Source organism: Apodemus sylvaticus, chromosome X (genome assembly GCF_947179515.1).
Source record: "Apodemus sylvaticus chromosome X, mApoSyl1.1, whole genome shotgun sequence".
NCBI lineage: Eukaryota > Metazoa > Chordata > Mammalia > Rodentia > Muridae > Apodemus > Apodemus sylvaticus.
The window spans coordinates 89,388,772-89,460,860 of NC_067495.1; the positions used below are offsets into that span (position 1 = coordinate 89,388,772).

The 72,089-nt window shown below is 36.5% G+C and overlaps 1 pseudogene; it reads right to left on the reverse strand.

Moving 5' to 3' along the window:
• Positions 1 to 20,213: 20,213 nt before the first annotated feature.
• Positions 20,214 to 49,814, reverse strand: LOC127674581 (fructose-bisphosphate aldolase A-like; annotated as a pseudogene).
• Positions 49,815 to 72,089: the final 22,275 nt, after the last annotated feature.

Below are 72,089 nucleotides of genomic sequence, written 5' to 3' on the forward strand. Positions count from 1 at the left end.
TCACCTATGTTTTGAAGTGTCTCTGCTTTCTCTGGTAGAACTTTAAAATTTTGGTTAAGTCTCCTATTTTTAAAATGTTTTTCTGCTTTCCTTTTTATTAGCTACTTTTTAATTGCTTGGAGAAAACATCATGATCAAGGCACCTTATAGCAGAGAGAGTTTCTTATGACTTGTGGTTTCATGATGGTGGAACAAAGACATAGACACAGGGTCAGCCATGGTGGCAGAATCTGGGAAGCTAAGGCGTCACATCTTGAATCATATGAACAAACCAGAGATAGCAAACTACAAATGCCATGGTTCTTTAAAATCTCAAATCTTGCCCCTGATGACAGACTTCCTCCACCAAGGCTACGCACCCTAAGCCTCCCCAAATAGCACCACTAAATGGGGACAAAGCACTCAAATGCCTGAAACTATCATGCATACCTCATTTAAGCCACTGCCTCTTTATACGATCTTTTTTCAAATTTAATGTTATAAAGATGTTCTACTATCTGCAACCAGGAGCTGTGGCTGTTCCACAACTCTCTTTGCATGGGTCCAGCCAGAAAATTGTTGGTCTCCCAGGAGTGCTCTCACTTCTGGGCTTGGAGTTGAGTTGTCTCCTGAGAGGCTCTGCCAGAACCCTACAAATACAGAGGCATATGCTCTCAGCCATCCATGGGAATGAGTGCAGGGACCCCAATGGAGGAGTTAGAAAAATGACTAAAGGAGCTGAAGGAGTTTACAACCTCATAGGAAGAACAACAATATCAACCAACTAGAACTCCAGAGCTCTTAGGAACTAAGTTATCAACCATGGAGTACACATGGCTCCAGCTGCATATGTAGTAGAGGATTGTCTTGTCTGGCATCAATGGAAGGAGAGGCCCTTGGTCCTATGAAGACTTAATAGATGTCCCAGAGTAGGGAAATTGAGGACAGGGATTTGGGAGGGCAGTAAGTGGAGGAATACCCTCATAGACACAGGGGAAGGGAGGATGTGATAGGGAGTTTCCAGGAGGGGTTGGAACAGGAGAGGGGATAACATTTGAAAAATAAATAAAGAAAATATCCAATAAAAAAAAACAAAAACTCAACTGATATCACATGCTGGCAAGGATGTGGCATGGGGAACACACTTCCATTGCTGGTCAAAGTACAAACTGGTACAAACAGTGTGGATATCAATTTGTCAGTTTCTCAGAAAACTTGGAATTGTTCTAGCTCAGAACCCAGCTATACAGCTCCTGAGCATATACCCAAAAGATACCCAGCCATTCCACAAAAACACTAGCTCAACTATGTTCATAGTGGCTTTATTCATAATAGCTAGGAACTGAAAACAACCTAGATGTCCCTCAACTGAAGAATGAATAAATAATATGTGGTGCATCTACACAATTGGATACCATTTAGCTACTAAAAGAAAGACAAAAAAAGAAAAAAGAAAAGGAAAATATCATCCTGAATGAGGAAACCCAATCACAAAAGAACACTCATGCTATTCACTCACTGCGAAGTGGATAGTAGCCCAGAAGCTAGGAATACCCAACATATAATTCACAGAGCACATGAAGCTCAAAAAGAAGGAAGACCAAATTGTGGCTACTTTGGTTCATCTTAGAAGGGGGAACAAAATACCCATGGAAGGAGATACAGAGACAAAGTGTGGAGCATAGACTTAAGGAAAGACCACACAGAGACTACCCCACATAGGGATACATTCCATATACTGTCACCAAACCAGACATTATTGTGGATGTCCACAAGTGCTTGCTGACAAGAGTCTGATACAGCTGTCTCCTGAGAGGCTCTGCCAGTGCCTGACAAATACAGAGGGAGATGTTCTTAGCCTACCATTGAACTGAGCACAGGGTCCCTAATGGAGGAACTAGAGGAAGTACCCAAGGAGGGGAAGGGGTTTGAAATCCCTTCTGGAAGAAACAACCAGTAACCCCAGAGCTTCTAGGGGCTAAACCACCAACCAAAGAGTACACATGGAGGGACCCACGGTTCCAGTTGCATATGTAGTAGAGGATGGTCTTGTTGGACTTCAATGAGAGGAGAGGCCCTTGGTTCTGTGTAAGCTCATTGCCCCAGGGTAGGGAAAAGCCAGGACAGGGAAACAGTAGTAGGTGGGTTGCTGAGCAGGGGTGGGGGGATTGGATAGGGAGGTTTTGGAGGGCAAACGAGGAAAAGGGATAACATTAGAAATGTAAATAAACAGTGTCCTTTGCCTTACAGAAACTTTGTAATTTTATGAGGTCCCATTTTTCAATTCTTGATCTTAAAGCATAAGATATTTGTGATCTGTTCAGGAACTGTTCCCCTGTGCCCATGTCCTCTAGGGTCCTCCCCAGTTTCTTTTCTATTAGTTTCAGTATGTCTGGTTTTACATGGAGGTCCTTGATCCACTTGGAGTGAAGTTTAGTACAAGGAGATAAGAATGGATCAATTCGTATTCTTCTGCATGCTGACCTCCAATTGAACCAGCACCATTTGTTGAAAAGGCTACCTTTTCTCCACTGGAAGTTTTTGGCTCCTTTGTCGAAGATCAAGTGACCATAGGTATGTGGGTTCATTTCTGGATCTTCAATTCTATTCCATTGTTCCACTTGTCTGTCACTGTGCCAATAATATGCAGTTTTTACTATTATTGCTCTGTAGTATTGCTTGAAGTCAGGGATACTGATTCCCCCAGAATTTCTTTTGTTGTTGAGAATAGTTTTAGCTTTCCTGGGTTTTTTTGTTATTCTAGATGAATTTGAGAACTGCTTTTTCTAACTCTGTGAAGAACTGAGTTGGGATTTTGATGGGGATTGCATTGAATCTGTAGATTGCTTTTGGCAAGATGAAGTTTCTGTAAGGCAAAGGACACTGTTTAAAGGACAAAACGACAACCATCAAATTGGGAAAGGATATTCACCAACCCTACATCTGATAGAGGGCTAATATCCAATATATACAAAGAACTCAAGAAGTTGGACCCCAGGGAAACAAATAACCCTATTACAAACTGGGGTACATATCTAAACAAAGAATTCTCACCTGAAGAAATTTGGATGGCCGAGAGGCACCTTAAGAAGTGCTCAACATCATTAGTCATTAGGGAAATGCAAATCAAAACAACCCTGAGATTTTACCTTACACCAGTCAGAATGGCTAAGGTCAAAAACTCAGGAGACAGCAGATGTTGGTGAGGATGTGGAGAAAGAGGAACACTCCTCCACTGCTGGTGGGGCTGTAAGATGGTACAACCACTTTGGAAATCAGTCTGGAGGTACCTCAGAAAACTGGACATGACACTTCCTGAGGACCCTGCTATACCTCTCCTGGGCATATACCCAAAGGATTCCCCGGCATGCAATAAAGACACATGCTCCATTATGTTCATAGCAGCCCTATGTATATTAGCCAGAAGCTGGAAAGAACCCAGATGCCCCTCAAAGCAGGAATGGATACAGAAAATGTGGTATATTTACACAATGGAATACTACTGAGCAATTAGAAACAAAAAAATTCACAAAATTTTTAGGCAAATGGTTTGATCTGGAAAATATCATCCTAAGTGAGGTAACCCAGTCACAAAAGAATACACATGGAATGCAATCTCTGATAAGTGGATATTAATTAGCCCAGAAGCCCTGAATATCCAAGGCACAAATCGCATAACAAATGACACCCATGAAGAAGTATGGAGAGGGTCCTGATCCTGGAAAGGATTGATCTAGCATTGGAGGGGAATATAAGAACAGAGAAGAAAGGGAGGGAGGTAATAAGAGAATGGATGGAGAGAAGAAGGTTTATGGCACATATGGGGAGGGAGGATCCGGGAAAGGGGAAATCATTTGGAATATAAACAAAGAATATAGAAAATAAAAATATTAATAGAAAAAGAAATTAAATAAGGAAAATATGTAATAAAACAAAAGGTGTTCTACTATTTTTTCCAGATATCGTACTAGCATTATGTTAGCTTATCTATCCATTCTGAGTTTATTTCTATATACAATATGAAATATTAAATGAAATGCTATAGATAATATGCATATAATTAAATGTGGATATATTCCAATAGAATGTTTGAACAATAAGCCTTGATAAATTTTCATGTGTCATAATCTTTATCTTTATTCAGAACTAAAGTGTAAATATAGAAAATATTTTTAAATCTTATAGGCTATTTTAAAGTGAATGAGCCAGTTAAGAATTCTGGTCCTTTTTTGTGACAAATTTGTGAAAAATAGTTATAAATGTCAATTATGTTTTCAAAATTTCGTTAAGGACTCATATATATATATATATATATATATATATATATATATATATATATATATATATATATATATTCTTTTTTTCTTCGATATATTTTTATTTACATTTCAAATGATTTCCCCTTTTCTGGTCCCCCACTACTTGAAATTCACATAAGCCCCCTTCCCTCCCCCTGTTCTCCCACCCAGCCCTTCCCACTTCCCTGTTCTGATTTTGCTCTATACTGCTACACTGAGTCTTTCTAGAACCAGGGGCCACTCTTCTGTTCTTCTTGTACCTCATTTGATGTGTGGATTAGGTTTTGGGTATTCCAGTTTTCCAGGCTAATATCTACTTATTAGCGAGTGCATACCATGATTGATCTTTTGAGAATGGGTTACCTCACTTAGTATGATGTTCTCCAACTCCATCCATTTGCCTAAGTATTTCATGAATTCATTGTTTCTAATGGCTGAATAGTACTCCATTGTGTAGATATACCACATTTTTTGCATCCATTCTTCTGTTGAGGGATACCTGGGTTCTTTCCAGTTTCTGGCTATTATAAATAGGGCTGCTATGAACATAGTGGAACATATATCCTTATTTCATGCTGGGGAATCCTCTGGGTATATGCCCAGGAGTGGTATAGCAGGATCTTTCAGAAGTGACTTGCCCAGTTTTCTGAGGAACAGCCAGACTGATTTCCAGAGTGGTTGTACCAATTCGCAACCCCACCCGCAGTGGAGGAGTGTTTCTCTTTCTCCACATCCTTGCCAACACCTGCTGTCTCCTGAGTTTTTAATCTTAGCCATTCTGACTGGTGTAAGGTGAAATCTCAGGGTTGTTTTGATTTGCATTTCCCTAATGACTAATGATGTTGAACAGTTCTTAAGGTGCCTCTCGGCCATCCGAATTTCTTCAGGTGAAAATTCTTTGTTTAACTCTGTACCCCATTTTTAAAAGGTTTATTTGGTTTTCTGGGGTCTAACTTCTTGAGTTCTTTGTATATATTGGATATTAGCCCTCTATCTGATGTAGGGTTGGTGAAGATCCTTTCCCAATTTGTTGGTTGCCGATTTGTCCTTTTGATGGTGTCCTTTTGGTTTTGGTGGTTTACATTCCTATCATTTTGATTTTCCAATAAGACTCCTCTTCATTAATCCAGAAAAAAGTTCCTTCAGTATATTTTATAGTGAAAGTGTATAAGAAATGTTACAAATTTTGTGTATATGAAAATAATCCTAGTTTGTCTTTATACCTCAGATTAATTTTCTTTTGTGTGGAACTCTGAGTGGAATTTGTATTTTTGGATTTTGTTTGGTTTGTGGTTTTCTTTAAATACTCCTTGAAAGACGTTATTTGAGATTTTTGGGGGGATTCCATTGTTTCCAATGACAATTTCAGCAAGTAGTTAAATAATTTTTGCTGAACATGTTAGATGTGAGATTTTATAAATTCAAGTTTTGTTCTTTATCTTTAATGTTTACCAATATGTCTATTATATATATATATATATATGTGTGTGTGTGTGTGTGTGTGTGTGTGTGTGTGTGTGTGTGTGTGTGTGTGTATGGATGGATAGATAGATAAATAGTATTATTCATTGATTTTTGTTGGAGTTTATTGAACCTTGTGAATCTAACTTTTTTCAAATGTAAAAATTTTGCATTTTCAAATACTGTTATTAAATTTCTTTCCTAATTTTATGTCTCAAATTGCATGCATGTTAAAGTACTTAATGGAACTTTATAATTTCTCAAATTTTTTCATGTTTTGATTTTCAACATTTTTTGTGCTCACTTTTTTTTTTTTTGGCTTTTTCAACTACTTTCCAATATTTTTTTCCTTTTTTGGCATTCTCTGCAACCTGATTCTGATTATACAACATACAAAATTCAAGGGATCAAATAACCAGCACTTTGCTTCCCCAAGTTGCATTCTTTTTAAATTTATTTTTTATTAGATATATTCTTTATTTACATTTCAAATGATTTCCCTTTTCCTGGTTCCCCTTCCCTGAAAGCCCCATAAGCCCTCTTCCCTCCCCCTGTTCCCCAATCAACCCTGCTTCCCTGTCCTGGTATTCCCCTACACTGCTGCACTGAAACTTTCCAGGACCAGGGGTCTCTCCTTCTTTCTTCTTGGGCATCATTTGATATGTGAATTTTTTCTTGGGTATTCCGAGCTTCTGGGTTAATATCTGCTTATCAGTGAATGTGTACCATATGTGTTCTTTTGTAATTGGGTTACCTCACTTAGGATGATATATTCCAGTTTCACCCATTTGCCTAATAATTTCATGAATTCATTATTTTTAATAGCTGTGTAGTATTCCATAGTGTAAATATACCACATTTTCTGTATCCATTCCTCCTTTGAGGGACATCTGGGTTCTTTCCAACCTCTGACTATTATAAATAGAGCTGCTATAAACACAGTAGAACATGTGTCCTTATTACATGCTGGGGAATCCTCTGGGTATATGCTTAGGTGTGGTCTAACAGGGTCATCAGGAAATATCATGCCCAGATTTCTGAGGAACCGCCAGACTGATTTCCAGAATGGTTGTACCAGCTTGCAATCCCACCAGCAGTGGAATCATGTTCCTCTTTTTCTACATCCTTGCTATCATCTGTTCTTGAGGATGTCAGTGAATTTGTACATTTAAGATACTGTATACTTAAGCTTAAACAATTCTATTTAGAGTTTTTCTGTTTTCATCTAATACATTTTAACTTACTATAGGCCTAGTTTATTTTGAAATGCAGAATGTATTTATAACAGCCAATTTTAAATTACTCCGTACATAATTGCAGTAACTTGACCATACATAATTTTTATGATTTTACCTTTTTAATTCTTTGATAATTTCATATAAGCATATATATGATCATATTCATTCCTCCTAACTCCTTCCTGATACAGTCCTATCTTTCCACATTCTTTCAAATTTGTATCATTTCTTTTAATAATAAGTCACTGAAACTAATTTGTTCTTCCTATAGAATCCTTTGTGGGATGTACCTCCACTGGAGCATGATTGATCTAACAGAGGTCATAGGCTTAGAAAAACACCCTTCTACATGTCCATGAAGCTCTTAACTATCCATAACTCCTCAGTATGGGGTATGGTCTCATGAATCCTTTCCCTACACCAATGCTAGAATATTGACTGGATCTTGTATAGGTCTATGAAGGCAACCAAGGCTGCTGTGAGTTCATGAGTACAGTGGTACTGTTATGCTCAGAAGATAGTTGTTACATACTGGCGCTACCCAACCCTTGGCTCTTACAATATTTCTGAAAATCTTCTGAGATAGTCTGTAAGCTTTAGTTGAATAGGTATGTTATGGATATACCATCTGTGACTGAGAACACAACAGGCATGAATTCACTCCATTTTGTCCAATAGTATCATTCTGTTAACTACAGCACAGAGACTTTTGTGACAGGATCTGAGAGCTACTCTATTTTATAAGTAGAGACATATAAGTTTAGTGGGCATTTTTATACTATATTGGTTTAACAAAATAATACTAATAGTTTCATCTCTGGGACCTATGAGCTCCCCAACCATTGGGTAGTGTCCAGATTTACAGTACCAGGTATGTATTTCCACCTCTGGAGTAGTCCTTAAATTGAATCAGAAAGCAGGTTTTTTAATCCCTTGACATTCCTGCCTCTATAGCACCCATTGGAATATTTTGTCATCTCTTCATTTTTTTGTAGCTCCCAGTGTCACAGTTGTGTAAGACTGTAAACAAATGTTATTCCAATCAGCCTACATATTACCTTACAGGGCTATGAAAGTTAGCAAGCAGGGATAGAGCTCAAGAGTAAGGACCAATTTGATTTTTCCATGTCATGTAACAAAGGTGTGTAGGGTCTTCAGCAACAGTTTTAACCAGCAAGTCATTATGGGCAAACAAGAACAATAACAATAGCCTGTGTTGATTTGGGATTTTTCTAGAACAGCTTCTAGTCAATTTTAAAATCTTCTTACACAGAGTTGTGGAATCTGTCTTCTGACTCGCCTCCTTTATGGATGCAAAAATTCATTTTCCATACTAACCTTTGTATTTTTATTTTGGAGAGCTGGTGAAACTGAAATTTCTATTTGAATTTTATCTATGCAACATAACACAGATTGGATACTGATTTTTATTCTTAGAGACATTAAAACCAAGTGCTTATCAGTATAGTATCATCTTCTGAATTTTAACTTTTATTTAAAAATCATTTAAGTATATGTGTTTTCAAAGCAATATCATTTCACTAGAAAGTAATACATCAACAAAAAATGTATTTCTGTTTTTTATAAATTAAACTTTGTTCTGTAACAGGATTATAGGAATGTTAGGTTATAAAAATGGTTTTTATTTTCCTATATTAAATATGAAGTATCTGTGGAAAGCCTGTTATATTCTTAAAAGAACAGTGACCTTTTGCTGCAAATATTCTCTAATCTACTAGGAATATGACCCAACTGGACTTCTCAAACTCCAAATCAATGAATGCCTTTAAAGAAATAACTGGATAGAAACTGAAATATGTTCTAAATTTGGTTGGCTTAGGTTATTAGTGAACAATTTGTTACTTTTTCTTGGTGGACATGTGGCAGTTAGCAAATTATTTCAAACTAATGCTACAAATTTTATTCTAGATCTATAGTAAAATTTTAAGGAAGATTGTAATACATCTAGAACAGTCACATGGAACATAATGATAATATTTAAATATAATCTCATTAGATTTTAATATGGATTAAGATAATAAAATGTATTATTGTGAAAACTTTCATAGTCAGTGAATTATCTCAGAATAGAACTCCTCAAAATTGTCCTATGATTTTCCCATATGCTATACCACATGTGCTTCTCTTTTCTTTCAATAAATGAATATTGTAAAGCTTCCTGTAATGAAAAGGCAAACTTTAGCCAGTCACTTGAGATTTAGAACTTATTTCAATAGATATGTAAACACATTTTCTTCAGAAATTTCTCAGCTTCCAGTAATTTCTTGTGGTTTTTCCTAATGAGTTTGTCTAGATCAGATTGACCTGTTACAATATTTGCAAGTAATGGAGATGATTGCTGATTCATATTGAAAGGTCCAGCCCATTATGGGTGGTGACATTAATCACTTGGCACATTGGTCTCTGCTAAATGGAAAAACTAGTCATGCCATCCTCAGAGCCATCAAGGAAGCAGCATTCCTACATGTTTTCTGCCTTGACTTCTCACTCTACTTTGCTCAGTGTTGTATTTCTACTTGAAAGTGTGAGCTGAAATGAAATTTCTCATTCCCTAGGCAATTTTTTTCATTGTAGTATTCATTGCAAGAACACAAGAGAAATCTGGGATGCTGTTTTATGATGTCACTAATTTTTTAGGCATCTTCAATCTTAGCCCAATCTTAGTAGTCTAGTTTTAGGTCAACTTGAAACAAACCAAAGTTATCTGAGAGGAAGAAGCCTTGATTGAGATAAGATCCCAGAGTAAAGAATTTTTAAAATTAGTAATCAATGAGGGAAGGTCCCAGCCCATTTTGGAGTGTTGCAATCCCTGGGGTTGTGGTCCTGGGTTGTATAATAAAGCAGTCTGAGAAATCCATGAGAAGTAAACCAATAAGCAGCACCCCACCACAGCCTCAGCATCCATCATCTCCTACCTTGGGGTTCCAGCCCTGTTTAAATTCTCCTGTCATCAGTCAATGATGGACAGTGATATATATATGTAATCCAAATAAACCACTTTTCTCCCCAACTTGCTTTTGGTCATGGTTTTTCATCATAGCAATACTGTCTCTAACTAGGGTAGCCTTCTCCTAGTTTGTTATAAAAATCTTTTCCTGGCTTTTCCTAATAAGAAATCCTCAGGGATAATCTTCATTTTTGAATTCCTTGATAAGGCTTGAGCAGTGGTAGAACTCTTCATTCACTGATTCTCCTATAAAAGTCTGAAGAGAATGTCTGCACAATGCAGTTAGTTATTTTGTAAAAAGAGTCAGAGTACAGTTGATAGATAAAGGATAATTCTGTCATTGATATGTCAAAATTATTTTCCAGAGGGCAATGTGCTTATGATTCTTGCATTATAAAGTATTAATATATCTGACCCCACAGCATTTAAATGTCAGTAGTAATCCCAGTGTTTATTGGAAAAAGCATATTCTCAAATATCTCTGCAGGTGAATAACTCCCTGGCGTATGAATCACTGGTAACCTTGTCGACAAACAATAATTCTGTCATTATTCTTTAAAATAAATCAAATTCAATTAATTCTTACTGCAAACCACATAATACTCATTACTCAATCTCTGTTGAAAAGTACATGTATACTTCTTAAATATGACCACTTATTATCTGTAGTACATAGGTATTCCACATATTATTTAATCAATGATCATTGCTATTGGATTGATAACATATGTGCCCTTTGGCTATAGCGAGTCAATTAAGAGGAAATTTTTGTGAAACTTATTCATCTCCCTCTATTACAGCTAAAATAAAAAAGTGAACAGAGAAACTTTAAATTCTTGCTTTCATTCTCCAGATGATCAGCATCATTAATGCAGTATATTTAGGCTACAGATTTGTTACTGGCCACATTTTCATTGTAATTTCTAGTACTTCAAGCAAAATTGGTTCTAAGGTTCTCTAGGATCCTTTTTCCTTTTCAATTTTTTCAATTGCTTTTCCAAATTCATAAGATATGAACTTTTAAATGGGTAATAATTTAAGTATGAGGTTGTTTGCCTCTTCAAGTGAAATTGTTACAACCTAATATGGAACCTCACAGGAAAACTTGTTCAACCATTTCTGTGTTGTATTGGGAAGAAATTTCTTTTATTTTTTCTTTATTTTTATTTTTTTTTATTCGATGTATTCTTTATTTAAATTTCAAATGATTCGCCCCTTTCTGGCTCCCCACTCCCCGAAAGTCTCATAAGCCCTCTTCCCTCCCCCTGTTCCTCCATTTACTCCTTCCCACTTCCTTGTTCTGGTATTCCCCTATATTGTTGCACTGAGTCTTTCCAGAACCAGGGCCACTCTTCCGTTCTTTTTGGACATCATTTAGTATGTGGGTTATTTCTTGAGTATTCCAAGTTTCTAGGTTAATATCCACTTATCAGTGAGTGCATACCATGATTGATCTTTTGAGACTGGGTTACCTCACTTAGTATGATGTTCTCCAGCTCCATCCATTTGTCTACGAATTTCATGAATTCATTGTTTCTAATGGCTGAATAGTACTCCATTGTGTAAATATACCACATATTTTTGTATCCATTCCTCTGTTGAGGGACACCTGGGTTCTTTCCAGCTTCTGGCTACTACAAATAGGGCTGCTATAAACATAGTGGAGCATGTGTCCTTATTAAATGCTGGGGAATCCTCTGGGTATATGCCCAGGAGTGGTATAGCAGGGTCCTCCGGAAGTGCCATGCCCAGTTTTCTGAGGAACCTCCAGACTGATTTCCAAAGTGGTTGCCCCATCTTACAATCCCACCAGCAGTGGAGGAGTGTTCCTCTTTCTCCACATCCTCGCCAGCACCTGCTGTCTCCTGAGTTTTTGACCTTAGGCATTCTGACTGGTGTAAGGTGAAATCTCAGGGTTGTTTTGATTTGCATTTCCTTAATGATTAATGATGTTGAACATTTATTAAGGTGTTTCTCAGCCCTCCAAAGTTCTTCATGTGAAAATTCTTTGTTTAGCTCCATACCCCACTTTTTAATGGGGTTATTTGGTTCTCTGGGTTCTACCTTCTTGAGTTCTTTGTATATATTAGATATTAGCGCTCTGTCAGATTTAGGGTTGGTGAAGATCCTTTCCCAATCTGTTGGTTGATTTTTTGTCCTTTTGACAGTGTCCTTTGCCTTGCAGAAACTTTGTAGTTTTATGAGGTCCCATTTGTCAATTCTTGATCTTAGAGCATAAGCTATTGGTGTTCTATTCAGGAAGTTTTCTGTGCCCATGTCCTCAAGGGTCTTCCCCAGTTTCTTTTCTATTAGCTTCAGTGTGTCAGGTTTTATTTTTTCAATGTTAAATACACAGCACAGATTCTCTATCTGTTTTGCCAGGAAAGTAGCTAATGAGGCATTTGTCCTTGGTTGGAAGATAAACATACCCGGCAGTCCTTTTTGAGCCATCATGCCATTGAAGCGACTGTTGCTGGTCAGGGCATATGTGTTTTACACTTGATATGATTTGTTGTTATTAAGCATTACATTATAAATTTCAATTCATTTCAAAACACGATTAAACAAATCTTCACAACTGTGAATGGTAAGTAAGAAGGTGAAGAATCAATGCCCATTTCCTAGCTTCTATTGGTATGTTCACAAACAAGAAAGATGGCATATTTAATAGTGAAAATTCAAGCAAATAAATATAGCATGGGACATTATTTTGAATAATTCCTTAGAATGATATAAGTATACATCATATAAAAAAATAAATTTGATATAATTCCTTAGATTTAGAGTAGAGATGGGTAGTACTTGTTCATGCATGCTTAAAAATGATTGATTATTGTATTCATTACTTAAATTTTATAGTTACAATATAAAAAGGAGGAACAAACCATCATATCACTACAATATCATAGAATGTATGCTCACTTATTATTGCTGAAACAAGTTACCAAGAACTTAGTGGCTCACAATAACACTGATTTTTATCACACAATCCTGTAGGTTGTCAAGCAATATGTCAGTACTCACTGAGCTGAAACCACCTGTTAGCTGTCTTTCTTTTCTGGATAATTCAGGGGAAAATTCATTTAGTAATTTATCTATTTCATCTTCTAGAAAGCACAATCCTTCCTTGACACCGTGTGTCTCCCTTAAGTGTCAAAGCCTGTAGTCATCATCATACCTCTATCTGACTCTGACTCCTATCTTCCTCTATCACTAAGAAAGATTGCATTCAAGTCCAACCAGGAAATCAAGGTTCACCATTTTATTTAACATTTCAAAATTAGTTGTATCTTCCAGATTGCCTTTACTATACAAGGGAGCATTTTTAACTGTTTGAAGGAATGACTATGAATATGTTTTCAGATGGAACATTATCCTACCTACTACAGAATAAACAAAAGAAGACTGTATGGAAATGCTTTTCTTGGGATGTGAGCAGACCCCTTTGGTAGATCACTTTCATAGTATGTGCAAATTATTTAGATCAATGTCAAGCACTGCAAAAGGAACAACATAATATAAAAAATAATTTCTATGGTTGAGCTGTAATTTTATTTTCAGAAGTTTGAGAGTAATACACTATTTCCCAGCTCAGGCTTATTATTTTGAGTTTTAATCTTTTAATTAACATCTACCAATCATACACGTGTATGGGCACAGTGTGATAGCTCAGCATATGTTTGTAATATGTACTAATCTAATCAGGGTAATTAGCATTTCTTTTTTCCTGACAATTCTTTGTGATAACGTTCTTATGGTTCCACAATTCTAGTTCTTCATAAAACATTGAAAAAGCTGTCATGAACTATAATCTCTCATAGTGTGCTATGGAAGACTGGAACTTATTTCTCCTGTCTAGTTTTAGTTTCTGTTTTTCTCACTCTGCAGCTTCCTTCCCACCATTTCAGCACCTAGTATTTCTGCATACAAATGGAAATTTTGAAGCTTCAATATATAATTCAAAACAAGCAATATTTGTTATGTATTTGGCTTATTTCCCTTAAAATTGTACTTTCTAGTCCAGCATATTTTGTTTAAGTCATAAGACACTTTGATTTTCATTGCAGAATAATATTCTGATATACACATACACATAGAGACAGACAGAGACAGAGAGACAGAGAGACAGAGAGAGAAACTGCTGTATGGCAACAATAAATGTGAGAGTGGAGATAGTTCTTTGAGATGTTGATTTCAGATATTTTATGTAGTAAATAATTACGTTGTTCTAACAAATCTGTGGTTGTAGGCTCCTTTCTAAAGTCCATCACTTCACTATTCACTAACTCCAGGAAGCTGTATACATTTCTAGTAACAAGCATGATTTCTCTCCTATTGAGGGGTTCTTTGGTCCTATTAAAGAGTTTTTGGTTGCCACTGACAAGTCCGTACATCGTTTCGAATCTTAATGCATATTTTGACATCCTAAAATTAATGTATTAATTAGGACTATTAGAATTAAAATTCCCTGTATATTAACCAACATTTATGCCATGTCTATGTTAAATATCGGTGCTTTCATGTCACTTGGCAGTATGTTTTGTTTCTGCAATCACAGTTTTGCAATTACTTGATTTTTTTTTTTTTTTGTAATTTTTCAAAAGCCAAATCTTTTGAGTAGGATAGTAGAAACTGAGATCAACGATTTTGGTGCCAGAAGACCTCATGGCTTTAGTGTCACTGCAGTTAATTTGGAGAATAAATTCTATCATTTGGCCATCATTTCTTCAGTTCTTTCCTGAGTTTCCTTCTGTCTCTGTTCTTTTATAGAACTAAGATACTAGTAGTTCATTGGTTCATGTTATTATAATTAGGAATTGCAATGGACTTGTTGCTATAGTAACTCTTTTGTAGGCTTTAGGCTCTATATTCGTTTAGTGATACCTTGTGTTTAGAGTGTGAACTGGATTTTAAGGATGATTTTATCAATACATGTTCCTCCCTCCGCCATTGCCTTTCCTTTATGTGACTTCTCTGTCTCACTTTTGCAGCTTTTTATAATGGAGGCTGCAAGACTTCTCTCTCCATTGTTCTGACTGAACCTCAGCTTTAGGCCAGTAGTGTTTCCCTAGATTCCAGGAGATGCTCCTTTCTCCATGTTCCCTGCTCCTAAGGCAGTGATTCTAAAACCTGCATATATTTTGCAGCTTACCCCAGAGGTAGCAGGTTGTTGTTTTTTCTCATTTCCTTTGTGATCCCCTAAGGACAATGGTGTTTGTTGGTCTTTTCTACCTCTACTGCATGCAGTAAAATCTTTTGCTCCCAGGGCTGATGAGAAGGAAAGTCCCCATGGAGTTTTGTACTGTTCTGTCAGTATCTGCTGTGCCTCATTCCCACTTCTATACTTCAAGTGAGACTTTCTTGGCACTTTAAAACTTTTTAGCAAATTTCTAGTTGACGAGTGAAACAAAACCCTGAAAGAGAGTAGATAATCCTCTGTTTGAAACCCCAGAGGCTTTTACATTGCAGGCTTCTGTTAATTCTAAATCAGGCATCCTAAGTGAACTCAGAGATTTTAGGGACTGCCTCCTTCCTTAGTCAGTCAGTGCCTTGTCAGTCTCTCCCTGCAGACATGTATGTTTCTTTTGACTGACTTTCAGTATGTTTTCAACTTTCCATGTTTATCACTCTGATGACTTTAAGGAAAGTTTTAAATTTGCTCTTTTTCGGCTTATATCTTTGTAAAGTTAGGAGTGTAGCTCTTTCTGGTAGTTTCCACACACACCTTCTTTAAACTTAGCAGAAATGTAACAGTTTGAAATTGCCACTTTGAAGCAAAAGAAATCTTTCTTTCCTTTTGCCAGGGTCAAAGTCATTTTATAAATCCAATAGACAACTCTATCAGAAATACTTACGTGCTTATGAAAAATAGAAATTATCAGTCCACTGTGAAATTAATAACTCAATAAAACTGAAAGAGAAGACCAAGAATATGTACTTCATTAAAAAGTCCCTCATGAATCCTATATACTCAGAAATGAGAGAAGCTTTGGTAAACAAATAGATATAAGAGGAATGTTTAAGCAGCTCCCTGTTGATTTTCCAAATCTCTATTTTTATGCTTTTCTAGGTTTCTTCTCAAAGTGGGCAGTACACATGGCATGAGTGTATCTCTTACCGCAGAATGACAGACAAACAGTAGATAATAGCAAGCCAATTTTAAAATAATACTATTTCATTGGTTGAAATATTAAATTTAAATAAGGTGAGGGCACATGATTTCTACAATAAACAAGAATTTTCTGACTTCTAAAATTAATTCTCTGAAAGAACTATATCACAAGAACGTTGTGGTCATATCAATACAAGTCAATTTTCAAATTATGCTTCATTAATTCATTCACAGAGAGAAATATTGTGAATGATGGAGGAAATGAGATTGTAGATTTAAAACTTAGATTTGAAGAGTAGCTCTAGTATTCCTGACAATTTCTAAAGCTGCATACCTCTATACAAATTTAACTTTTTATATACATACAGTCTCCATTTACAGATATAGCACATCTATATAATGACAGATTAAGAAACCCAAAGCATTTTTTATGAGTATTTTTATTACAGAGTGTCAGAGAGGCTTTTTACTTTACTCACAACTCATATGTTACTAATGATGCTCTTCAAATGGATTTGTATAAGAAAACCTCACCAAAAGGTTATCATTTGACAATTATAATATGTATATTTCCCTCCTATAATTAAAGCAAAAAATAATAAATAATATAGTTTTTTTTTTTTTACTTTTCTAGCAGATCTGTTCATTTAACATGAAGCATATCTTTATAAAATAAAAATTTTAACTTCTATCAGCCTGTACATCAATTGTACTTCTAAGAGTACAGGAAATGTGAAGGAAGAATGGCAGTACCTGTGTGTGTGCCAGTAGTCAATGCACAAAAATGTAGCAGGGCATGTTCATTGTGTTGGAGAGATGGGAAATGCCCTAATGTGAAGAGAACTAGTTTTTGTTTGAGGGACATTTTGGCTTAAATTTAACAAACATTTATTGAAATCTTATTATGAGCTAGACATGAACACCAATGTTTTTCTCATCTAATCTTGTTTAATCTCATTTGATCTTAGTAAATATATGAAGTAGGTAATATTTATTTTCATGATTAAAAGGGTGCAAATGGAACCTTAGAAAGTTGAGGTAACCTGAAAAATAGATGCTTGATTCTAGAACAATTTTTCTGTGATGATATGCTTCATCTTGGCAGATAGAATCAAATATTTGTTTTTATATTTCCCTTCATAAGCCATAGAAGATAATGCTAAGAGTGTATGGTGGTTTGAATATGCTAAGCATTATTAGAAGGTGTGGCCCTGTTGGAGTATGTGTCGCCTTCTTGGAGTAGGTGTGTCACTGTGGGTGTGGGCTTTAAGATCTTAATCCTAGCTGCCTGGAAGCAAATATTCTGTTAGCAGCCTTCAGATGAAGATGTAGATGTAGATCTCTCAGCTCCTCCTGTATAATGCCTGTATGAATTCTGCCATGTTCCTGCATTGACTGAATCTCTGGACTGAACCTCTGAGCCTGTAAGCCAGCCCCAATTAAATATTGTCCTTTATGAGAATTGCATTGGACATGGTCTCTGCTCACAGCAGTAAAACCCTAAGGACAGAGTGAAAAGCCAGTAGACTAAGTCCTTTCTTTTATTCCAGAGACTTTTGGATATGATATGTTCCATGTAATATAGCTTGGATAATGCTTATACTAAGAATAGAATTGTCAGAATATCATAGTCTCACTACCAAAGAGTGGTAAAGGTAGCTCCACCATCATCAAATTGGTGCTTTATATCCCTGGAAATTCAAGTTATAGCATCATGTCCACAATAACCATTTTAGTAGTCACTGAAAATGGCCAAACTGCCCAAACTACAAAGAACATAAATAAACCAGTCTGTTGAGTGGAGACAGAAGAATTTTTTTGTTAGGCAAATAAATTCTGTTAATTCAAAATCTAGGGAAAATAGTGAAAAATATAAATGGATTTTAATGGCATAGTAAATCCCTGCATTTAGAATTGTATTCTTGCTTAATTGATGTGCAACAGTACTGAACCTTGAATTATGATCTTTAAGCTTTGATGACATATGCCTTTCTGAAGAAGTCCACTACTCTTTCATAATAAATCATAATAAAATTAGTACAAAACAAAAATCTATAATGTGATATTAGTCCTCTAGTTCAACTTATCAATGATACAAAGTTGTTTATACTTACAGACATATATTTATACTTTTGTTCTGTTTTATTTTTTGCACTTGCTTGGATAATAGCTAAGTGTAAATGATTAAAACCTGTTACCTTTACTTGTCTTGTAGCAATTGCACAATTACAATTCAGCTTTTCCCACTTCAATCATATTTAATCTTTGAATGAGAATTCTTAAAAAAAAAATAAAGCGTCATGGCTATGTTCTAATTTTTATAGTTCCAAGATTTATGTTCATTTTTTCCAATCATCTGTAGATTCCAGTGGAATCTTAGACCCTCTTGTTAAAAAGTATAATTTGGCTCATGAAGCTTTGCTAATATTTGTGTTGGCACGACATTGAAAATGAGAGTATTCAGATTTCATAACATCCCATTTGTTCTTTTCTTGTGGGTTTGATAATATTGTAATATTTTATACAATAGTAAATGGAAATTAATATTCAAAATCATTCTCTGCTTTTGTCATATTTTTGGCTAGTATTTTAATCTATTTTTCATGCATGCAGAGTGTTGATTCATGGCAACCATTGAGAATTACCTGGGCTAGCAAACACATGACCCAAAGAAGAAAAATATCCCATGTAAATTTCTAATAAGAGTTTTCCTTACTGATTTCTTGTCTCTAACTACCCAATTAGCAATATCTGCTTCTGGTGTAAAGTGTTCATGCCCTCAAAGCTACCTTCATCATTTGATAATATTGTTTCCTTTGGCATTGACAGAAACAAAAACAGCTTTAAGGTATGATTTCAGCCTCTATCATTACTGCTAATTAGTTTTTTCCCCTTAGACTGGTATTACTTCTAGCACTTTCTGGTGATAAAAAAGAGCTTAGAAAATTCACTGCATAATAATACCAAATTTGAGGATGAAGCATATTTGGTTTACTCTGCTTAGATATTCTATAACTTTCATATATTAGTAACAGATTACAAAACAGGTATTTTGATTGTAAATGATAGAATGATTGTGGTGTAAGCAATACAACTGTGCTCTTAAAAATAATAATATGGTATATATTAGAATATCATTAATAATTAAAAGAATGGAAATAAGAGGCAAAACAAAAGCAGTGATTCTCTCTGCAAAGTACTCATTAGGCCCAGCCAAACTTTATTCATTTCTACTTATAGTATTCCACAGGAAATACACATAAAATAAACTTATCTATTTTCCCCTATTAGTACAAGAATGTATATCGTAAAAATAGCTTAAAGAAACTAAGGCTATTTTGGATTGAAAAGAATGATTTGCTGGTGACCCAATTACATCTTGCAAGATTATTAAAATATTTAAAAAATTTAAATAAAGGAAGAGTTGTTTGTTAAGTATTCAAAAATTAGCAATTAGTAAATTTATATCCACTTATATCCACTTGAACCACTGTAGACATGGGTAATCAAATCTGTAAGAATAAACCAAAACAACACAACACAATATAGCACAAAACAAAACAAAACAAAACAGCAAATTTACTCAAAGTGTCAAACATTAAACTAACTTGGGGATAATTAGGTCAAAAAGGTAACTTGTATTTCTCTGTATGTATCCTTAGCACATACAGTATCACACTGAATGTAGCTTACTGGCACTTATCACTAAAGTCATCAAAACTTACAACTCACAAGGCAGTCCACAGAAGTCATTGGTGTCTGTTAGGAAGTACTGCTCTATGATTGACAATGATAATTTAATTCCAGTTTAGGAAACACATGCAATGATATCAAACTCTATATTCCAGGTTTAATTGCAATAATTACAATGTGACTCTGGACAAACAGCTGTTGTGCTTTTGTAAATATGAGATTAGGTGTATATAATTACTTTTGTAACAAATATTATAACTCAAGAAAAAAAACTAATTTTTTTAAATACTAAGTTTCTTTTTTTAATTTTGGGGTATTTTTTCCACACTTAAATAGTTGTTTATTGGCAGGAGTTTGGAAGGGATATAAGAATTAGCATTAACAGACAGCACCACAAACCAGTCATCAGGGTAGCAAGAGTGATGGGAAGGAGCCTGAAGCTCCCTCTCCTCAGTAGCAAGTGATTAGTCAGAGGCCTGGAGTGTTGATGGGTTAACCTTAGACCACTTCAGTTCACTAGGCATGGCTAGAAATAGAGTTTCACTGGCTCTGGCTCCAGACTGAACTTTTGAGATGTACTTACCTTGACAAGCAAGGGTGCTTGCTGCCCAAGGGTTGCTTGATGTATTCCTCTTGGGAAGACTTTACTTTTTCCTTCTTCCCTCCTTAGGCCTCTAGAGCAGAGGCCTGCAGGGCTTGTGCCATAGGAGAAAGTTAAGGCCCATGGATTCAGTAGGGACCACTTACTAATAGCATTGAAGTTGATGGAAAACTTTTTCTCACTCTTTTCTGCAGACATGAAAATGATGCCAGGGTCAGGAGGGGGCATTGTGTGATGAAGTACTGTGACAGTAGCCATGGCAATTTTCTCATTAGAAAATTTCAGAGTGTAAGTATGGCCTGGGGCTCCCATGTTGAGTTTCAACAACATTCCTTCCAGATAGACATGGCAGTCATGTGTAGCCATGTAGTCAGCCAATAGCCTTTCAGTTGAATACTGGCAGCACTTAAAGCCATGGTCCCCAACACGAAGGATTTCAGGTGCCACTATGGGTACAATGCCTTTCTGGTAGCAAATCCTGGCATAATGAGTCAGAACATTCATATTTCCATTATGCCAAGAGCTGAGAGAGTGTGTTGCCCATTCTTAAACAAGCAAAGCCTCTTCACAAAGTCTGCTATGTCCTTGTATTGGGCACAGAGTTCAGACTACACAGCCAGCTTTGGATGGTGGTCTTAGCATTGATTCCTGCAAGGGGCACCATAGATTTATCTACTTTAATGTCCACAACACTGGCCTTGGACTTGAGAAACTGGAGAGAAGCCAAGTTCATCATCTATCTTCTGGTATACTGTTTGATGGAAGAGGATCACCCACACACACCTGAGACAGCACAAGAATTCACAAGGTCACCAGCAGTCAGCAGTAGCTGGAGATACAATCATTGTTTCCTTAAGCCAAAAGACTGCAGCCACTTGATAGTACCCCTGGTGAACTAATCTACATCCAGGATGGCCTTACCCAGAAAAAAATTTGACCCATTTTTAGTACTGTGTATGAGTAGGGCACAGACAGTACATTCCTAGCACAGGAGAGGGTGAATCTGCCTGGTATAATGGTGGGGAGATGAAAGGACTGAGGAGTGAACAAGGATTCGGTTGCAGGAACACTGTTCTGGGAGACGTTGCTTTGTTTATTATTAGAAGAAAATCAAAGATACAGGTAAGGATAAACTCTTTTACATTCCAAATGAGTTTAGATAAAGTCCTGTTTGAGAGAAGATAAATGATTACTAGAATTTTTTATTGCAGTATTTCGTTTGATATGTGCTACTTATGAATGAGAATATACTACTCACATGATTACAGTGAAGAAAATGCTAACAAGTAAAATTATTTGAATATGACCAAAGAATATTATGCGTACACAGCATGTATTTTATCCATGCAAAAACCTTAATATCTCATAGAAATAAGAATTATTGGTTTGAATATCAAGGATCATTGAAAAAATGATTATCAATAATTTTACCAAAGTTTTAGACTAGTGAAAAAATATATACTGAAATATCATCCTGAATACAATGAATGTGGGTATAACAGCGGTTTTTACAAGACAGCTAAAGAAAAAAAATGTCCATTGTGGATCTTTATTCAGGCAGAAAATGAAAAGTAGACAAGTTATTGAAAGAACTGATTATTAGTCCAAAAAGTGAAAATTGAAAAATATATAAAGCATATTCCTCTTGTAGCAATGAGAAAGAAAAATACCAGAAATCTCCTAGGATTTCTTTCTGCACAGTAATACAAAGAAGGAAAAAATAAAGAATGGTTGAGTCTTTACTGCATTAAATAAGAATATACTTGCGACTCTCTTTAAAAAAAAAAAAAGCGGCTGTGGCGGTCCCTATGGAATAGTATAATGTTCTGATTTTCCAAGTTATACTTGTAAAAAGGAAATACCTATCATTATAAAGAGAAGTACTAGAATAATGGTCATAAAATTAGAAATGCAAAAGCCCAATTGCTCTATACATCAATCCTCAAGAACCTGTGAATGATTGCCCACTCTGTGTATTCCCTAGTGCTTTGTCCAGGCCAACTTTAAATAGCTCTAGCAATAAATTTCTGCCATTTCTTCTGGGAAGCTATTCCACTACCTAATTAAATTTGTGGGTTGACAACTTTTCCTGACATTCAGACTAAATTTTCCCATGTTCAATTTCAACCTGCTATTCCCATTTCTGCAGTACATGCTTGTATCAGCCTATGTAATCCCCCTGCTTCCTCACTACCTACAACTCTCAATCCTGTCTCTAAATTTTAGTAGAGTGTTACAGTGAGTTTCCTTGAGAAAAATAATTACAAGATCAGTGAGTATACACAGCTTATTATAGACATGAAAGCCAGTTTGTTCTGAATGCAAAGAGATGAGTTAGTGAGATGAAAGGCAAGATATTAATAGAATCCCAAGCCATTAAAGAAATTGAAACTCAGGACAGAAACAAATGGTGGACATCCTTCTCTCCTTCGGGCCCAATAAAACACTACATGTTTTAAACGAGTCAGTCTTTCTTTTGCCTTTTCTGGGATTACTTGACATATGGAGTCATACTCCTTCCTAGCCACCCCAGCACCCATACAACTAATAGAAGCAGGGGAAAACATCCTAGCCCTAAAACCATGTTTATTTGTGAATGAGGTTGCTCAGATTCTCTATGTTCCTCCTATAGTAGCTTCTTTTTCTTGACACTATTGGACAGGGATCTAGGAAGTACAGTCTACAGTTTCTTTCAAACTTACAATCAATAATTACAGTTATTTTTTTAGGTAGGAACTCTGAATTTTAGTTGTCAGTGCTCAGATAGAGAAAATAGTGTTCAGTGTTTCAACATTGCTTATAAGTGTGTAAAGATATAATAATGTTATTTAGTTGTGATTTGTTATTTTCAAAGTAAACCAGTTGTGATATGATTCATCTACAAGTTACACCCTAGCAATGAGTCAGGGATTACAGAGTGGAATATTTTCGGTAATTTTTAAGTAAATGGGATAATTTCAGGGAAAATATATGCAAACTCCAGAATGTTTTGGCAGAATGTGGGCAGAGAGATTTCTTACCATTATAGGAAATTGCCTGGTAGGCAAGAATCATATTAAACTTAGAATGCATAAAAATTCTGCTTGAACATAGTTGTTGAATTCTTAAAATACAAGAGCAAAGGCAAGAAAGTATTTCTAAATAATAATATGGTCTTTTAAAAATCTACCACCTTTTGGCTGATTTTTCCAAGAATTGTCATTAGTTGTGCTAAACAGTATAAATCGTTGAAAGAAAAATACTGTAACATATTTTTGCTAACATTTCAGGAAATGCTCTATATCAAAAAAGATGTACCTCAGGCAATATCTATTTTTATTTTTATTTCATATATTGCAGAATTATGATTCATAAAAAGAGTTAATTTGTATATACTGCATAGAAAGCTCATAGTTTTAGCCCTCTTGCAGTTTTGATTGAGGACATATCAGAAATAGACATTAAAATGCTTAAGAAAAATTGTAATTGACCTTCTAAAGTCATGGCACCCTTAAGATTCCTAACTATACATCACATGATATATCACTAGTTATTTCATATATTTAAAATTAATACAAGGAATGATAAAACTCAGGAAAAATGCATAGGAGAAATGTTGGAAGAGTAAAGAGAGGAGCTGAAAATACTAATATTGAATATGCAAAAGTAGAAGTAACTCAGCATAGACTATAAGGGGAACCTTATTATTTGGATTATTAGAAAGTTATAAGTCAGCCAAAGAAATAAATCAGGAAGTATTTTTTTTAAATATTTTTATTTTCTATATTCTTTGTTTACATTCCAAATGATTTCCCCTTTCCCGGATCCCCCCTCCCCATATGTCCCATAAACCTTCTTTTCTCCATCCCTTCTCCAATCACCTCCCTCCTTTTTCTCTGTCCTTATATTCCCTTCCAATGCTAGATCAATCCTTTCCAGGATCAGGACCCTCTCCATACTTCTTCATGGGAGTCATTTGTTATGCAATTTGTGCCTTGGGTATTCAGGGCTTCTGGGCTAATTAATATCCACTTATCAGAGATTGCATTCCATGTGTATTCTTTTGTGATTGGGTTACCTCGCTTAGGATGATATTTTCCAGATCAAACCATTTGCCTAAAAATTTTGTGAATTCATTGTTTCTAATTGTTGAGTAGTATTCCATTGTATAAATATACCACATTTTCTGTATCCATTCCTCCTTTGAGGGGCATCTGGGTTCTTTCCAGCTTCTGGCTATTATAAATAAGGCTGCTATGAATATGAAGGAGCATGTGTCTTTACTGCATGCCAGGGAATCCTTTGGGTATATGCCTAGGAGAGGTATAGCAGGGTCCTCTGGAAGTCTCATGTCCAGTTTACTGAGGAACCTCCAGACTGATTTCCAAAGTGGTTGTACCATCTTGCAGCCCTACCAGCAGTGGAGGAGTGTTTCTCTTTCTCCACATCCTCGCCAACAACTGCTGTCTCCTGAGTTTTTGACCTTAGCCATTCTGACTGGTGTAAGGTGAAATCTCAGGGTTGTTTTGATCTGCATTTCCCTAATGACTAATGATGTTGAGCAATTCTTAAGGTGCCTCTCAGCCATCCGAGTTTCTTCAGGTGAAAATTCTTTGTTTAGATCTGTACCCCATTTTTAAATAGGCTTATTTGTTTCCCTGGGGTGTAACTTCTTGAGTTGTTTGTATATATTGGATATTAGCTCTCTATCAGATGCAGGGTTGGTGAATATCCTTTCCCAATTTGATGGTTGCTGTTTTGTCCTTTTAACAGTGTCCTTTGCCTTACAGACACTTTGTAATTTTATGAGGTCCCATTTGTCAATTCTTGATCTTAAAGCATAAGCTATTGGTGATCTGTACAGGAACTTTTCTCCTGTGCCCATGTCCTCAAGGGTCTTCCCCAGTTTCTTTTCTATTAGTTTCAGTGTGTCTAGTTTTACATGGAGGTCCTTGATCCACTTGGAGTGAAGTTTAGTACATGGAGATAAGAATGGATTAATTCGCATTCTTCTGCATGCTGACCTCCAATTGAACCAGCACCATTTGTTGAAAAGGATATCGTTTTTCCACTGGATGTTTTTGGCTCCTTTGTCGAAGATCAAGTGACCATAGGTGTGTGGATTCATTTCTGGATGTTCAATTCTATTCCATTGGTCCACTTATCTGTCACTGTGCCAATACCATGCAGTTTTTAACACTATTGCTCTATAGTATTGCTTGAAGTCAGGGATACTGATTCCCCCAGAATTTCTTTTGTTGTTGAGAATAGTTTTAGCTATCCTGGGTTTCTTGTTATTCAGGATGAATTTGAGAACTGCTTTTTCTAACTCTGTGAAGAACTGAGTTGGGATTTTGATGGGGATTGCATTGAATCTGTAGATCGCTTTTGGCATGAAGGACATTTTAACTATATTAATCCTTCCAATCCACGAGCATGGCAGATTTTTCCATTTTCTGAGATCTTCTTCGATTTCCTTCTTCAGAGACCTGAAGTTCTTGTCATATAGATCTTTCACTTGTTTGGTTAGAGTCACACCAAGATACTTTATATTGTTTGTGGCTATTGTGAAGGGTGTCATTTCCCTAACTTCTTTCTCAGACTGCTTATCCTTTGAGTATAGGAAGGCAACTGATTTGCTTGAGTTGATTTTATAACCAGCCACTCTGCTGAAGTTGTTTATCAGCTGTAGGAGTTCTCTGGTGGAGGTTTTCGGGTCACTTAAGTAGACTATAATGTCATCTGCAAATAGTGATAATTTGACTTCTTCCTTTCTGATTTGTATCCCCTTGACCTCCTTATGTTGTCTAATTGCTCTAGTTAGAACTTCAAATACTATATTGAAAAGATAAGGGGAGAAAGGACAGCCTTGTCTAGTCCCTGATTTTAGTGGGATTGCTTCAAGTTTCTCTCCATTTAGTTTGATGTTGGCTACGGGTTTGCTCTATATTGCTTTAACGATGTTTAGGTATGGGCCTTGAATTCCTGTTCTTTCCAATACTTTTAGCATGAAAGGATGCTGGAGTTTGTCAAATGCTTTTTCTGCATCTAATGAGATGATCATATGTTTTTTTTTTCCTTGAGTTTATTTATGTAGTGGATAGTATTGATGGATTTCCTTATATTGACCCATCCCTGCATCCCTGGGATGAAGCCTACTTGATCATGGTGGATGATCATTTTGAGGTGTTCTTAGATTCGGTTGGCAATAATTTTATTAAGTATTTTTGCATCAATATACGTAAGAGAAATTGGCCTGAAGTTCTCTTTCTTTGTTGGATCTTTGTGTGGTTTTGGTATCAGCGTAATTTTGCCTTCATAGAACGAATTGGGTAGTGTTCCTTCTGTTTCTATTTTGTGCAATAGTTTGAAGAGTATTGGTTTTAAGTCTTCTATGAAGGTCTGATAGAACTCTGCACTGAAGCCATCTGGTCCCGTGCTTTTATCGGTTGGGAGACTTTCTATGACCCTTTTTATTTCTTCAGGTGTTATGGGACTGTTCAGTTGATCTATTTGATCCTGATTTAGTTTTGGTGTCGTATATCTGTCTAGGAAACTGTCCATTTCCTCCAGATTCTCCAGTTGTGTTGGGTATAGGCTTTTGTAATAGGATCCAATGATTTTTTGAATTTCCTCAGTTTCTGTTGTTATATCTCCCTTTTCATTTCTAAGTTTGTTAATCTGGATACTGTCTCTGTGCCCTTTGGTTAGTCTGGCTAAGGGTTTATCTATCTTGTTGATTTTCTCAAAGAACCAGCTCCTGGTTTTGTTAATTCTTTGTATGGTTCTACTTGATTGATTTCGGCCCTGAGTTTGATGATTTCCTGCCTTCTACTCTTCCTGGGTGAAATAGCTTCTTTTTGTTCCAGGGCTTTCAGGTGTGTAATTAAGCTGTTAGTGTATGCTCTCTCCATTTTCTTTTGGGAGGCACTCAGGGCTATGAGTTTTCCTGTTAGCACTGCTTTCATGTGTCTCATAGATTTGGGTATGTTGTGTCTTCATTTTCATTAAGTTCTAAAAAATCTTTAATTCCTTTCTTTATTTCTTCCTTGACCAAGGTATCATTGAGTAGAATATTGTTCAGTTTCCACGGGTTTTCTGTTGTTTTTGTTGCTATTGAAGACCACTTTTACTCCATAGTGATCTGATAGGAGGCATGGGATTAGTTCGATCTTCTTCTTCTTCTTCTTTTTTTTTTTTTTTTTTTTTGGTATGGAATACAGTTTATTCAGGGTAGAGGATGGGAGTTAGAGATGGAGAGAGAGAGAGAGAGAGAGAGAGAGAGAGAGAGAGAGAGAGAGAGAGAGAGAGAGAGAGAGAGGAGAGAGGAGAGAGGAGAGAGGAGAGAGGAGAGAGGAGAAAGCAGATAAGTGGAGGCCAGCCATGACCACTTTGAGAGAGGGGGAAGGGGAAACCAAGGGACAGAGCGGTGGGAGTGGGATGAGAGAGAGGTAGTTCGATCTTCTTATATTTGTTGAGGTCTGTCTTGTGACCAATTATATGGTCGATTTTGGAGAAGGTACCATGAGGTGCTGAGAAAAAGGTATATTCTTTTGCTTTAGGATAGAATGTTCTATATATATCTGTTAAATCTAATTGGTCCAAAGCTTCAAGTAGTTTCATTGTGTCTCTGTTCAGTTTCTGTTTTCCTGATCGGTCCATTGAGGAAAGTGCAGTGTTGAAGTCACACACAATTATTGTGTTAGGTGCAATGTGTGCTTTGAGCTTTAATAAAGTTTCTTTTACAAAAGAGGGTGCCCTTGCATTTGGAGCATAGATGTTCAGGATTGAGAGTTCTTCTTGTTGTAGTTTTCCTTTGTCCAGCAAGAAGTGTCCCTCAGAGTCTCTTTTGATGACTTTGGGTTAAAAGTCAATTTTACCTGATATTAAAATGGCTACTCCAGCTTTCCTGAGACCATTTGCTTGTAAAATTGACTTCCAGCCTTTTATTCTAAGGTAGTGTTTGTCTTTGACCCTGAGGTGTGTTTCCTGTAAGCAGCAAAATATAGGGTCCTGTTTACGTATCCAGTCGGTTAGTCTATGTCTTTTAATTAGGCCATTGAGTCCATTGATGTTAAGAGATATTAAGGAATAGTGATTGTTACTTCCGGTCATTTTTGACGTTATTTTTTAAATTTGATTTGTTAACTTCTTTTGGGTTTGATGAAAGGTTACTATCTTGCTTTTTCCAGGGTGAAGTTTCCCTCCTTGTATTGCTGTTTTCCTCCTATTATCCTTTGTAGGGCTGGGTTTGTGGATAGATATTGGGTAAACTTGGTTTTGTCATGGAATATCTTAGTTTCTCCATCTATGGTGATTGAGAGTTCTGCTGGATATAGTAGTTTTGGTTGGCATTTGTGTTCTCTTAGAGTCTGCATGAGATCAGCCCAGGATCTTCTAGCCTTCATAGTCTCAGGTGAAAAGTCTGCTGTAATTCTGATATGTCTTCCTTTAATATGTTACTTGGCCTTTTTCTCTTACTGCCTTTAATATTCTTTCTTTGTTTAGTACATTTGGTGTTTTGATTATTATGTGATGTGAATTATTTCTGTTCTGGTCCAGTCTGTTTGGAGTTCTGTAGGCTTCTTGTATATTCATGGGCATCTCTCTCTTTAGGTTAGGGAAGTTTTCTTCCATAATTTTATTGAAGATATTTGCTGGCCCTTTAAGTTGTAAATCTTCACTCTCATCTATGCCTATAATCCTTAGGTTTGATCTTCTCATGGTGTCCTGGATTTCCTGGATATTTTGGGTTACAAGCTTTTTGCATTTTGCATTTTCTTTAACTGTTGTGTCCATGGTTTCTATGGTATCTTCAGCATCTGAGGTTCTTTCTTCTATCTCTTGTATTCTGTTGTTGATATTTGCATCTATGTCCCCTGATTTCTTCCCAAGGTTTTCTATCTCCAAAGTTGTCTCCCTTTGAGTTTTGTTAGTTGTTTCTACTTCTGATTTTAGATCCTGGATGGTTTTGCTTAGCTCTTTCACTTTCTTTTTTGTGCTTTCCTATAATTCTTGAAGAGATTTTTGTGTTTCCTCTTTCATGACCTCAGCCTGTTGACCAAAGTTCTCCTGTATTTCTTTAAGTGTTTTTTGTGTTTCCTCCTTATTGGCTTTTGTATTCTCCTGAATTTCTTTCAATGATTTGTGTGTTTCCCTTGCAAGGGCTTCTAACTTTTGATCCATTTTCTCTTGAATTTCTTTAAGGATGTCCTTCATGTGTTCCTGTACCAGCACCATGACCAGTGATTTTAAATCCAAGTCTTGTTTTACTGGTGTAATGGCGTATCCAGGACATGCTGGTAAAGGAGAATTGGGTTCAGATGTTGCCATATTGCCTTGATTTCTGTTAGTGACGTTCCTGCATTTGCCTTTTGCCATCTAGTTCTCACTGGTGTTAGTTGGTCTTGTCAATGCTGGACTCACCAGTGCAAGCTGCCTCTTCCCACGTGGCCTCTGGTGCACAGCTTACCTCCTGCACTGCCTGGAGACAGGGTGCTGTTGCCCAGGCTTTCAGATCCAGAAGCAGACACCTGAAGGCTACTGCCGTGGCCCTGCTGGATTCACTAGAGCACACTGACTTCTCTCAGCTGGCCTCCGGGAAGTCCCTCTTGCCTCTTGCAGGACCTGGACATGTGGAATTGTTGCCCAGGCTGATCTGGATCTGGAAGCAGAGAGATCTGAGGGCTCCTGCCAGAGGCCTCAAGACTGGAACCTAAGCTCAGTGCCACTGGAGCAAGCTGTGCGCTCCCAGACTGCCTCTGGGTACACACCAGGTCTCCAGCACTTCCTGTAGACTGAGTGCTCTGGCCTAGGCTGTTCAGATACTGAAGCAGACACTTGAAGGTTCCTGCTGGGGCCCGCTGGGTTCACCAGAGCACACTGACTTCTCCTAACCGGCCTACTGGAAGCCCTTCTTGCCTCTTGCAGGACTTGGAGATGTGGCATTGCTGCCCTGGCTGATCTGGATCCGGAAACAGAGAGATCTGAGGGCTCCTGCCAGAGGCCTCAGGACTGGAAACTAAGCTCTGTGCCACAGGAGCAAGCTGTGTGCTCCCAGACTGCCTCTGGATGCACATCCGGTCTCCTGCACTTCCTGGAGACCAAGCGCTGTGGCCCAGGCTGTTCAGATCCCGAAGCAGACACCTGAAGACTCCCACAGGGGGCCGCTGGATTCACCAGAGCACACTGACTTCTCAGGAAGTATTTTTATTAATAAAAGTAGCACAAAATAGGGTTAAAGCTTAAAGAGGAAAACCACTGAGATATTACAGATATCAGTGATACAAATATTCACTATACAAGTAGAGATGAGGGTAAGGCTTGAGTCTTTTGATCTAGGTCAGTGATTAATCGTATCTCTGGGGTAATCTGGATTTCTGATATGGTTCACTAGCTGGAGGCATGTTTCAGGGAGTTGGATTGCACGTATTCCACTCCCCAAGATGGGTGCTCTGCTGTAGGAAAGCACCAAGACAAGACACCATTGGGGGCAGGGTAAGAGAGGCTAGGACTGTGGGTTCTTTTGGACATCCAGGAGCCTCTGGAAATCACAGAGTAACATAGAACAGAGTTGGAGCTGTGGGCTAGGGACATCATCTAGTCTGGGGCCAGGCTTGGAGGGGTGGGGGTGGGAAGGTGAACTCAGGTTCATCTAAGCAGGAATAGTCCTTGTCTTGGAGGTAATAGACTAGGTGGCAGTTGTGGCTGGAAGCACAGAGAAGTCTTCTATGGGAGAATAGGCTACAGCTCTATAGGCAAAGGCCTTCTTGACACCCCACTGTGGGTCTTGATGAAAAAAGAAAGTCCATGGTTCTAAACAGTTTATTGTCACAGCAGAAAATGGATGTATAAAACTACATTTCATTTCTCAGGGTGTGTCTGAGATTAAGGACCTTTTACAAGGAGAAATGTTGGGAAGGGAAACTTATTGACTAAGCCTTCCAGGCCTCTAGATACCTCATTAGCATTGAGAATTCTGTTTTGGGTCATGCCTCTTATATGTGAGAAGCACGGAAAATGTTCTGAGCCAGTAGTCTGACAGGGAGCTGGGAGCCAACTAAGCCTCAGGTAACATTTTCTCCTAAGAGCAGGCAGACAAGATACGGTCACAGATGGGTCTGGAGTTTGGGAGAAACTAAGACAACTAGGGGGAGGAAAAATCATAATCATAACATATTTTGCATAAAAATCAATTTTCAGTTACAAAATAAAGCAAAGAAAAACAGAACAGAAAAGGAAAGCAAAAGAAAAGAAAAAAGATAGAGCCATGGGCATAATGCCTATTGGCCTCATCTCAGGAATCCTGTAGAGTTTATTCTACCTTCTAGGAAGATTAGAAGATTCTATAATCATTTCTACAAATATTTAGCATGTAGCAGAACATACTACTATTTACCAGCTAAGAAAGCCGCTACAATAGAGTAAGAAACAACAAGTGAGTCAAGGCATGTTTCCATTTTTAGTGGGAGTGTCTGTTAGGGAGTGACTCCACAGGATTTTTTTTTCCAAGCAAAGCACTCACCAGGGACACTCCATCTTTACACAAGTGTGGTTTCACCTAAAGGTTTCTATGATATTGGGGGGTGAGTATGCACATACCACAAACACACGGATATACACACATACACATACAAACACACAACACGATTGTACCAGTTTGCAATCCCACCAACAATGGAGGAGTGCTCTTCTTTTTCCACATCCTCTCCAACATGTGCTGTCAGCTGATGTTTTGATCTTAGCCATTCTGATTGGTTTAAAGTGGACTCTCAGGGTCCTTTTGATTTGCATTTCTCTGAACACTAAGGACTTTGAACATCATTTAGGTGCTTCTCAGCCATTTGAGATTCCTCAGTTGTTAAATATCAGTTTAGTTTGTATCCCATTTTTTGATTAGGTTGTTTGATTTTTGGTGATTAGCTTCTTGAGTTCTTTATAAATTTTGGATATTAGAACTCTATCTGATGTGGGTTAATGAAGATTTTTTTCCCCATTCTATAGCTTGCCAATTTGTCTTATTGACTATTTCTTTTGCCTTACAGAAGCTTTCCAGTTTCATGAGATCCCATTTATCAATTCTTGATTGTAGATAATGAGTCATAGGAGTCCTGTTTAGGAAGTCTCCCCCTGTGCCAATGAGTCCAAGGTTCTTCCCTAATTTCTCTTCCATTAGATTCAGTGTATCTGGTTTTATGTTGAGGTCCTTGATCCACTTGGACTTGAGCTTTGTGCAAGGTGACAAATATGGTACTATTGTCATTTTTCTACATACATACAACCAGTTAGACCAGAACCATTTATAGAAAATACTTTCTTTATTCAATTGTATATTTTTTTCATTCTTTGTCAAAGATCAATTGTCCACACGTATGTGGTTTAACTTCTGGGTCTTCAGTTAGCACATGGAACAGTCAGAGGGTGGACCAGGGCAAGGGATAAAATCTGGAGTGTAAAAATATAAAAAAGATATAATAAAAAATAAATAAATATTTTAAAAATAATAGTTTTTTCTTCCTATACAAATTAATCTCCTTATCCCTTTGTCATACTACTGTTTTCATCTTAAATATTGTATTTAAAGATTTCCCTCATAGTTTCCCATTTTGTTTCGAATACTGTATTTGAAATGACTATGTCTATAGCATTTTAATACATGCATCAATTAAATGCAGTGAATCATTCCAAATGTCTGTCAAATATACTATTTATCATTCTTGGGTGAAATCTTCCATAAGAGACAAGTTTCATGAGATATTTGAGTGTGTACATTTTGCTACCCTCCTGAGTCTTAGGAAGTCTCCATCTTCCCTCCAGAAAGGAAAAATTTAATTCTGAGGAAATTATACTAATCTTGCAGGATAAGTGATTTCCTAAGGCTCAATTTGTTTCCCTTCATATCTCAAAGACTACCCTTCAGTGGCAGAGATGGCACACTAGGCAAGAGCTACCCATTCCCACTTAGGATGGGTTTGTATTTGATTCTTTTAAAGTTCAGACTTTGCTGTTTTGTAATAAAAACACATTTTCCCACAGTTGTCAATATATTAATCTTCATTTTTATTTAAGAGTTAATTACCATTTATTTGCGACCATATTTGGACGAACACAGTGCTCAAGACTACTTTAATACTATCTTTTCATTTTCACTCCCTGATGGACCTGACAGGCAATACCAGGTACATAGAGATATCCCTAGTTCAACATCACTTTGGACACTCATCAGGCTTCTGCCTGTGCCAGCTCTGCAGGCAGTCTGCGTGCTAGCCCTGTCCAAAGCTGTTTGCCATGTGGAGTGATCTGCACTTGGAAAGGGTCACCGGAGCATCCAACATCTTCACTCCCTTCAAGTAAATCAGTAGCCTTCCTATACTCAAAGGATAAGCAGGCTGAGAAAGAAATTAGGGAAATGACACCGTTCACAATAGCCACAAACAATATAAAGAATCTTGGTGTGACTCTACCAAACAAGTGAAAGGTCTCAATGACAAGAACTTCTCTGAAGAAGGAAATCAAAGAAGACCTCAGAAATGGAAAAATCTTTCATGCTTGTGGATTGGCAGGATTAACATAGTAAAAATGGCCATCTTGCCAAAAGCGATATACAGATTCAATGCAATCCCCATCAAAATCCCAACTCAGTTCTTCATAGAGTTAGAAAGAGCAATTCTCAAATTCATCTGGAATAACAAAAAAGGCAGGATAGCTAAAACTATTCTCAACAATAAAAGAACTTCTGGAGGGAATCAGTATCACCGACCTCAAGCAGTATTACAAAGCAATAGTGTTAAAAACTGCATGGCATTGGTACAGTGACAGGCAGGTAGATCAATGGAATAGAACAGAAGACCCAGAAATGAACCCACACACCTATGGTCACTTAATCTTCAACAAAGGAGCTAAAACCATCCAATGGAAAAAAGATAGCCTTTTCAATAAATGGTGCTGTTTCAACTGGAGGTCAGCATTCAGAAGAATGCAAATCAATCCATTCTTATCTCCTTGTACTAAGCTCAAGTCCAAGGACCTCCACATAAAACCAGACACTGAAACTAATAGAAAAGAAACTGGGAAAGAGCATTGAGCACATGGGCACAGGGGAAACGTTCCTGAATAGAACACCAATAGCTTATGCTCTAAGATCAAGAATTGACAAATGGGACCTCATAAAATTACAAAGTTTCTATAAGGCAAAGGACACTGTCAAAAGGACAAAACAGTAACCAACAAATTGGGAAAAGATCTTTACCAACCCTATATCCGGCAGAGGGTTAATGCCCAATATATACAAAGAACTCAAGAAGCTAGACTCCCACGAGCCAAAATAACCCTATTAAAAATGGGGTACAGAGCTAAACAAAGAATTTTCACCTGAAGAACTTCGAATGGCTGAGAAGCACCTAAAAAAGGCTCAACATCATTAGTCATTAGGGAAATGCAAATCAAAACAACCCCAAGATTTCACCTCCCACCAATCAGAATAGCTAAGATTAAAAACTCAGGAGACAGCAGGTGTTGGCGAGGATGTGGAGAAAGAAGAATACTCATCCACTGCTGGTGGGATTACAAACTGGTACAACCACTCTGGAAATCAGTATGGCAGTTCCTCAGAAAATTGGGCATGACACCTCTGGAAGACCCTGCTATACCACTCCTGGACATATACCCAGAGTATTCCCCAGAAAGCAATAAGGACACATGCACCACTAAGTTCATCTCAGACTTATTTATAATAGCCAGAAGCTGGAAAGAACACAGATGTTCCTCAGTGGAGGAATGGATACAGAAAATGTGGTATATTTACACAATCCAGAAACTCTGAATACCCAAAACACTACTCACATATCAAATCATTCCCAAGAAAATGGAAGGAGAGGGTCCTGGTCCTGGAAAGTCTTGATGTAGCATTGCAGGGGATTACCAGGACAGAGAAGTGAGAAGGGGCTGATTGGGGGATGGGTAGAGGGAAGAGGTCTTATCGGACTTATGGGGAGGGGGGACCTGGGAAAGGAAAAATCATTTGGAATGGAAACAAAGAATATAGAAAAATACTATCTTTGAAAGTTCAAGTTTATGTCTGGAGTTTTTTCGTCTATGTCCTTGTTAGACTTGCACAAAGGATCCAGTTATGGTTTTAAGATTTGAGTTAAAAATGTCCCCCAAATTACCATGTGTAGTGAAGTTCAGAGGTTGGAATATTTAGAATTAAAGGCTCTCATTGACTATACTATTGTTTTAATAATTGATCTATTTTTAGTACAGTGAGTTACTGGTATATTATAATGTGTTAGGAGGTGGGATCGAGTTGAAGGAAGTAGGTTTTGGGGAACATGTTTTTAGGTATTATAGCATACCGCCAGACTTTCATTTTCTTGGCTGTAATGTGGCCAGGAATGCATGCTCTTCATTTTTGGATTCAGGAATCCATGATAATTACCTCGTTCAAGACAAGGAGGAGAATAGCAGAGGGAGAGACTCCCCACGGCCATATTTGCAGCCTGCTGGGGCAGAAAAGCATCACTAGCTACTGTATTATCCCGAGCTTAGGATCTCTGGGGGTGCAAACTGCCAAGGATCTGCCTGTGCCCAGGACCTGAGCACATAGGTGGTTCTTCAGCCAACTGGTTGGGCGTGGGGCCTGTGTCCTGCATGGAGGACAGTAGAGGGAGAGACTCCCCAAGGTCATCTTTGCAGCCTGCCAGGGCAGAAAAACATCACTAGGTACTGAATTATCCTGAGCTTAAGAACTCTGGGAGTGCAAACCGCCAGGAGTGTGCCTGAGCCCAGGACCTGAGAACATTGGCAGTACATCTGCCAGCTGGTAGGTCATAGGGCCTGTGTCCTACGTGAGAATAAACAGAGGGAATGACCCCCTCCGCCACCCCTTCACTCCATGACAGAACACCTGGTTCACAGTGACAAACCAAATATAATATTGCTTGAGGCAAGACTGAGCAGGGCTCAAAAGGCACAAAAGAGGAAGGTAGCATATCAGCAATCTGTGCCAGAGGAAACCCAGTGTCACTAAATAGCCTTAAAGTTCCAAAGTGGGTTGAAGTACCAACCTGTGACAATAAGACCATCTAACACCACTGAGAACTAGATGGCTAAACACAAAGGTAGGAACATTACTGACAGAAACCAAGGAATTATGGCAGCATCTGAACCCAACTCTCCAACAACAGCAAGTCCTGGATACCCCAACACGCCAGAAAAACAAGAGTTGGATTTAAAATCCCTGGTAGGGATGCTGTTAGAAGAACACATGAAGGACGTAAATAAGTCTCTTAAAGAAATTCAGGAGAAAAATGATCAAAAGCTAGAAGCCCTTACAAGGGAAACACAAAAATCACTTAAAGAAATTCAGGAGAATATGGGTCAGAAGTTAGTAGCCAATAAGGAGGAAATGCAAAAATCACTTAAAGAAATACAGGAGAACTTTGATCAACAGGCAGAAGTCATGAAAGAGGAAACACAAAAATCTCTCAAAGAATTACAATAAAACACAAACAAGCAAGTGAAGGAATGGAGCAAAAACTTCCAGGATCTAAAAGCAGAAGTAGAAACAACTAAGAAATCATAAAGGGAGACAACTTTGGAGATAGAAAACCTTGGGAAGAAATCAGGGGCCATAGATGCAAATATCAACAACACAATACAAGTGATAGAAGAAAGAATCTTTAGATGCCGAAGAGACATAGTAACCATGTACTCAACAGTCAAAGAAAATGCAAAATGCAAAATGCTTGTAACCCAGAACATCCAGGAAATCCAGGACACAATGAGAAAGCCAAACCTAAGGATTATAGGTATTGATGAGAGTGAAGATTTACAAATTAAAGGGCCAGCAAATATCTTCAACAAAATTATGAAACAAAACTTCCCTAACCTAAAGAGAGAGATGCCCATGAATATACAAGAATCCTACAGAACTCCAAACAGACTGGACCAGAACAGAAATACTTCCTCTCACATAATAATCAAAACCCCAAATGTATTAAACAAAGAAAGGATACTTAGGGCAGTAAGAGAAAAAGGGCAAGTAACATATAAAGGAAGACCTATCAGAATTACACCAGACTTCTCACCAGAGACCATGAAAGCTAGACGATCCTGGGCATATCTCATGTAGACTCTAAGAGAACACAAATGCCAGCCAAGACTACTATACCCAGCAAAACTCTCAATCAATATAGATGGAGAAACCAAGATATTCCATGACAAAACCAAATTTACACAATACATTTCCACAAACCCAGCCCTATAAAGGATAATAGGGGGAAAACAACATTATAACGAGGGAAACTATACCCTGGAAAAAGCAGGATATTAAACTTCTTTCATCAAACCCAAAAGAAGATAACCACACAAATATAAAATTAACATCAAAAACCACACAAATATAAAATTAACATCAAAAATGATAGGAAGCAATAACCACTACTCCTTAATATCTCTTAACATCAATGGACTCAATTCCTCAATAAAAAGACATAGACTAACAGACTGGTTACATAAACAGGACCCTACATTTTGCTTCACACAGGAAACACACCTCAGTGTCAAAGGCAAAACCTACCTTAGAGTAAAAGGCTGGAAGACAATGCTACAAGCAAATGGTCTCAGGAAACAAGCCGGAGTTGCCATTCTAATATCAGATAAAATTGACTTTCAACCTAATGTCATCAAAAGAGACATGGAAGATCAATTCTTGCTGGTCAAAGGAAAAATCCAACAAGAAGAACTCTCAATCCTGAACATCTATGCTCCAAATACAAGGGTGCGTTCATTCATAAAAGAAACTTTACTAAAGCTCAAATCACACATTGCACCTAACACAATAATTGTGGGTGACTTCAACACTCCACACGCATCAATGGACTGATCAGGAAAAGAGAAAGTAAACATGGAGACAGTGAAACTAATTGAAGCTTTGGACCAATTAGATTTAACATATCTATCTATCTATCTATCTATCTATCTATCTATCTATCTATCTATCTATATCTATATATATCTATATCTATATCTATATCTATATATATATATATATCTATATCTATATATATCTATATATATATATATATATATCTATATCTATATATATATATATAACTTTTCATCCCAAAGCAAAAGAATATACCTTTTTCTCAGCACCTCATGGTACCTTCTCCAAAATCAATCATATAGTTGGTCTCAAGACAGACCTCAACAAATATAAGAAGATCGAAATAATCCCATGCCTTCTCTCAGAGCACTATGGAGTGAAAGTGGTCCTTAATAATAAAAACAACAGAAAGTCCACATACACATGGAAACTGAACAATACTCTACTCAATAATACCTTGGTCAAGGAAGAAATAAAGAAAGAAATCAACGATTTTTTTTTAAAATTTAACAAAAATTAAGGCACAATATACTCAAATCTATGGGACACAATGAAAACAGTGCTAAGAGGAAAACTCATAGCTTTGAGTGCCTCAAAAAGAAATGGGAGAGAGCATACACTAGAAGATTAATGGAACAACTGAAAGCCCTGGAACAAAAAGAAGCTAATTCACCCAGGAGGAGGAGAAGATAGGAAATCATCAAACTCAGGGCTGAAATCAATCAAGTAGAAACTAAGAGAACCATACAAAGAATCAACAAAACCAGGAGCTTGTTCTTTGAAAAAATCAACAAGATAGATAAACCCTTAGCCAGACTAACGAAAGGGCACATAGACAGTATCCAAATTAACAAAATTAGAAAAGGAAAGGGAGCTATTACAACAGAAACTGAGGAAATTCAAAAAATCATCAGATCCTACTACAAAAGCCTGTACTCAACACAACTGGAGAATCTGGAGGAAATGGACAATTTCTTAGACAGATGCCAAATACCAAAATTAAACCAGGATCAAATAGATCATCTATACAGACCCATAACCCCTAAAGAAATAGAAGGGGTCATAGATAGTCTTCTGACCAAAAACAGCATAGGACCAGATGGTTTCAGTGCAGAATTCTATCAGACCTTCAAAGAAGAATTAACACCAATACTCTTCAATCTACTCTACCAAATAGAAACAGAAGGAACACTACTGAACTCCTTCTACAAAGCCACAATTATGCTGATACCAAAACCACACAAAGATGCAACTAAGAAAGAGAATTTCAGGCCAATTTCCCTTATGAATATCGATGCAAAAATGCTTAATGAAATTCTTGCCCACTGAACCCAAGAACACATCAAAACGATCATCCACCACGATCAAGTAGGCTTCATCCCAGGGATGCAGGGATGGTTCAATATACGGAAATCCATCACTGCTATCCAGTACATAAACAAACTCAAAGAAAAAAATCATATGATCATCTCATTAGATGCTGAAAAAGCATTTGACAAAATTCAGCATCCTTTCATGCTAAAAGTCTTGGAAAGGACAGGAATGCAAGGCCCATATCTAAACATAGTAAAAGCAATATACAGCAAACCGGTAGCCAACATCAAACTAAAAGGAGAGAAACTTGAAGCAATCCCACTAAAATCAGGGACTAGACAAGGCTGCCCCCTCTCTCCATATCTTTTCAATATAGTTCTTGAAGCTAGAGCAATTAGACAACATAAGCAGGTCAAAGGGATACAAATTTCGATGGAAGAAGTCAAACTATCACTATTTGCAGATGATATGATAGTATAATTAAGTGACCCAAAAAACTCTACCAGAGAGCTACTACAGCTGATAAACAACTTCAGCAAAGTGGCTGGCTACAAAATCATCTCAAGCAAATTAATAGCCTTTATATACTCAAAGGATAAGCAGACTGAGAAAGGAATTAGGGAAATGACTCCCTTCACAATAGCCACAAACAGCATAAAGTATCTTGGTGTGACTCTAACCAAGCAAGTGAAAGACCTATATGACAAGAACATCAGATATCTAAAGAAGGAATTCAAAGCAGATCTCAGGAAATGAAAAAAATCTTCCATGCTCATGGATTGGCAGGATTGATATAGTTAAAATGGCCATCCAGCCAAAGGCAATCTATAGATATAATTCAATCCCCATCAAGATCCCAACTCAGTTCTTCATAGAGCTAGAAAGTGCAATTCTAAAATTCATCTGGAATAACAAAAACCCAGGATAGCTCAAACAATTCTCAACAGCAATAGAACTTCTGGGGGATTCAACATCCCAGACCTCAAACTTTACTACAGAGCAATAGTGATAAAAACTGCATGGTATTGGTACAATGTCAGGCAAGCAGATATATGGAATAGGATTGAAGACCCAGAAGTGAACCCACACACCTATGGTCACTTGATCTTTGACAGAGGAGCTAAGTCTATCCAGTGGGAAAAAAAGAGAGTTTCCAACAAATGGTGCTGGTTCAACTGGTGATTAGAATACAGAAGAATTCAAATCGATCCATTCTTATCTCCTTGTACTAAGCTCAACTCCAAATGGATCAAGGACCTCCACATAAAACCTGACACACTGAAACTAATTGAAAAGAGACTGGGGAAGACCCTTGAGGACATGGGCACAGGGGAAAAGTTCCTGAATAGAATGCCAATAGCTTAAGCTCTAAGATCAAGAATTGACAAATGGGACCTGATAAAACTACAAAGTTTCTGTAAGGCAAAGGACACTATCAAAAGGACAAAACGTCAACCAACAGATTGGGAAAGGATCTTCACCAACCCTAAATCTGACAGAGGGCTAATATCTAATAACTCAAGAAGGTAGAACCCAGAAAACCAAATAATCCCATTAAAAAGTGGGGTACAGAGCTAAACAAAGAATTTTCACAAGAAGAACTTCGGTGGACTGAGAAGCACCTTAAGAAATGTTCAACATCATTAAACATTAGGGAAATCCAAATCAAAACAACCCTGAGATTTCACCACACACCTGTTAGAATTGCTAAGGTAAAAAAATCAGGAGACAGCAGGTGTTGGTGAGGATGTGGAGAAAGAGGAACACTCCTCCATTGCTGGTGTGATTGCAAGATGGTGCAACCACTTTGGAAATGAGTCTGGCGGTTCCTCAGAAATCTGGGCATGACACTTCCGGGGGACCCTGCTATACCACTCCTGAGCATATACCCAGAGGATTCCTTGGTGTGAAATAAGGACACATGCTCCACTATGTTCAAAGTAGCCCTATTTGTAGTAGCCAGAAGCTGGAAAGAACTGAGGAGTCCCTCAATGGAGGAATGGATACAAAAACTGTGGTGTGTGTGTGTGTGTGTGTGTGTGTGTATGGTACACAATGGAGTACTATTCAGCCATTAGAAACAATAAAGTTATGAAATTCTTAGACAAATGGATGGAGCTGGAGAACATCATACTAAGTGAGGTAACACAGTCTCAAAAGATTAATCATATGCACTCACTGATAAGTGGATATTAGCCTAGAACCTTTGAATACCTAAGACATAACCCACATATTAAATGATGTTCAAGAAAAATGGCAGAGTGGCCCCTGGTTCTGGAAAGACTCTGTGTAGCAGTATAGGGGAATACCAGAACAGGAAAGTGGGAAGGAGTAGATGGGGGAACAGTGGGAGTGAAGAGGGCTTATAGGACTTTAGGGGAGTGGGGAGCCAGAAACGGGGAAATCATTTGAAATGTAAATAAAGAATATATCGAATAAAAAAAAAAAGACAAGGAAGCCACCAAACACATTCTAAAACATCTGAATCCACAGGACAAAGCCAATTCTTTTCTTCTGCAAGCAGTTTTTATCAGGCATTTTGACATAGTTATAGAAAGAAAACTAACACATATATTGATACCTCAATTTTCTACCATTCTTCTAAATATTTTCCAACTTCAATGGATGTTACAAGTGTTTCTGTATTAGCATATATTCTCTAAAGGAAAGAAATATTTTTATTTTCACACAAAGAATGTTGAACAGTAGGATGATCAAACTTCTATACTAATCCTTTTGTAAGGACATCACTATTTATCTACAGTTTTCATTAGCATATGTAAATTATACATAATAACTGGTTTTATTATGACATTCTCATATGTAAACATAATGTATTTTGATCTTATTCACCATATATTACTCAAGACATGACTAAATATCTTTCAAATGCATACAGTTCTTAATATTGCTTCATTGAGAATAAAATTTCAATGCATTTCTCTGAGGCACATTCACTGCAAATCAAATCTTAATGCCTAATAGTGAAATTTAGTTATCAGGAAATGAAAGTAAAAATAAATGAGAAAATATGCTCATATATATATATATATATATATATGAACATATATATATATATGTATATATATATATATGTCCTTCTAAATATTTAAACATATTTATATAAGTCTGAGATACTTTCAACCTTAGAGAAGTTTCCTTTTTATACTGCACAACAGTCAATGAATGTAGAGATATATAACTTGTCACTCTGTGGAGAATGAAAATTTAGTACTCAGACCTAAATGAAATATCTGTATTAATCACCTTCACCATCAAGACTTAGAAACCGTGCACAAAGGGACTTGGAAACAATGTAAGAGCTCAAGGATGAGCAGGAGTGCTGTGAAGTGCTGTGAAATGCTGTTGTCTGGAGATGGCATGGTTTTAGCACTCATGCATTCATAGTAGCTGAGGCTGACAGAATACTAACTGCAGAAGATGAAAACAGAAAAAATTCTTTATGTAGATGGGGTAAATAATCTTCAAGCTCCATCCCTGAACATAATAGAACATAGAGGAGTTGTTGGATGTAGAATCATTCCTTTTTAAAGATGTGGCCACTGGTAGGTTTCCCATGATCCAGTGGATGACTCCATAACTCCATATCCATGCACATGTGAATTACATGAACTGAATTTAGTGAGTTTTCAAAGAAAGGCATAGAATAACTTTGGGTGAAGCTACTTGGGAAAATTATGAAGAGAACTGGAAGCAGGAAATATATGGCAGAAATGATCATGAACATATTTGAAAATTTCAAAAATAATATAAAATGAATAACCGTAAAATGTAAAGACTTGAAACTCTAAATGTACTTTGTTCCTAGGATGACTTGACATGCATGATTCATATATTTCCATTCAAAATCCCTCCAATTTAACTGCAGTAAAAATTTGACTGATTTTGTCATATATATAGAAATATTAATGTACTAGTATATGTGAAATAACAGATCAAGATTCAAGTTGTAGCACAATCTGCTCAGTTTTATGTAAAGAATGAAAAAACGAAAACATACTTTTGTTACAAGGATTTTTTGACAATTGTATCTCTGAAAGAAGACATATCTGGAAACATAAAAATTATGTAAACATAAACTCTAAAGAAGCAAAACCCTTTTAACCAATAGATAAGACTTTAAATGCTATTTCAGAGTCTCACCAAAGATGGCTTATGAATACCAAAAGAGACTATTAAAAGTTATTCAACATTATGCATAATTGCCATGGCTAATATAAAAAAATATTAGCAGGGAACTTATGATGAAACTACTTTGTTTTGCAAGTTGATGATAAAATTATTAAATTACTCTGGAAAAGAAGATTTAGCAGTTTCTTACAAAATTAATCAAATACTATATGACCTGGTAATTATTCTCCTGGCTATTTATAAGTAATAATTGAAATTTTATCTTCAAACAAACAATGTACCTTCATGATTATAGAGACTTATCCATAACGTAATGAATTTAGATTTTCTTCAACAAGTACATAAATCAAACTGGCAATTGTTTCAATAGGCTAAGAACTCAGAAATAAATAGCAATGAACTAATGACAAGAACAAATTGGGAAATGCACATGTCATTATACTAAAAGAAAATTAAAATCATCAATTTCAAATGGTTATATATGGTCTGATTCAGTGTATAGGTGTTTGAAACTCTAAACTATTGTAACTGATTATTGAATATCTTCAGTTTTCTTGTTAACACCCTTCAGTACACCTGGAAACTTTACAAGTGTTATCATGTAGGTTCTAGTCAAGTCAGTTGTGTCTACTATTAACAAGAACTAGGACAATTGTTTTGAACAACATACCTGAAATAAATAATTTACATATATGAAATTTCTTTTTACACTATGTTGTTATTCAATTTTTAGTTGGATTCAGTTGGGTCCATGGTGAAAAGTAGCGTCATGTTTAATACATGCCTTAGAAGATGATATTCACCCTGTAATAGTTGAGAATGGAATAAAGAGAAAAGTTTCAGGTGCTTAGAAACATTCCTCTGTGATTTAACTTTCTCCCTCTAGTTCACACATTCTAAAAGTCCTATCATATCGTATCTCCCAATTTTACTTCATGTTAATGACTAGTCCATTAGTAAATGTTCTGCTGAGGTTCATGTAAGATGAAAACAATAAATAAAAAGGTGAACATGAAACATACATGGATTTTTTTTATACTTCAATCGTATTTTGCAGTTATGTAAATATTCTAAAAGCCCAACAAGAAATGATATCCAAAATTCTTCTCATCTCACACATTCAAATAATGAGTACTCATTCTTTTTTATTTTCAGAATAGAAGATTATTAAATTATAGAACTAATAAATAACTAGTTCTTTTGTTAAGAAAACAAAATCAGATCATGAGCATATTGCATAACAAGTTTTATGCATCTCGACAGAAAGAGATTCTAAACTTTTTGTGGAATTTTGACCTTATCTTTTTTACTTTAGATAAATTTGCAGGCTAATATGTTGCATTGCAGAGTAGGTCTATAAAAATAAAAATTACAAAGTAAAAGACAGGTATGATGTCCCAAAATAATTAAATAATTCTTGAATTGATCTTTTAAATAGTTTGTTAGAACATACTTCCTGTTATACTGTTATGTAATTGCATTTTGGATAATGATTCCTAATATAACATTTAAATTGGAAAACATACATAATTACAATGATCAAGTACAGATTTTTATAAATATTAATGCTAACTTAGGCAAGTAGGGAAACAAACTGTCATTAGAAATATTTTCTTGTTTTTCACATTCTAGATCAAAAAATTTTTTGAGTAAAAGGACACAGAACTCAAAAGAAAGAATAATTCAAAGCACAACACAGTTTTTAAGATATCTTAAAAATAATTTCTTCCTATTTATTCTTTTTCAAGAACAAAAATAAATGTGAACATTGTCAAAATTTCAACACTTAAAATCAGATCACTCTAGATTTATGAATAATTTTACATTATTTCTCTTCCAAAACATTTCTAATTATTCTGTGTCAACATCTGAAAGCAAACTTATTTAGCAGATATTTTATAAATAAGGACTCAATCAGTTCTATTTCCAGCCATTTGTTTTGAACTCCTCTCTTTACTAAGTTGTATTAAAGATATTTCTATATATGCAACTGTGACATTTACAAAATGTGACAAAGTTTATGACCTTTTGAAGAAATAGGACAATTAGATACATTCTGCTGTTCAACTTTATGAACTTTTCAGCCAGATTGTTTTCTGCTATTTCCTCATTTTAACAAGTAACTCTTTGGTCACTACCAGGATGATTATAACTACTTTAATCTATTGAACTGACCTTTTATTTTATAAATGTCAGTGGATCACCTAATAAAATACAATGAAAATTTGTGACTTCAATTCATCATGAAATTTATAGAAAATATCTATAGAGAAATACATTATTAATCACAATGGCAATTAGAGTTCTTAATGGAATCAAGCCTACTGACAATGGTAGGTGCTCTGAAACATTTTTATTAAAAAGGCAAAATAGTTCAGAAATATAGGATCACCAGAAAAAAAGAAGAAACTATGGTTATGACAAGAAAATATTATAAGTAAATAAGTTTGATGTTGAGATAAATAATATCAATTTTCTTTATTTTAATTATATGAGGTTAGAAAGATCTGAATAGTTCTGATCTGTCAGCATATCTGAATCTGGAACTATTTAGTAAATTTCTCTATATACAATTTTTCAGTTGTTCACATCCTTTACCTTAGAGATGTAGAACAAGGAGAACATACTCATTTATACATTCATATCAATAATTTATAGTATGGACAAAAATAATATATATTGATATGTTTGGGGTTGATATAAAATATCAGATTTAGATGTTAATTTAAAAAAAATTAGTCTAGGTTCTTTTCCATTGCTGTGATAAAAGTTTTGAGTACAAGGAGTATTTGTGGGGAAAAGGATTATTTCGGTGTATAGCTTCTAGGTCATAGTCTGCTACTAACAAAGTCAAGGCACTGGAAGGCACTAACTTTAATCAGAATCCAAGGAACAACAATGGCTTCAAATTTTGCTCACTGGCTTTCTAGTAAAGCTGAAGACCACCTGCCTAGACTTTCCCATATTAGGCATCAAACAAAACAATCTCTCACTGACTTGGCCAGAGGCCAGTCTGCTCTATGCAATCCTTCACTTGAAGTTCTCTCTTCCCATATGACTCTGAGTTGAGTTAAGCTGAAATAAAAGCAAAATAGCACTCTTGTCTTAGAATATATTATTTTATAAGCATTAGTAGATCAAACACTAATTATATTTTAAATCTTTGATAATTGTTCCTAATGACATGTTTTGAAAACTAGTTATTCAATTCCTGGAAATACCACAAAATAAACAATTGACTTCTGTCCATTTATTATTTCTCTTTTGAATTTTATTTCATCCTACACGTGTTTACTTACAAAGACAATAAAAATACACTTAATTAAATGGTCTGAACAACAACTATTAATATATATATATATGTATATATATATATACATATTTTTAATATTTCCTAAAGATTTACGTTCTAATAGCCACTTTAAAAACCAGTACATTTTGAATCACAATGTTTTTTGATAACATGATACAATTTTTCAGTTTATTTGTTTTTTATATCCAAAGAGGGTTCTACTAGAAATTTGAAAGCATCTAACACATTTTATACCAAATATATACATGTTTTTGTTTATTAAGACATTACACCCATTCTGTTTTTATCTGCATAAAAATATGGTTAGGGACACCAGCTAGGGAATGAGGTACTTTTTGTATATATTATGGTTTCCAGAATAGTGCTTCTATTGGATTTCTGATTGTATGAACAAGTGGGACTCTGTTTCTTGTTATCTCTCCTGGGGTCTATACCTTATTTTTCTTTGTTTTGTCAAATTATTATGTGCATGGTTTTGTTGTATCTTATATTTAATTGTATTATTATTCCTGAGAAGCCAATTTATTTATTTATTTATTTATTTATTTATTTATTTATTTATTTATTTACACTCTAGTTTATTCCTTATCCCCTGGTCTACCCTCTGATGATTCCACATCCCATTCCTCCTCTCCAACCTCCTGTCTACATAACAATGTCTCCAGCCCTCAACCCCTACCCCACCTGACCACTTTGGGGCCTCTGGTCTCAAGAGTTAGGTGCATCGTCTCTGACTAAAACAAGACCCGGGAGTTCTCTGCTATATGTGTTTTGGGGGCCTCATATTCGCTGGTGTATGCTGCCTAGTTGATGGTCCAATGTCTGAGAGATCTCTGGAGTCCAGTGTAATTGAAAATGCTGGTCCTCCTGAAGGGTCACCCTCCTACTCGACTTCTTCCAGCTTTGTCCTAATTCAACCATAGCGGTCTGCAGCTTCTGTCAATTTGTTGGGTACAGATATCTGCATATGATTTTTCAGAGGCTTGTTGTGTCCTTGGGAAAGCAGTCAAGATAAGTCCTTTTTTGTGCAAGTGATCCATAGACTCAGTAATAGTGTCAGGCCTTGGGCCTCCCCTTGAGCTGGATCCCACTTTGGGCCTGTCACTAGACCTCCCTTTCTTCAGGCTCCTCTCCATTTCCATCCCTGTAATTCTTTCAGACAGGAACAATTATGAGTCAGAGTTGTGACTGTGGGATGCCCCCCTTCCCTCATTTGATGCCCTGTCTTCCTGCTGGAGGTGGGCTCTATAAGTTTCCTCTCACTTCGGTCAGGCATTTCATCTAAGGTTCCTCCCTTTGAGACCTGAGAATTTGTCACCTCCCAGGTCTCTGCTGCATTCTGGAGGGTTCCCTCAACCTCCTACCTCTATAGGTTGCCTGTTTCCATTCTTTCTGCTGGCCCTGAGGGCTTCAGTCCATTTCCCTCACCCAATACCAGGTCAGGTTCCCCCTCCCCCAGCCCTGTCCACTTTCCCTCCCATTTTTCCACTAGTTTATTCAATTTACAATCTGATCACAGTGCTCTTTTCCTCTGAGTACCACCCCCACATGGCTTCTCTCTCCACAATCTCTCCCCTTTACCTCTAAGATAAGGACACTCCTCTGGATAAAAACCCACCAAAGCACCTCACTCCACTGAGGGGGTAGACACATCCTCTCTCACTGATGTCAGACAAGGCAGCTCAATTAGGGGAAATGGATCCTAGACTAGTAACAGAACTAGGGTAAGCCCCCACTCCAGGTGTCCTAGAGCCACATGGTCCTGGACTAAAGTGCACATCTGCTACATATGTGGGAGAAGGGGTTAGTTCTAGCCCTTGAATGTTTTTTGGTTAGTGGTTATCTCTGGGAGCCCCCAAGGGTCCAGGTTAGTTGACTCTGTTGGCCTTTTTGTGGAGTCCATGACCCCTTTTTGTTCTCAGTCATTCACCTGCCTCTTCCTGAGCTCAGTCTATTGTTTGACTATAGGTCTCTGTATCTGCTTCAGTAAGCTGCTTGGTGGACCCTCTCAGAGAACAGATATACTAGGCTTCTGTCTCTGAATCTAGGATGACAGGTACAAACACAGCCTGAGGCTGCAAAGGTAGTTGAAGGAGGTCCTTATTGATTGTCTTAGGACAGCTCAGCACATTTTTCCCCAAGTTGACAGGGGTAGCTACTGCATTCATTTATGTCTGTCTCACACAGAACACCTATGTATTCAGGCCAGCAGTGACAAATATAGCTGTCAACAGTGTCTTCACATGTTGTATTATTGTGACAAAGCTTTGACCAACAGAGAGTCATCACAATCTCACAGGGTGTCCCTGTGAATCCACTACCTCTACAGTCATGGTAGTTGTTTCCTCCTTCCACACATAGACCTCCATGGAGATATAGCTGACTGACTCATTCATCAAAGTTGAGTTCACAGTGATCTCTAAGAAATCCAGCTACGTAGTCACAGAAGTAATCTCCATGAGCATCCTTACATGTGCCACCATGTAGACATGGCTAGGATCTACATTTATTATATTCAAATTCACACTTCACAGCAGAATTCTCTTATAGACAGACACACATGTATCTTTCTATCTCTGTGAAGAATACAGTCTCATTCTTTCAGGGATCAGAAGCATATTCGTCTACTTCTAAGTCAAAATGATTTAGAATGCCAGGCTTACAATAGCAGGAGTAGCCATTGATTCCACCCTGGCTCATGGCTCCATTGTGACAATGGATACCAGCACATTCATTGTGATCGTCACAGAACCTTCCAGCATGTCCAGCAGGACAGATACAAAGAGACTGATCAAGGTCTTTATGGCAGGTGCCTTCATGTTGGCAGAAGTTCCTTCAACAGGAATTAATGTCAGTTTCAGATCTCAGGCCACTGTACCTAGGAGGTCATTGGCACAGGAAATGCCTTTATCATGGGGTATTCATACAAGTGGTAATTCCTTGGCAGGGACTGGAGAAGAAAGGGTCTTCTGAATCTTCATAGTGTTATCCAAATTATTGGCTATGTCTAAGCGACAATTGTTCTCCTGTGAAAAAACCCTTGTTCACAGAACTTTTTGGCAAGAATTTAAGAGATACTTGGCATTATTTTTTATTGAGAAATGATTCCTGGCACCTCAAGTCAGTACAAGACTATATAAATCCTCTTCCTATTAGGCCAGCCAGGCCATCCCAGATAGAGGAACAGGATCCACATGGCAGGTAACTGAGTCAGGCTAAGTCCTTGCTCCAGTTGTTGGGGGACCCACATGAAGACCGAGATGCACATTTGCTACATATGTTTGTAGGTTCCTAGGTCCAGCTGATGCTCGCTCTTTGGTGGTTCAGTCTCTGAGAGCCCTAAGGGTCTAGGTTAGTTGGCTCTGTTGGTCTTCCTGTGGTGTCCCCATTTCCTATGGGTTCCTCAATCCTTCCCTCACCTCTTTCACAAGACTTGCAGAGTTCGGTTTACTATTTTGATATGGGCTCTGCATCTGTTTTAGTCAGCTAAACTTACTTTCATAGAACAGTTATGCTGGGCTCCTGTCTGCAACCATAACAGAGTATCAGTAGTGTCAACTATTGGCTCTTGCCCATAGGATGAGAGTCAAGTTGAGCCAGTCATTGGTTAGCCAATTCCTCAGCTTCTTCAATGTGTGTTCCTTCAATTCTTATATGCCGGACAAATTATGGGTCAGAAATTAGAAACAGAAATGGGGTGAATCTGAATGGGAAGGGATGTGGAGAGGGATTGGGATTAGAGAAGGAGGGAAAACCATAATGAGGTTACATTATTTGAGAAAAAATGTATTTTGTTTTTGTTTTTGTTTTTTGTTTTTGTTTTAGGATTTTTTGTTTTTTTGTTTTTGTTTTTGGTTTTGGTTTTTTCGAGATAAGGTTTCTTTGTATAACCTTGGCTGCCCTGGAGCTCACTCTGTAGACCAGGTTGGCATCAAGCTCAGAAATTCTCCTGCCTCTGCCTCCCAAGTGCTGGGATTAAAGGCATGTACCACCCCTGACAGGCAAAAATGTATTTCAAACAAAGGAAAATATGCTTAGATAAATACAGTGTTCTGAGAAACAGTCTTATGTTTATATAAATATAATATAAATCAAAATTTTATGGAAATACCCATTAGATTATAATTGCAAAAAATAGATACTATATAAAATATTTTATTATTTTAATTTTTTGCATATTTAAAGATTAATTTATTTTTTTAATTATATAAATACACTACAGCTATCTTCTTACACACACCAGAAGAGGGCATCTGATCCCATTATAGATGCTTGTGAACTACAATGTGCTTGCTAGAAATTGAACACAGGATGTCTGGAAGAGCAGTCAGTGCTCTTAACTGATGAACCATCTCTCCAGCCCAATATTTTTTTCTTTAAGTGTCTTTTTCATAGTAGTTGCAATTAAACATTCACAAGGTTCTTAGACTCCCTCTGCCTCTCCATGCTGCAAGTCAGAAATTGTCTTACTATTTCCATTTAGATAGTTTGTTAAGTAATTTACATAGCCTACCTGTGACTGGTAAGAAGTAATTCTTCTGACATCATGTTCACTTATGTGACCAACATCCCAGGTATGTCTATGTTTATCCCCATAGATATTGTCACCTCAGGTAAGGCTTGATGAATACAGTCATGAGATGCTTTAATATCTCTATGTGTTAGTTTCAACAATGTGGTGTTTTGCAAAATGAGAATAGATGTGAATGTTTTACCATATTGCTATGATTGTTCAGATAATGCGTGATGTCCAAATAAAATCTTAAGTTTATTTACTCATCATAGATTTTTAAAAACTGTCTCTCTCCATTGGACTTGAACATATTTGTGTAGCATAGATGAATTTAAACTTGTGAGTTTTCTATCTTAGCCTCCCCATTCCTGAGGTTATCACCATGGTTAACTCTATACTTTTCATTGGTTTTGTTTTTACTTTAATTTGAAAGCATCTTAGAAATAATACCCATTCCTCTTTAAATGAAACAGAAATTGTGAAAATGGAATGGAAAATATTTAGGTAAATAATTTACTTTCAAAGTTTGTTTTCTGTATACCACATAGTATTCAAAGGTAACTCCTCTCTTAAAATGTAACAATAGATGTTTTTAATGTATAGTACATGATGTTCTCGCTAGAGCAAGAAGACAACTAAAGGATATCAAGGTGATAGAATTAGGAAAGGAAGACGTTAAAGTATTGCTATTCACAGATGATACGATAGTATACACAAATGAGCCCAAAAATTCTACCAGAAAACTCCTATATAAACATCTTCAGCAAGTGACAGGCTACAAAATTAACTCAAAAACATCAGTACCCTCCTTTATATAACAGACTATATATATATATATATATATATATATATATATATATATATATATATATATATATATACCACTCCTGGGCATGTACCCAAAGATGTCCTACTATACCACAATGACACATGCTTCACTATGTTCACATCAGCTTTATTCATGATAACCAGAAACTGGAAACAATCTAGATGTTCCTCAACTGAATAAAAGATAAAGTATGGTATATTTATGCAATCGAATTCTATTTAGCTATTAAAACCAACACATAATGAAATTTGCAGGCAGATGGATAGAACTAGAGAATATCATCTTAAGTGAGGTAAAGCAGACCTGGAAAGACTCATATGGAATGTATATATTTACTTATACTTGGACATTAGCTATAAAATACAGGATAACCAAGCTACAATTCACAGACCCTAATCAGCTGGCCCAGGGAAGGATGTGTGAATCTCACTTGGAAAGTAAAACAAAATAGTCATCAAAGGTGGATGAAGAGAGGTAACTGGGTGGTAGAGAGGATAAGTGTAGAGAGCATTATTGAGGTGCCATGCCACCTGGCAGGAACTTGACATTGACCAATGTGAAGTTCCTCTCCCAGACTTTGAATGGAAACTCCTGTGTCAGCCACAATCCCCTCCACCTAGGGTGAAGTGCTCAGACAAAGGTGAAGCCTATTGTTCTTCAAGGACCTGCAGTTTCCTGAGACACACTAGGTATCTGTGGAGCAACTGAACTGATTTTGCTGAGAAGCTTCCAGCCGTTTCCCCTGCCTATATATATATATTGGGAGTTCTTCATTAAAATTTGAGACCTTAAATAGCAAGTGTTATCTTGGTCTCTGTCTCTTTTTTGCTGCCTTCCCATACATCCAGAGCTTCCCTTCCAGGTAACCCATTTGACATAACTGTGGGCAGTTACAGATGAGAAGGGATTTAGATATTACAATCATTTGGGAGGGCAGGAGTGGGCTAGGTGTAAGAATGGAAATTAGTGTGGTATCTGAGACTAGCTGGAAAACTATCATGGCGGAGGCAACAGTGTTCTCTGAGGGTTATCCTAGCTGAGATTCCTACCAGCTCAAAATGTAGAGTCTGAAGTAGCTACCTCCTATAGCTAGGCAGGACTTCAACATTAGACCAATCCCATGGAAAGAGGCAATCCCTGACACTATTATTGATACTCTTCTATGCTTGCAGACAGAAACCTAGCATAACTGTCTTCTAGGAAGCTTCATCCAGAAGCAGGTGGAAAAAGATGCGGAGATTCATAGCCAAACTTTAGATAGATCTTGGAAAGTCTTATGGAAAAGTAGGGGATAGAATTGTGCCAGCTGGAAGAATCAAGGACACCACAAAAAGACCTACAGAATCAAGTAACATGGACCCGTAGTGGATCACAGAGACTGAACCACAAACCAAAGAGCCTGCAGGGACTGGACCTAGGTCCCTCACACACTTGTAGCAGATGTGCAGCTTGGCCTTCTTATGGGTTGCCTACCAGTTGGAGTGGGGGCTGTCTCTGACACTGTTGTCTGCCATAGGATCCTCTTCCCCTACCACAACTTCCTTTATGGGCCTCAGTAGGAGAGAAGGTCAGTAGTCCTGCTGGGACTAGGTGTGCAAGGGTAGGGTTATATCAAATTGGGGCTTCCCCTTCTTTGAGGAGAAGAGAAGATAATGCAGGGAGGGATTTCTTTTTTATTATTACTAAATATCTTATTTATTTACATTCCAAATTTTGCCTGCCTTCCTGTTCCCCTTCCATGAGTTCTTCACCCCATCCACCGTTGCTTCTGAGAGAGTACTCCCCTACGAACCCACTCACTCTCACCTTACCACACTATCATCCTCTTTCCCTAGGGCATTAAGTTTCTACAGGATTAAGTGCATGCTTTCCCACTGAGGCCAGGCAAAGCAGTCCTCTGCTACATATGTAGCAGGAGCCACAGACAAGCCCATGTATGCTCTTTGTTTGGCAGGGAAAGATTTCTAAGGGTAGGAGTGGGTTGAGAAGAAGGATAGAGTTGAGATTGGGATGCAATGTGAATAAAAATTAAATTATGAGAAACATTTAAATTTCAAAATTGTTTTAAATAATGAAAAATATAATAGCAAAGCAGTAATATAATTCAAGATATGAAAACAAAAGCTCTCATCATCCCTCATGACCTTAACTTTTGTTAAGGTGATTTAAATACTAGTTAACAAAAATGAATAAATAGACAAATTAATTATCAGAAATTATCTAGGGCTATTTGCACTTAATGTCTGATACATCATTCAAAATGTTAGAATATCAGCATTATTAGCATTAAATAACAAAAGATCTGCAATTACCACAATTTTCTTACATTTGCCTGATGCTTGAGCCTTAGTTAAGGAAAGTAAACTTTCACAAATCATGAATAATTTTGTGTTGGTTAATGAACTTCGTCTTTGATTAAATAAGAAAATCAGTTAAGAAACCTGAAACCTTAAAGACAAATAGTAACGTATTCAAAACCCAAATTTGTTTTCTGTTTTGTTTTTTATTTGTTTTTATACAAAAGATGTTAAATTTAAGTAATGAAAATTGTTTTGTATGTCCTTGTATGAATACTGTCTTCTTGTCTATTGAAAGTTTTTGGTACTCACTCCTTTGAATATTTCACAATATTTTATTTTTTATTGCAATGCTCAGATGGATTATACATCAACCATCAGCATTCTGCTTATGAAAGAAGGAACACTCTGGGAATTGTCAGTAAGATCGTCTTCATATCAGTGCATACTAATGAACATTTGCTGTTCAATAAAACTGCTGGGGTCTGCAAAAGAAGATGCTTGATAATATATTTATTTTCCTATTTAAAAAGGATTTGTATTTATAAGAAATGGTAGAGGGAATAGATAATCATATTTTATACTTCTGTGTAAATATTTGGCAAGAAAAAATGTCACATAAAAGGAAAAGAAGAATGTACATCAAAAGCATGCACTAATAATACATAAAATATTATGATATGTTGGAAAAGTAAAATGTTAACAACTTTTCACATTTTAAAGGATAAAACCCTTCAGTAACTCTCTTTATGCAAAACTGCACTTTTCTTTATGTCTACTTAAGCTTACAGGTTGCTATGCTTTCTTCTAAATATATTTTTGATCGTGCAGTTCTTTCCTGAGGTATTTATAAGCCATTTCAGAACATTAAAAGTATAATAAGAATTTGACATGATTTTATATTTTACCACATTTGAATAAGTGAGACTTTAAGCCAAAGTCATAGTACCTGAAATTTATACAAAAGGGAAAGACAGGAAGTTTTTATTTTATATTATATATGTTTGTCTACATATACACAAACAAGTGGTGATTGCTTCTGTCCCTCCCAAACTTTGTTTTAAATGAGGTGTGACCTTTAATCTAGCTTAGATTCAATCCATAACAATATTTAAAGGGATATAAAATTTGTTTTTGACTTCAATGATTAAAAAATTTAAGACTGAGAAAAACACAGGAAGAAGCCTCAACCAAGCTGAGCTATATCTCAACTCTAGTCTTTTTGAAATTATATAAATATTTCCTAGATTTTAAAATATGTTTATGATACCATACAAAAAATTTTAAAGACAATATATAATGCCATGGCTGTACTAGAATTGTCTTATTAGATGCTTTTGTCCATTTCTTTGTATATTTAACATGATTATTTTTTATTCGATATAATTTATTTACATTTCAAATGATTTCCCCCTTTCTAGCCCCCACTCCCCGAAAGTCCCGTAAGCCCCCTTCTCTTCCCCTGTCCTCCCACCCACCCATTCCCACCTCCCCGTTCTGGTCTTGCCGAACACTGCTTCACCGAGTCTTTCCAGAACCAGGGGCCACTCCTCCTTTCTTCAGAATACATGCTCTACTATGTTCATAGCAGCCCTATTTATAATTGCCAGATGCTGGAAAGAATCCAGGTATCCCTCAGCAGAAGAGTGGATGCAAAAAATGTTGTATATCTACACAATGGAGTACTACTCAGCCATTAGAAACAATGAATTCATGAAATTCTTAGGCAAATGGATGGAGCTAGAGAACATCATACTAAGTGAGGTAACCCAGACTCAAAAGGTGAATCATGGTATGCACTCACTAATAAGTGGATATTAACCTAGAAAACTGGAATACCCAAAACATAATCCACACATGATTATTTTTAAAAAATAGAATACAGAGTAATATATATATATATATATAAAACCAGGGTAATTAGTAACTTCTTTCTTATCACTTGTGATTGCAGGTTTGAAATTCCACCTTCTTGATATTCACAAAATATCTGACAGGTCATTGTGAACAATGGTTCCCTTCTTGTGGTATAGAATGCTAGCATTTCATTCTTTTAACTCTGTTTTGATTGTTTTGATATCACTTGAAGTCTATAGCTTGACTCTTACTGCTATTGTACAAGAAACATGAAGGTGAACTATACACTTAAGGATTCTTTGGAAAGTTTGGATGGTGTTTTGCTGGGGCTAACACGTAAAGGAACATTTCTTTAAAGTGGACACAGGTGTGAAAGGCTAAAGCTGACTCATGAATGAATGTTTAATTGAAAAAATACAGGGAAGTAATTGTTCTGCTAAAGCAAGCACCTAAAAGGACACATGATGAAGGGTACATTGCAAATAACATTCATGTTGGTCTGCCTTACATTACATAGTTAAGATGCATTTGCTGGGATGCCATAAAGAGAAATTCACCAAAGAATTTCTGGTAGTTTACTGTAGTTTCTTACAGCTTCCAAGGACATGGGCTGATTGGATACACATGCTGAGGAAAAGATCTGTGCTGAGGCAAGAGCCATGCTGAGGCAAGGCATGTGGAGGATGTAATGTTTGGAGGACCTAAATGGGAGTCCGTGGAGTGATGGGAAAAAGAGCTTGGCTTGCTGGTACATCTAGCTCTGAAAAACTTGTAGCTATCATGTCTTTGCTAATCTCTTCTTTGAGAGAGACACAGCTGAGAATTTCTGGTCTTCCATTGGTCCCTCATGCTGAATCCAGCCAACACTGAGGCCTAGCTAGCTCTCTCTGCTATGTCGTATCACCACTGTTTCTAACCCTACTTGACCAAACTTATCTGCTGGTGTATCCCTTAGGTATTTGCAAGTGGACTAAGCTGCTCATGCTAACCAGTGAAATGAACTGCTAATTTCCAGACAACACAGATGGGAGTTGCTCCAAAGAACCTTTCTAAATAGGTCCACTTCCTCCATATCATTTCTTTTCCACTACCTCTGGTAGGTGGTGGGCTACAAGGGAGGTTAAAGTATTTAAGGACCATCATTAAAAATAAAATTTAAAAAACTTAAAGTTACATGAGAGTGACTATATTATAGATAAGCTTATCTAACTTTTTTCAATACATATCCATTAGTAGGTTTGTTGGATCATGGTAGCTTAAGTTTTAGTTTTCAGAGAAATACTTAAAAATATTATAGAATATATACATATTTCTGTTTTTCACATGAAAGCTTAAAAGAATGGCAGCATTGTACAATTTAGATAATTTGGGGAACTTATATCTAGTTTCTGCTTCTTTATATATATCTGCTTCTTCAGGTTATACTCAAGAATAAGACTTGTACCCAATCATACAAAATGTATTTTGAATGAAGTGATTTCCTATGGATTGTTGAAAACCTCTGTACTTTGTAGACAATCTAATACTATATGGGGGATACTATCACATGTACTTTTTATTCACTGGTTAATAAAAGACTGACAAAAATGTAGGTTATAGACTCTGCTATTAGATGCTCATAAGAATTTGATATTGAGACACTATTTCTGAAAGTGCCTTGGTGTTAAGATTTGGAGAAATCAACGTGGTATTAACCTAGAAATTTTCAAATTCATTCATCTGGAAATGATAGAGTGTACGTGGGCTAACATTTTCTTTTATATCTTTATATTACTCCATCCTATGAAAATATAACCCATTTTACTTGTGGGAAATTATACTTTTTAATAGTTTTTGTTTATATTTTGTCAGAGACAGAAGTTATACATGAAAATGCACCTTAAACACTGTTTCATTGAGGTGCCACTATTTTACAAATAGTTGTAACAACCACTCAGTATAAGTATCCTCCCGAAAACTTCCCTACACCCTTTTCCATTCTCTACTCTATCCCCATCAATGGAAATTACTTTCTAAGTAACCACTATCGTTTTTCCTACACATGTACATACTTGAGGAAAACCATTGCTGTTAACATCTAATAACTGAGTCATAGGACATAGATAAATCAAACTGATAGTGACCTCTAAGTTTCATCCTCACTGGATAGATTATATAGTCCTGAAATTTTCTTTTTAAGCTACAAGAGGAAAAAATATTATTCAGGATTTCATAGCTGTGGCCCCAATGAGCTAAAGTACAAATTACTTGGAAAGTCCAGTATATTGATTTAATAGTAGCAATAATGTTATGGGAGTAACCAATAACTTTCTGAATGCATTATATCCTGCCACACAAGATGAAACTCATGCATGGTACCATGAACTGGGTAAAAACACAGTAATTGCCTAGGTCATAGGCCCTGGGAAGAGCCTTATATTACTTTTTGGCTAATAGGTATAATAATAACTTTTCACCAACATCCTTATTTTCATAGCAATAGATTATTGCATCTCTCAACCTTCATCTTTGAATATACTTTTGTAATACATGGTGATTAATACAAAGATATTATCAAGATAAATACAAATGAATAAAATAAATTTTATTTATTAATGATGTATAATATTCTATCATACATATATCAAATACTAAAATTTCAGTCTATACTCATCTCAGGGAGGAAATGGTGATTCTTTTCATGACCTGGTTATATTCAGATAATGAAGCTGTGATAAATATGAGAGTGCAAATATCTTTTATGGACATAGCTTTAATGTCTTCATGTAAGTTTCAAGGAGCTAATTCTAGTTTTGCCTTGTAGTGTTACTCCATACTGTTTCCAAAAAATAGTTAACACAAAAAATTTCCTATAATAGTGCACATATTCTGACTTTTCCTCATCCTTATTATGTTAGCTAGAATATTGTTTTTGTTTTTCACCATGATACAAACAAACATAATCAGAAGAGGAATTATCTTTTGAGGAAATGTCTCCAGAAGACTGGCCTATAGGCAATTCTGTAAAGCATTTTCTAGATTAATAAGTAAGTAGAAAAGCTCCACCCACTATGAGCAGTGACATCCCAGGGCATATGGTCCCATATTGTGTAAGAAAGCAAACTTAAAAAGCCATGAAGAGTTGGTCAGTAAGCAACAGTCCTCTGTAGCTCTACATTTTAATTTCTTGTAGTTTTCTGTAACAGCCTCTATTGCAAAGTTCAGTTTCCTTGTCTGTTGAGTACTACATATATCTGTAGGTATATATGGCAGATATTAAAATGAAATTAAGAATTATGTTGATCTAGTTAAGTGGTACTTGTATGTTCTTTCCTACAACCCATGACTTCCATTGCTCTAAGGAGTTGGCTAGGTATAGAGGTTATCAGGCATGATATCCCTAGTGTTGAGTGTGTCTTAAGTCCATCAGAGATCTGTTTCCTAACACTATGATATACCTGCCACTACTGTGGTGTCAGGCTTATCATTCCAAGGAAGTCATTGCTGTGGTTTGGAGGCATTATATCTGGATAGAAGTGGAGGGCACACCATGAGGGAGATCTATATATAGGAAAATCCTTTTGCAATCCTCTAATATATAAACCATTGAGGTAGGAAGATAGCTGTTAATCCAGTCCTATAGCCTGGTCTTCTGGAGATATTTTCTTAACTGAGGCTTCCTACTCACTGACAATGCTTGCTTGTGTTAAGTAGACGTAAAACTAGTCAAGAAACACTTTGTTTACAAGCATGTTCCCTAGGCTTGTGTGTGTACATTCCAAGTTGGAGATATTTGTTATTTCTGATTTTCCTCTTTGGAAATCATAAACTTCCTTTTCCTGATGCAAGTACTGCAGATTCTCAAAGCTTTCATAAGTGGCTCTTCTTTTTATCTCAAATTATCCTAGGCTTCTAGAATATGATGTCTCTTTCAAAATTCCAAGGCAATTAAAAGAGAAATAATCCCTTAGATAGATGCCTATAAATCAAGGATTTGGGGAATATGTTGATATATTCTTTTCCACAAACCCTTAGTTTGCACCTCTGTCTGTTAAAACAGCTCTTCCAAAACACCAGCCATCTTCTTAGCATTCTCTACTTTCTTGCTATTCCTATATGAGTAGGGTATGCAAGATTCCCTCTGGACTGTGTTATAAGTAAAAACAAAACAAAGTACCTTCTTCCCACTCATGTTTTTCTCTGCCTGGAACATCTGTGAATGGGAGTTTACTTTCTCGTGTTTCACACTGAACTGGTGGGGAAGAACAATAACACAGGAGCACATCTTTTTCTAAACCATTGCTCTTCCCAGTGACCTCCAACATGATACTCGGGAATAGGTAATTATGAAGCAGTCTTTCAGGTAACACTCCCAAAATTCTATCAATGGGATACACATATCAGTCTTCCATGTTCTTTGCACCAGGACACTTGGAGCTACTGGTTATCTCACTATCATATGGGTAAGAGGAAGGGATTTGTATGGCATCTTATAGCCAGTGTGAGGTTGCTGATTATATTTGGGGTGCAGGTATATTTTAACTTATTTGTACAGAACAAAGTTCTGAAATTTTTATTCTGTGATGCTGATATTTTTCCAGTATAATGCTTTTAAAGTTCATATGTGGCCTTGTATGTTTACAAATAAGGTATTCACTTTTTTTGCTCAGCAGTTTTCTGTATTATGGGTATACTGTATAATTTCATTACAGTTTACTTTAAATTTAACTCATTAAATTGTTTATCCAATTTATGTCTTCTAAACCAACACATGAAGCATCCCTAGATAGTATTTGATTGGAAATTTTCTACTAGATCAGGACATAGAGGTAAGAATCAGGCTTTAGGATTTTAAGGTAAAATATCAATTTCATTTCCTGCTATAATATGCTGAACTAAATAGAGTCTCTAGGTAGCTCATTAAAATAGTATGAGTTATGCTATCTTCTTTCTATTCTCTGAATAAAAAATAGTTTTACAGTAATTCAATCTAGAGTAACAAAGGAAATACATCTTCATTGATTGCTTTAAACATTTGGATGCATAGTATATTTAATTTCTTACATGGATCAATATGAACTAATACATGAGTTAGAAAGGTGCTGAGAATTTGTCTTGAAATACCAAATACTAGGTAAGTATTAGAAATTTCCATCATAGAAACAAAGTCATAATAAAGATTTGCTTATTCAATGATTCTGATGAGATTGACATGTAGTTTTGTGATCTTATGAATTCCTTTTATTTATCTAGCTGTAAATGTAAATATGAACAATTTGATAATAAGGTGAAATTTAAAATTTAAATTTTCTAAAACTAATGGGAGAAGCATTTAGGTTTTCTTGAAAAAATGTTTAGCATATTTTACCATTGCAAATATAAATATGATTTATAACAAACATGGGAAAATATGGAAATATATAAATTAAAAATAATAAAGTACATAAGAAACTTACTGGGCAGAAATGTTCACTCTTAGGACAGATTTAAAAACGACAGTGAATTTTATTTTATATAGGAAAATCAACTCACGTGGAAACCTGAGGAAGAGTAGTGTTTTAGAAGAGCAGAAGTAATGGAAATTCTTTAATGTACCTGACAATTTTTTAATAATAATAATAATAATAATAATAATAATTTTAAACTTAAATCATTCATTATTTACATCTTCATTGCTTATTATTATTTAAGTATTATATAAGTATATGCATATACATTCTGTATGCACATATGTACCTATACACACCAGTTCATAGGTAATTCTGGCCTCAGTGAGAAAAGATTCACATAACCCTCCAGGGACTTGAGGACACAGGGAGAGGGAAGGTATGATGGTGTGGGGGTGAAAATGGTAGAGACATCCTCTTGGAGATGATGGAGGATTAACAGGATGAGGAATATTCAGAGGATAGGCCAGGAGGGGGATAACAACTGATTTTACAAATATTAAATAATAATAATGATAAATAATAGTAGTAGTAATAAAACAAACAATTCGAAAAAGATATTCTATTCTTGCTTCAATTTGATAAATAGGCTGAATCCTGCTGTCTTCCACAAACTTATATTAAAAGTTACATACATGAGAATAAAAATCTTATGGTACCATCCCTTTCACACATACACACTCTTATATTTCATTTATTTATCAATAAGCCTACTATTAATATAACTATATATTGTAACCATAAACTAATTTTAATTAATATCATATCATACCATATCCATTTTCCAAAGTATTAAATTTCCAGTATTTCAAATGAAGTTGATGAGGAATTGTCCTCTGTTTTTCCTAATGGAAGTTGAGCTGGTACAGAAAATAAGGAGATAATCCTCGACTCTACACCTTAAAGAAGTAAGCATACCTTAAAACTCATCCTCCATTCTTCTTGTACCTCATTTGATGTGTGGATTATGTTTTGGGTATGCCAATTTTCTGAGCTTATATCCACTTATTAATGAGTGCATACCATGATTCATCTTTTGAGTCTGGGCTACCTCACTTAGTATGATGTTCTCCAGCTCCATCCATTGCCTAAGAAATTCATGAATTCATTGTTTCTAATGGCTGAATAGTACTCCATTGTGTATATATACCACATTTTCTGCATCCATTCTTCTTTTGAGGGATACCTGGGTTCTTTCCAGCTTCTGGCTATTATAAATAGGGCTGCTATGAACATAGTGGAACATGTATCCTTATTACCTGCTGGGGAATCCTCTGGGTATATGCCGAGGAGTGGTATAGCAGGATCTTTTGGAAGTGACATGCCCAGTTTTCTGAGGAACTGCCAGACTGATTTCCAGAGTGGTTGTACCAATTTGCAACCCCACCAGCAGTGGAGGAGTGTTTCTCTTTCTCCACATCCTCGCCAACACCTGCTGTCTCCTGAGTTTTTAATCTTAGCCATTCTGACTGGTGTAAGGTGAAATCTCAGGGTTGTTTTGATTTGCCTTTCCCTGATGACTAATGAAGTTGAGCATTTTTTAAGATGTTTCTCCGCGATCCAAATTTCTTCAGGTGAGAATTCTTTGTTTAACTTCGTACCCCATTTTTTAATAGGGTTATTTGGTTTTCTGGAGTCTAACTTCTTGAGTTCTTTGTATATATTGGATATTAGCCCTCTCTCTGAGGTAGAGTTGGTGAAGATCTTTTCCCAATTTGTTGGTTGCCGATTTGTCCTTTGGATGGTATCCTTTGCTTTACAGAAACTTTGTAATTTTATGAGGTCCCATTTGTCAATTCTTGATCTTAGAACATACACTATTGGTGTTCTGTTCAGAAACTTTCCCCCTGTACCAATGTCCTCAAGGGTCTTCCCCAGTTTCAGAAAGACCTTCTAACCTAGTGTTCTTCCTTGACAAACACATTTCTTACTGTGTTTATCCCACATGCAATTTTATATTTATGGAAACAAAATAACCCTATGAAAGTATGGGAGTATTTTAATATATCATGTTTATAATATCATAAATAATTAGGTGACTCCATGACCCCATTCACAACATAGGGAATGAAGTTTGAATTATGTTATTTATGCAAAATACTAAATTGTGGTATTATTTTCATTCAAACTTAGGAAAGATGTGCCATCATTTGTTTCCCTACCAATAAGTGATGTAATAAAATCCATGGGTGAGATAGACTGCATTGAGAACAGTTTTTTATCTTAATTGTACCAATGTTTGTCTACTTGACATACAGTGTTATTAAATCTGCATAAAAGATCCAACAAAGAAAGAGAACTTCAGACCAATCTCCCTTATGAACATCGATGCAAAAATACTCAATAAAATTCTTGCCAACCGAATCCAAGAACACATCAAAACGATCATCCACCATGATCAATTAGGCTTTATCCCAGGGATGCAGGGTTGGTTCAATATACGGAAATCCATCAATGCAATCCACTACATAAACAAACTCAAAGAAAAAAACCACATGGTCATTTCATTGGATGCTGAAAAAGCATTTGACAAAATTCAGCATCCTTTCATCCTTAAAGTCTTGGAAAGAACAGAAATTCAAGGCCCATATCTAAACATCTTTAAAGTAATATACAGCAAACCGGTAGCCAGCATCAAACTAAATGGAGAGAAATTTGAAGCAATCCCTCTAAAATCAGGGATTAGACCGGGCAGCCCCCTTTCTCCTTATCTTTTCAATATTGTACTTGAGGTACTAGCTCGGGAAATTCGACAACATAAGGAGGTCAAAGGGATAGAAAATGGAAAGGAAGAAGTCAAACTATCATTATTTGCAGATGACATGATAGTCTACCTAAGTAACCCAAAAAACTCCACTAGAGAACTCCTACAGCTGATAAACAACTTCAGCAAAGTGGCAGGTTATACAATCAACTCAAGCAAATCAGTGGCCTTCCTATACTCAAAGGATAAGCAGGCTGAGAAAGAAATTAGGGAAGTGACCCCCTTCACAATAGCCACAAACAGTATAAAGTATCTTGGGGTGACTCTTACCAAACATGTGAAAGATCTGTATGACAAGAACTTCAAGACTCTGAAGAAGGAAATGGAAGAAGACCTCAAAAAATGGGAAAACCTCCCATGCTCATGGATCGGCAGGATCAATATAGTTAAAATGGCCATTTTGCCAAAAGCAATATACAGATTCAACGCAATACCCATCAAAATCCCAATTCAATTCTTCATATAGTTAGAAAGAGCAATTCTCAAATTCATCTGGAATAACAAAAAAAAAAAAAAAAAAAAAAAAAAACCAGGATAGCTGAAACTATTCTCAACAACAAAAGAAATTCCGGGGGAATCAGTATCCCTGACCTCAAGCAATATTACAGAGCAATAGTGTTAAAAACTGCATGGTATTGGTACAGTGACAGGCAGGCAGATCAATGGAACAGGATTGAAGATCCAGAAATGAACCCACACACCTATGGCCACTTGATCCTCGACAAAGGGGCTGAAAACATCCAATGGAAAAAGATAGCCTTTTCAACAAATGGTGCTGGTTCAACTGGAGGTCAGCATGCAGAACAATGCGAATTGATCCATCCTTGTCTCTTTGTACTAAGCTGAAATCCAAATGGATCAAGGACCTCCACATAAAGCCAGATACTCTGAAGCTAATAGAAAAGAAACTGGGGAAGATCCTTGAGGACATCGGTACAGGGAGAAAGTTTATGAACAGAACACCAGTAGCATATGCTCTAAGATCAAGAATTGACAAATGGGACCTCATAAAATTACAAAGTTTCTGTAAGGCAAAGAACACCATCAAGAGGACAAATCGGCAACTAACAAATTGGGAAAAGATCTTCACCAATCCTACATCAGATAGAGGGCTATTATCTAATATATATAAAGAACTCAAGAAGTTAGACTCCAGAAAACCAAACAACCCTATTAAAAACTGGGGTACAGAGTTAAACAAAGAATTCTCACCTGAAGAATTTCAGATGGTGGAGAAACATCTTAAAAAATGCTCAACTTCATTAGTCATTAGGAAAATGTAAATCAAAACAACTCTGAGATTTCACCTTACACCAGTCAGAATGGCTAAGATTAAAAATTCAGGAGACAGCAAGTGTTGGCAAGGATGTGGAGAAAGAGGAACACTCTTCCACTGCTGGTGGGGTTGCAAATTGGTACAAGGACTCTGGAAATCAGTCTGGCGGTTCCTCCAAAAACTGGGCACCTCACTTCCAGAAGATCCTGCTATACCACTCCTGGGCATATACCCAAAAGATTCCCCAGCATGTAATAAGGATTCATGTTCTACTATGTTCATAGCAGCCCTATTTTTAATTTCCAGAAGTTGAAAAGAACCCAGGTATCCCTCAACAGAAGAGTGGATGCAAAAAATGTGGTATATATATACATTAGAAACAATGAATTCATGAAATTCTTAGGCAAATGGATGGAGCTGGAGAACATCATACTAAGTGAGGTAACCCAGACTCAAAAGATGAATCATGGTATGCACTCACTAATAAGTGGATATTAACCTAGAAAACTGGAATACCCAAAACATAATCCACACATCAAATGAGGTACAAGAAGAATAGAGGAGTGGCCCCTTGTTCTGGAAAGACTCAGTGAAGCAGTATTGAACAAAATCAGAACAGGGAAGTGGGAAGGGTTGGGTGGGAAAACAGGGGGAGGGAAGGGGACTGATGGGACTTTCGGGGAGTGGAGGTCCAGAAAAGGGGAAATCATTTGAAGTGTAAATAAATATATCAATAAATTAAAAAAAAAGAAACCAAGTCTGCAATACCCAAGCAATAGAAAATACAAAGTTTTAAATCTTTGTTATGAGGTTAAACACATAGTTAAATTGGAAACATAAAATGTGAAGCATACCATATACCATAGCTTAACAGTACACCATATTGTTCTGTATCACATACACTCACTCATTGACCAATAGGATCATGTTGAAACTCTGGAACTATATCCTTCTGCTGCTTAGAATTGCAAGACAGTGCCATAGAACCTTTCACGACTAATAGAGAAAACTCAAAATTGAAATCCAAGTCTATGCTTTAGTCAAAATTTTGCAATATTATAAAACATGGTGAGAGCACTGAAAATAAGAAAAGTCTTTTTCACTGCTTTCCATGTGAGTTCCATATATTTTAATCAAAAACATCAGACATTTTATATGTACATCTACAGTAGCAATGACTAAAGTCATTCACCATTCCTTTGACAGTGAATTTTTACAAGGGCTTTGCATATTACTTTTGTATTAGTTTATTCTAATCAGAGCATTAATTTGTTTCCTGAAATGGAAGTTGCATTAATTTGGAGTATCATGCTGATTATTTAGTGGTAGTATGATTTTATCACTTGTTGTAGTAGCCCATCATGAAATTATAATGGAGATTCTTAATCTGTAGCCAAAGATATAAATGAGATGATTCTTTGATATATTTTTGATATATTTGAGGACAAGGTTTACTCTCTCCTGCCAATGATCACCCTTGGCTTGGAGAGGGGTTCTGAGAGAAAAGGAATGTGGGAATAGCAAAAAGAAACCACTCAAGGTCAAATATTGGTTCTGAATTGATGAATTGACAACCTATCTCCTGTTCAAGACAGCTTTCAGATTGTTCTTTCTGCTCCAGATCTTTGTCTCTCTCTCTCTCTCTCTCTCTCTCTCTCTCTCTCTCTCTCTCTCTCTCTCTCTCTCTCTCCAGCCTTCTCTCGCTATTCTCTGCTTGAGACAGTTCTCCAAGCAGTTCTGTTTTGCTTTTTTAGCTCATCTTTTGCAGATAATGTGTCCAGTCATTTATTTTACATTGCAATCTAGTCATTTATTCTACCTTCTTTTGATTATCCTATGAGTCATTAGCCAATGACTCCAGCCCCTTAACTCTTATGAGACAGCTAGCACATTTTATTTACTTTAACATTGCAAAGGAATTCAAAATTCCAACTGCTTCTGTTAAGCACACTTGTCCTGAAGTTTTCATTTCTATCTCACCTGGATCTAACCTTGTTATGTCCCAGGATGACCCTGAACTCAGGAATCTGTCTGATTTTGTGATCATAAACAAAAATAAACTTAGCTGGGTGGGATCTCCTGTGATCACCACATCTCTAAATCACTTTATTGCTTTCCTTAGTATCTTTGTGACATGTTGGCTCAGAGCACAGCTACTTTTGCTCCTTTAGATATCTAAATCATCTCATGTAATTCATATTGCATCCTTATTTTTTGAGAAATTACATATATTTGAACCAATGTTTTTAGTGTTCTGTTCCACAGCCGTACAGGCTGTCCTGAAGGTCCCAGAGTTTACCATTTTGTTGCAATATTAGCCATACCTTTGTCTCCTGGACTCCTGCTGTCTTTGATTATCATGGAATCATTAAGAGAGGACATTCCATGAGGAGGAATGTTAAATATTTACATTAATATAAAAGCAAACCTTATGGCTACTGCAGCCATCAACATTCAAAGAGGCCAATGCCTGCTGGCTCTATCTTAGGATTAGTGACCATTTCATACTGTTCCTACCAAGGCAATGCCTTACCAGAAATCTCTACTTATTTTGATCTATATATTAGTGAATGGTGTACTTACCTAAATAACTTTTATTGTTATGAAACCTAGACAATTATGACTGACAAATATTTTCAGGATTAAAGTATTTCCGTAGTTCATAAGAATACAATTGCCAAATTTATTTTGAAACACATTTGAACTACTTGGTGTTCTAAAATGGATCACTATGAAACATTTGAATGATTTTTTTTTAAATTTTATTTACATTTCAAGAGTTATCACTTTACCTAGTTTCCCGCTCTTCTGGAAAACCCCTCTCCTATATTCCCCCTTCTTCTATGAGGGTGTTCCTCCACCCAACCACCCACTCCCACCTCCCCACCCAAAATTCACATATACTGGGGCTTCAATCAAATGTTCATAAGACCAAGGACCTCTCCTCCCATTGATATACAAGGCTGTCCTCTGCTACATAGGCAGTCAGAGCCATGTGTACACCTTAGTTGGTGGCTCTGGTTGGTTGATATTGTTGTTCTATTATGGGATTGCAACCCCCTTCAGCTCCTTCAGTCCTTTCTATAATTCCTTCATGGAATTATACAATGGTTGGCTGCAAGCGTCTGACTCTGTATTTGTAAGGCTCTAGCAGGACCTCTCAAGAGCAATCCTTTCTTAGCATCTACAATGGTGTCAGAGTTTGGTGATTGTATCTGGGATGAATCATACCGTAGGACAGTCTCTGGATGGCCTCTCCTTCAGGCTCTGCTCTCCACTGTGTCTGCATATTTGTTCTCGTGAGTATTTTGTTCCCCTTTCTAAGAAGGACCCAAGCACTGACACTTAGGTCTTCCTTCTTCTTGAAGTTCATGTGGTCTATGAATTTTATTTTGGGTATTCTGAGCTTTTGTGCTAATATCCATGTATCAGTTAGTGCATACCATGTGTGTTCTCTTATGTTTGGGTTTCCTAACTCAGGATGATATTTTCTAGTTTCATCCATTTTCCTAAGAATTTTATGAATTTATTTTTTTTAGTAGCTGAGTAGTACTTCATTGTGTAAATGTACCACATATTTTGTATAATTTCTTCTGTTGAAAGACATCTGGGTTCTTTCCAGCTACTGTTTATTATGAATAAGGCTGCTATGAACATATTGGAGCACGTGTCCTTGGTATATGTTGTCACATTTTTAGATATATGCCCAGGAGTGGTATAACTGGGACCTCAGGTAGTACTATGTCCAATTTTCTGAGGAACCTCTAGAATGATTTCCAGAGTGGTTATACCAGCTTTCAATCCCACCAACAGTGGAGGAGTGTTCCTCTTTCTCCTAATCCTTACCAGCATCTGCTGTCCCCTGTGTTTTTGATATTAGCCATTCGGACTGGTGTGAGGTGGAATTTCAGGGTTGTTTTATTTGCATTTCATTGATGACTAAAGATGTTGAACATTTCTTTAGGTGCTTCTGAGCCCTTTGAGTTTCCTCAGTTGAGAATTCTCTTTAGCTCTGTTCCTCATTTTTAATAGGATTATTTGGTCGTCTGGAGTCTAACTTCTTGTGTTTTATATATATATATATCTTACATCTCTTTCAGATGTAAGATTGGTAAAGATATTTTCCCAATCTGTTGGATGAAGATTTGCAATTTTATAAGGTCCAATTTGTCTATTATTGATCTTTGAGCATAAGTCCCATTTGCTCATGTGTTCCAGACTTTTCCCCACATTCTATTCTATTACATTTAGTGTATCTGGTTTTATCTGGGGGGTTCTTGATCTTCATGGATTTGAGCTTTGTACAGGGAGACAAGAATGGATCAATTTGCATTCTTCTACAAGTTCACTGCAAGTGGACCTAGCACCATTTGTTGAAAAGGGTATCTTTTTACCACTGTATGGTTTTAGCTCCTTTGTCAAAGAACAAGTGATCATAGGCATGTGGGCTCATTTCTGGGTATACCAGTCTAATCCATTAATCAATCTGCCTGTCACTGTACCAGTACTATGTAGTTTTTTAACACAATTGTTCTGTAGTAGAGCATGAGGTCAGGGATGGTGATTCCCCCAGAAGTTCTTTTATTTTTGAGAATAGTTTTCACTATCCTTTTTTTTTTTTTAATTCAAAATGAATTTTAGAATTGCTCTTTCTAACTCTGTGAAGAATTGGTTTGGAATTTTGATGGGATTACATTGAATCTTTATTTTGCTTTCGGCAAATGGCCATTTTTACTATATTAATCTGGCAAACCCATAAGCATGGGAGATCGTTCCATCTTCTGAGGTCTTCTTTGATTTCTTTTTTCAGAGACTTGAAGTTCTTGTCATACCCATTTTTCACTTGTTTGGGAAGAATAACACCAAGATACTTTATATTGTTTGTAGTTATTGTATCGGGTATCATTTCCCTAATTTCATTTTTAGCCTGTTTATCCTTTGAGTATAGGAAGGCTACTGATTTGTTTGAGTTATTTTTATATTTGGCCACTTTGCTGAAGTTGTTTATCAGATATAGGAGTTCTCTGGTTGAGTTTTTGGGGTCACTTAAGTATATGATCATATCATCTGCAAATTATTTTTACTTCTACCTTTCCAATTTGTATCCCTTTAACCTCCTTTTGTTGTCAAAATACTCTACCTAGAACTTTGAGTACTGTATTAGATAGATAAGGAGGGAGAGGGCATCGGCCATGTCTAGTCCCTGGTTTTAGTGAGATTTCTTCAAGTTTCTCTCAGTTTAGTTTAATTTTGGCTACTTGTTTGCTATATATTGCTTTTATCATGTTTATGCATGTTCCTTGAATTCCTGACCTTTCCAAGATTTTTAACATGAAGGGACTTTTGATTTTGTCAAATGCCTTTTCAGCATCTAATGAGATGATCATGTGGTTTTTTTTTTAATTTTTTTGAGTTTGTTTATATAGTGGATTACATTGATGAATTTCTGTATATTGAACCATTCCTGAATGCCTGGGATGAAGCCTACTTGATCTTGGTGAATGATCATTTTGATGTGTTCTTGGACTTGGTTGGCAATAATTTTATTGAGTATTTTTGCATTGGTATACATATGGGAAATTGATCTGATTCTTTGTTGGGTCTTTGTGAGTTTGTGATATCAGTATAATTCTGGCTTCATTAAATGAATAGTGTAGTGTTCTTTCTATTTTTATTTTGTGGAATAGTTTGAAGAATTTTAGTATTAGGTCTTCTTTGAAGGTCTGATAGAATTCTGCACAAAACCCATCTGGTCATGGGCTTTTTGGGTTGGGAGAATTTTAATGACTGCTTCTATTTCATTAGGAGTTATGGGACTATTTATATTGTTCATCCGATCTTGATTTAACTTTGGTATTTTGTATCTGTCTAGAAAATTGCCCATTTCATCTAGATTTTCTTGTTGGGTTGAGTATAGGCTTTTGTAGTCTGATCTAATGATTTTTTTTAATTTCCTCAGTTTCTGATTTTATATCTCCCTTTGCATTTCTGATGCTGTTGATTTGGATACTGTCTCTGTGCCCTCTGTTTAGTCTAGATAATGGTTTTTCTACATTGTTGATTTTCTCAAAGAAACAGCTCCTTGTTTGGTTGATTCTTTTTATAGATCTTTTTGTTTCTAATGGGTTGATT